The sequence below is a fragment of the Oxyura jamaicensis genome, chromosome 9 (assembly GCF_011077185.1).
Source record: "Oxyura jamaicensis isolate SHBP4307 breed ruddy duck chromosome 9, BPBGC_Ojam_1.0, whole genome shotgun sequence".
Lineage (NCBI taxonomy): Eukaryota > Metazoa > Chordata > Aves > Anseriformes > Anatidae > Oxyura > Oxyura jamaicensis.
The window spans coordinates 21984635-22056723 of NC_048901.1; the positions used below are offsets into that span (position 1 = coordinate 21984635).

A 72089-nucleotide genomic window follows, 5' to 3' on the forward strand; every position below is an offset into this window, starting at 1 on the left:
AATTATTGTACAGAATGAAAAACTTCAGATAACTGTTGCTTCAGATAATTGCTGCCTGAGATGCTTACCTCTCCCATGCATTGTGCACTGCATTTAGATAGCTTACCCAGGGAGACAGATACCCCTCTGGGAGCCTACGGGGAGCTAAAGCATATCTGTTATTAAATTGTTAGAGGGGAGAAAACGTTCCAAAGTTTATATCTTGCAAACCTGTAGAGAACTAATAAGAGTAATTTCTCTAGGCTTTCTGATTGCTGAAGGCTGGCTGCAAACAATTCAAGAATTAATTACAGAACTAGGAAAGTAGCAAGTTTTATTATTATTATTAATGGAAAGTTTCCCAGCAACTTAAAAACAAGAAGCAGACCAATTCTTCCTTTAATGTAACAAAGACTTTGGCAGTGCAAAAATTGGTACCTCAGTGCAGAGTTTTTGCTCCATCACCTTTCCTGTCCCATCTAACACTAGTAGCAATGTCAATGACTGGTCAAATTTGTCTGTTGATCAGGTTTTCTCTACAGCTTGTTAAAAGTTATTCAGCAAGTGAGAAATGATAGCAATATGACCTAAGATACATTTGTTCCTAAGAGCTTGTGTCCTTACAAGCCCAGAAAAACAGGATTTGGGCTTTCGATTTTGCCCATTTCAATATGCCACTGCAGGGACTGTGCAGTGAAAGGGCTTTAATACAGGCAGGCCCAACCATTCTTATCGACATTTTGCACGCATTGTACTGATCACATCAGAGCTGAAATAAGCGAATAGTAAAAGCCTAGCAAAAGTTTGCAAGACTGCAGTCTTGTAAAGGACAAAAGTCTATAAAAAATAGCAAGACTGTAAACTTTTGCAAGACTGTAAACCTTTGCAAGACTGCATTATCTTAAAAATTATATTAAAAACCTTCTTTTCTAGAGAAGCATCTCTCACTTCCTCTACAGACCTGCTAAATAAGATATATTTTCTTAGAATTGTAACCAATGACAGTGTAAGTTCTTTAAAAGATGATATGTTGGCGTTCTGGCTGTAAAACTTTACTGTGATCTGCATTCCTCTGTGTCTTATTCCTTCACTTTTTTATATGTATAAAAAAAATGGAGCTATTCCTACTAGGGCTAAGGGAAATAACTTGGTATTGCTGTTAAAACCACTCATTATTCATGTATATACAGCTCACTTAATGTTTCTCATATCCAATTTTCAAATAAAATATTGATGATGACATAGAAATACCTTGGCAAGACTTTGAGGAAGCTCTAGAAAACTATTACAGAAATATTTTACAAAACTGAGGTGCATTCAGTAACTGTGTCAAGTGAAAGTCAATATATAATGTCCAGTTGATGATTTCGTAGTTTGAATCCTTCTAGGATGTTCTTGTAAACAAAATTCATCTTAGTCAAGGTATCTCCTGATTTCTGGTTTTGCTCGTTCCAAAACTGAGAGTAATTAAGTTGCTCCAGTTTTGAGATTTGGAAGAAAACATTATTAACCACTTCAAACATCCAAATTGCGCAGTTCAGTTTAGGTAAGCACTGCTGTAAAACAGTTAAGATCTTATCATCTTATCTTATCTTATCTTGTAACAGAGAAAAGAAAGCTCTCCTGCCAGTACCCTGTGGAGCCCTCTGCTGAAAGTTGCATTGGTTTCAGGCCGTGGAAATTTGGTGAGAGTGGGCTGTGACAGCAGCTCTGAACTCATGAGGTGGATCTGTATTAATGACTACATAAAAAATGTGTAGATCAGTCACTGAGGAGAAGGAGACAACCAAATTTACGCTGTCCTTCCCCAAGAAACCCAGCTGCCAGTGCTGTGTCTAGCCAGAAAATTTAAAAAAAATAATTACCAAAAAAAAAAAAATGTCCATCTTGTTTGAATACAGTTCTTCCATGGTAGTAGTCTTCAGGCAGGCTGGCTGTATCTCATGATGCACACACCTGGAAAAGCCATTTGTTGGTATGAGTGTGACAGCAAACCCCATTCAACCACTGGTATCACTGGGTTTATCTTGCTGTCCTGCTCTGCCCACCCACTCTCCACTGAAATGCCTTCAGGAAAAGGCCTTTTCTATCCAACCTCCTTGGAAGTTCGGGCCTAAGAGAGAATTTTCCTCCATGACTGTGATGGTTTCAAGTGAAAGGGGAGGGCTGTGTTTCTAGGCAGAGGTGGAAACTTCAGGGGGCTGAAACTTGGAAATCCTTCAAGGTGATGACTGCCAACGCACCTCACCATGTGTTCAGCAGGTAACTCTACATTCTCCCACTACAATATCAACATACAAACGAGAAGCTCTGTTTCCCCTCTCCTATGGCTTGAGAGAAAAAAATGCTGTTTCTATTTGTAATACTTGAATGTGCCCGATGACTTTGATATTCTTATATGAAAAAGGAAGATTGTCTAAAGACAGACAAATAAAGGAGTAGACAAAGGAAAACAGTTGTGTTGTCTTTGGCTATGAAACAGCAACTAAATGGTTATGCCTTTATAATTTCTTAAGCCATCTATAACTTAATTTGCCTTGTAAAGAAATTGTTTTGGCTGCTGTTTTCACTCTTCTGATCTTTTATTTTATTAATATACATATATTTTTTATTTTCTTAGGGCCTTGCAATGAAAGCTACTTTAATCTTTGTAGATAAATCTTCATGTTTGTGGATTTTTCTTCCTCTTAAGACCTTAGCTGTCTTAAGTCTTTCCGTTTCATCATGTTTAAATATTTTAGACAATTTGAAGCCCTATTTATAAATGGATATGATTAAGATTAGGCTCTAATAAGTGCTAATCTTTCCCTCCAACCAGGGAGATAAAGCCTGTCTTAAACCTGGATGGCTTAACACGAGTTCATTTTATTTTTTTTTTTTATCCTTACAAAGTGAACAAATGAAACACTACCCAGCAGCTGTATTCACAGGAAGCACTGAAGATAATCCCTTCCATTTATTATTGCAAAGTGCTTTTCTTTTTAGGTATCAGCCTGCTTTACTTTCAGATGTGTAGGCTGCAGATTACAGAGCTGCCTGAAACTTGGTAATGAAACCTGAAGCTCACCTGGTCTCACATCAAACTCAAAGCCTTGCTCCATTTTTTATACTTTTGATTGAATTTCAGGTGAAGCAAGGCCAATAATAGCACTAGTATTTTCTTCTCTGAGGCATTTATAAGCATAAATTAATTATCTAGTCTTCGCACCACTCCACAAGGTGAATGATATCTCCTTTTGTCACGTAAACTCAGATGCTTTGATGTGCATCCCTCTGTGCTGTTTCAAGTTCAGTTCTGAATGCGCGTAGCTGAGACCAAGGTTTTTAATCAAACAATGAGCTCTGCCTAAGCAAGGTAATCCCATTTTACGAAGAATGGTAAAAATTTTTTTACATGACAATGTAGCCCCGGAGTTCTGGGAAGGCTGAAGGACAGTTTTGACAGTAAACCAAACACGTAATAGAGTCTTTGATCTCAGGGTTTTCACTGAATGACAAGCTGAAATACTGGAATGAATATTTTATGACATGGAGTGTGAGTTTCAGCACACAGACCGCAGTGGTCATGTAAGCTCCCTGGATAACTGGCATGGTTCCCCCACCATCTTCCTCGCATGTGCACCCTGCTTGGGCTGGACTTCCCAGCAGACTTAATTAGCCCTTGCCCATCAAGCAAAGGGGATAATGCTGTTCAGGGGTCAGACGGCATTTAAATAGCTTTAATACTCCTTAAATGGGATCTGATGCGATGAAAAGTACAACGTGCTTCACAGCTGGTTGGTTGCCATCTTTCATTCCATGCATCTACCTGCAGCCCAAAATGGTGCAGTGGTGGAGGAAGGGGAAAAACACGGCTCTTGCTATATGACAAAGTGGAGCAAGTAATTCACAACTGTTAACTACTGTGATCTCCTCCTGAAGACTGAAAATACTCTGCTTTTATTGGAAGTGTATAAGCAGTGCATGGTCAGGTAAATAAAACAATATTATTTCTATTTCTTGCCTGGTCATGAGACTAAGCTGTTCCAGAGCAAATTTAAAGTTCATTTCCTGCAAATATTGGTATATGAGATTTTAAAACTAGCTTTTGGTTCATGAAACTGGGATTTGAACTACAAGAATGCTTGTGGAAAAGGATCTTCAGAAAAAAAAAAGAAAAAAAAAATGTATTTTCTTCATTTCCAGTATTAACCTAACTTATCGCTCCCTAGCACAGCAGGCCTGCTGAAATCTTGGGTTTGGGACCTCTCCTTCACAGAAGGCAGTGTCTCCTATGTTGTTATCAGTCTCTGCTGTAGGCATACGGTGCTAGGCAGGCGGGATGAGGAGGGGACCTTTCCTGGAGTGGAGCCTCCTCTTCTCCTCTGGCAGCTCCCCCCTGCAGCCCACCTCTCCGTACTGGTGTGCAGCTGCACGCAGTGACTCATCTCCTCCGAGAACGGCAGGAGGCTGGGTGGAAGTAAAATCGGACAAATCAAGCCTGAGGGCCATAAACCATTTAATATTCATCTGTCTCAAGGGCTGAGCCTTATTCACGGTATGGAAATGTGGTCAGACAACGTGACACAGAGAGCTGACTCTGAAGGTCCAAAAAACTGGTTTTTAGCAATGTGTAAGATGCCCAGTACTGAACCGAACAGACTTTCTTACTTTATTTACCATGTGTCTTCCAGCTCTTTCTGCCTCTGTAAAGAGAGTGCTAAGCCCTATGTACCCTACCTAAAACTACGGGGGAAATCCATTTAAAAAATGACTTCAGTTTCCTCAGTCATGATCTAGTGAAAGCTGCTTCCAATTATTCCACATCACGAGTAAACATTATTTGATTTTGTTTGAAACTGAAACTGAAATAAATGTAAGGGATTGCAAATCAAAATAGGAATGTGGATTACCTTGAATGGCAATCTTGGTAAGGTTATTTTGCCTCTGTGTTCAGGTGTTCTTTCTAATAGAGTGTTTAGGTGTTCTTTCTAAATACAGAGTTTCAAATAAACTGTCCCAAAATATTTTAATATGGATTGAATAGACAAAACCTCCAAAGTTATCAAATCTGGTTTTGCTTGTTGAGAAGATCGGTATGGGTACAAAGGTAGATAATGGCAACAGGCAGAGCCTTAAGAAACAGAGGAGGTTTATAACTTATAGCACAACTCCACCAGATGGATTTTAGTTGAATTTCAGTTTTTTTTTTTTTTTTTTTTTTTTTCCTTATAAACTTTATGTTTAGTTCCAAAAAAAGTGACTCTGAGTGACTCTATGCATCCACTCCTTTACTGTATGTGATCTGCATTTGTAAAAGTTGAATGCAAAGATATGAAATGATGTTTGATTATGAAAATCAGATCTAAGTATGTAAAACAAAGTATAGAACTGAACACCGGGGAAGACACATAAAATGGCTGAAATGTAAATAATCTAATTATAATTATGTTGATATGTAGAATGCCAGCATCAAATTCTGCATTACTTCATCTTCCATCTATGTAAATCTAATGGTCCAAGTCTCATACAAAACAGGCTCTTGATACTCTTCCAGCTAAAGTACTTGATCCAAAGCCCACAAAGTCAGTATGAATCATTTAAATCTTGGAAATCAAATGCCAATTTTTCTGCAGAAAGTTATCTTACATATAAACTGAAAGTTTTGCATTTTTTCCGAGTGGAAACTTTGAAATCAAAAGTAGTCCTGTGCATTGTAACAGTGATTCAGACATAATTCATCTAGAATAACATTAAGTGTCTCGTGTACAGGCTACTGAAAGACATCATTATAGATGTGATATGAAGAACTGTATTTAGGTGGCTACTTAGGATTTTACTACAGGAAAAAATGTGTTTAAATGCTACAAATGTGCTCCAAATATGGTCCAGAATACACATCAGCTATTGCTAATGATATATATTGCACTGGAAACACCTGCTCTGCACAGTCATAACAGAGCCTAAACTGGTTACAGTTTGCATAGTTTGAAATTATTTTTTAAAATGACTATCAATTTATTTGTACTTTTTCATCAAAACATCCTTGGTGAAACAGAAAACACCTCCAAATTTGTTTCAAAGAAGAGAGTATTAGGACATATTTTTAAATTTACACATATTATGCAAACTATGATTCCTTCTCAAGAACAAAAAATCCGTATGTGTTTCCACAGGCTCTCAACGCAAATTGCCTGTCAGAGTAAAATCTTGAAAACTGTACTGTAACCAAGATGATGAAGGAAAATTACTGCCAGACAGATTATACAGTCAAGAAAAACTGTGTAACTTATTTTGTGCCTCCTAGCTTGACTACATATGGGACAAATGCAAATTCTCCAGATGAAGTACAGCTCAGAGTACATAAATTTCAAACAGATAGTAGTTTTTAATTATTAAAGGTTGGCTTGGATAATAATTATTTTTTTTTTTTTTTTTTTTTTTTTTTTTTTTTTTTCCTTGAAATGCCAGCTTTTCTGTAAAGACTGTTTTTTTTGTTTGTTTGTTTGTTTGTTTTTCCCCTAAAGGAGCATCCATTATAAATAATGGTCTAGCCACCAATATTGGAAGGGCTAGACTCAAAGCAAATAAACTGGAAGACATGATTGATTAAAACATGATTATCCTGTCATATATTCTAGGTATCCCTGCAGGGGATGGTTCGGGGGTTATTGCTTACTGGCAGATACATAAATTCCTGGTCTGGAATATCTAAGTCGTGATGTCAGGGCTGCACAGATCTACGGGATGTGTGTGCATAGACAGAACTTTCCCCAAAAGTTAAATGTCTCAAGCAAGCCCTATAGCTCTCTGGGTCCTGCTAATGGGACAACTTGTATGAAAAGTTCGTAGAAGCTCTAGGTTGATTTAGATTTAGCTGCTTATAGTATGGAGCTAATCAGCAGGAAGCGTATATCAATTCTTCTAGAGAGGAAGTTCTAAATAAACAATAATTTTGAATGAAAACATGGAAGAGCCCACATTCAAACATAAATGAGGCATGTTTTGATGGGGCCTAGGGTATCACGGTTGGAATGAGATGGGAATACTTGTGGCAGAAACAGTACGGATGTTGTGGAGAGGATGCAGCCTCCTTTTGTGGCACAGCCATATATCCCTGCCCCAGGGAAAGTCTGTGTCAGATACAATTCCAGTGCTGCCAAGTTTTTTAGGGTACCTAAAGTTACCACTTCTGCTTGGAGGAAGGCAGGTAATACAAATATCACCTCATTCAATGGTGTAAAAAACACCTGCCACATACTGCTGTTTTTACCGAATAGAAACCTCTGCACCTGTGGGGAAAAATGTGAAGAAAGTATGTCCTGAAAACTTGTAAAGTCAGAGGATAGAAGTGCTATAAAAGTATTATTGTGGCTCAGGGTTCTTGGTGGGCCTTGCTCTTGGGCCTGGTGGCCACTGTGTGCGCCACCGCCGGCACTGGGTTTACTTGATGTGAGAGGACCCTGAGGGCCAAATTTAAGCCCACCTGGGTGGGAAGTTGAGAGGCCCAGACACCTAGGTTGGAAATTAGAACATTTGTTCTCAAAAACAGTGGTCAGGCATTGGAACAGGTTGCCCAGGGAAGTGGTAGAGTCACTGTCCCTGGGGGTATTCAAGGAAAGGTTGGGCCTAGTGCTTAGGGACACCATTTAGTGGGTGGCATTGGTAATAGGGCAATGCTTGGACCAGCTGATCTCGGAGGTCTTTTCCAACCTTAATGATTCTAGGATTCTATGATCTGTGTCACAAGGGTTGGGCACTGCTCTTCAGCGGCTGGGGCTTCCAGCTCTGGAGTTCCCTATGGAAATACCAGCAGGGCTGGATGGCTCAGGCTGCGGACGGGTGGCTGACAGATGGGCGAGCTCACAGCGCTGGCCCTGAGTGTAACTTTATCTAAAACCCAGCGCGTCCCCATCGGTAATAGCAGAGGTGCAGGGCCTCACAGCCTTTCCCCAGCCCCTGACGAGGGGCGGACACCTTCCGCTCAGCGCGGCCCCGCCTGCCCACCCCTGCAGGCTGTAGGCTCTCCCCGCAATCCCCTTCAGCCCCAGCGCCGAATGGACTCTCCTCCTCCGCGCGTCCCGCTGCCAGGGCAACGGCGACGGGGCCGGGACCGGGCCGGGCCGGGCCGGGCCGGGCCACCGGGGAGGGAGCTGTGGGCCGGGGAGCCCAGCCTGTGTCGGGGCAGGGCCCGGTGTCCTGGCCGTGGGTCAGGGCTGCGGCTGTGTGCTCCTTCCTTGCTTCGAGGGTGGGACGACAAACAAACCCCAGAGCCACCGGTAGCGAAATAAACGAGCAAAGAAGGAAGGCCGCTGTTTTGGCAACAGGTTTGGTAACAGCCTCGCTTGGCAGAGCCTCCAGTCTGGTCAAGGCAAGTGCTGCCCTCCATCCCCTCATCCACCTGTGCTGTCCCCGCTCAGTAAGGACCCCACGGGGCCCTTACTGGGGCTCTGTGACACTGATGAGAAGGTGGTTATCATGAAATGCCCTCTCTGCCTCTGTGCTTTTTTTCTTTTTTTTTTCTTTTTTGAGAAGACTGCATGGAGAGACTCTTCTGTTAGCATGGTCTGTATGTGGAATTAGAATAAAGTTGAAATAACAGTTCTTTGCTTAAACGGTGAAGATACACCACAGGTGGTACTCGCTTCTCAGGTGTATGCTTCTCAGTCCCTGTGACACCTTTCCACTGTGTGATAACGTTAACTTCAAAGGGGTGGCTGACGAGTGATGCTAGACAGAATCTTGGTTACATTAAGAATTTTTCAAAATAAATGAAGAATAGTTAAGTTTGAATTACTGGTAAGTGGCCAGGACTCAGTCTGGCATGAAATCCGTGTTCATGGGTATGATAATTAGATGCAAGTTATTACATATACTGTACACATGTAAAATCCTCTCGGATTTTATGGGTTTATTGAGATGAGAAAGCTGTAGGAATTTAGTCTGCTGTAGTTAAACTCATGTAGTTTGAAATTAACTACAGTAATTTTTAGCTCTTTTAAGCTATAAAGCTATCATTTGATTAGGGAGAAATTTGAGCTAAGCTGAGATACCGGGTAGATGGTGTTTGTGTTCATTTAGCTTTGCAGCCTTAAACTTCGTTTAGCAGAAGCACCAGTTTTTGCTTTCTTCAGTTGTGCTGCATATCAGTTAGCAGCACAGAGGAATCTGCTAGAATTATGAAATTTGAGTACCGGAGTGTGTGCAAGAGCAGGCAGAAAGGATGTGGATATTTACTGCTTGATTTATCTGCACTGATGAGTTGCTTTACTCTCTGCCTCACTAAAAAAGTGTTTTATGTGTTAGAAAGAAGGGATCCATAGGCAGGCAACAACCTCTCAGAAAAAGGGAAGTCTCATCTGTTTTTGAATTACAACGTTGTTTGCAGGCACTGGTTTGGTTTATGAGGAGTTACAGTTTGGGTTTTCTACAAAAATACTTAACTTGCTTTCAGAGTGGAGTTCTCTGGCAGTCCTCACAGCCCATCGCATGGGTACTTAAGGACGTCCTACAAGCTTAAGGAGGTGCGCATTTCCCCGAATGGTGCACGTTTAACTTTCAGACTCTTACATTGAGACCGTAACATTCAATGTTTAACAGCTGTTCTCATGAACATCAGGGTTGCATTTGCTATTATATTTGACTGATATTTAATAATGGTTAAATGAGTTCATGTATTTTCTTGGAACAATTTAGGTTTATGATCACCTGCTGTCTGTCCATGACACCTGTTACCAATAACTTCATGCTTTTATTTCCACCCAGTATTACTATATTCTTGAAACTTTGTGGATTGTTTTCTGTCTGACACTATCAAATCTTTAAAGTTACCTCTTTAAATGTTCTTACAATGGAACATGTTAAAGTTTATAGAAATCATGCTCATGACATGAGTTAACTACTTTCCCTCCTTGAGCTTGTTAAGCTAGCCCCAGTAATTTACCTCAATTTTTACTTTTCAGTAGTCTTCAGGCTACATCAAAACCAGAGCGTTATCCTGCCTGTCTAGATGCACTAGTCCTGCTAGCACACTGGAAGAACCTTCTGTTCTAAGGTAACAGAATCTCATTTTATCTTACAGTATAATAAAAGAATAATTGTTTTGAAATGACGGGGAAGAAGGAAGTGCTTGCTTTTTCCAACACAGTAAGAAACATGTTTTGTGAGCACATCTGCCACTTTGTCTGGGCTGAACATCATTGTTTAGGTTCCACCAGATGTTTTCAACCTATGTTATACGCTATCGATGTGCATTTTGCTTCATGAATGGGGGTGTTGTGTGCATGGCCACTAATGGCCACTTTCAGGTTCAGGTGTGAACATACTGCTGAACTTTTGCTCTTGAGCTCAGTTATACATTTGATATGTTTCAAATACTAATCTTCTCCACTCTTCATTTAAGTCTTGCTTTCAGCTGGAATCTGTTAGCCAACCGTTAAGAACAGTTTCCAAATGGCCTGTCAGCTGGAAGTCTCTGGACTTTGCCACTGTGCTTGAAATTGAGTGTTGGCATGTTTCTTCCAGCAGCCTACTTAGCCTGTACTAGTTAAACTGCAAACATTCTAGTGCAGGGAGGGTATGGATATTAAGCTTTGTTTTGGACTCCTTGCTGTATAGACTTGCTTGTTGGAAGAGTATTTTACAACCTTGGGGGAAAAAATATCTTTAAAACATCACTGTCTTGAAATTTTGAGAGTAGGTAATAACTCTGCCTGCTCTGCAAGTTATTATGCTATTTTGAATCAATTTGTATAGGGCTGAAGATATTTGTCATTCCAAATCAGATGAGATGGTTTTGTAGCCATTGTTACTATTTTCTCCTTCTCTGTGCTTTCTATGGGTCTGGTTAAAGAAAGCTGGATTTTGTTTAATATTAAGTTGCTTTCTTTGAACTTTAGGGAATTGCCCAAAAGAAACAGACAAGTAAATATTTTCCCTGGTACCATAAATGTAATAAAAAATTTTCTTTCAGTTAGATTTACTCTAGAGTTGGTTTAGGTTTTTACTGACATTTCATATAAACCATTAAACTCTTTGTTTCTCTCTTTCTGTGTATTAATACTTCTTGGCTTTGTAACAAATTTTTACCATTTTAATTTCAATCAAATTCCCATTTCAACGGATTGCTAACTGTAGATCATCCAAATTTTCTCTCTCTCTCAGAATAGATTGTACTGGGAATCATGAACAGCAATGGTTTTGTAATACTCCCAGGTTCAAAAAGTGGAACCTCAGTGAGATTAAAAGCAAAGTAAGTGGATTTTATCTGAATATGATAGAGATATTGTTTCAGCATTTTCAATACGTTTTAATGAAGCATAAGTAGAAGAACTTATTTGTGTAGGAGCACAAAGAATTATCATTAAAACATAAACTTGATCATGCAGTCTTCACAAATTTCACTTATGTTTCACTCCTGGCATTTTCCCTATGCTTTTACACTTGAGCCTTTCTTCTTTCTTAGGCTTTAATCTACTTTCTGAGTAAGTTATCGGTTTTACGACTGTCTGCTAACATATATAAACAAATAGTAATAAAGCATTCACTGGGATAGTTTATTTCATCATCATTAAGCACCAAATCTTTCTGAATACAGACACAATTACATCAGTTTTACATTGGCACAATAAGCTTATACTGGAGTAGCCATTATCGCTGTGAAAACCAACTGAAAAAACCAAAACAGAAACAACCAGAACAAACACCAACAAACCACAAATATCTTTATAACAGTGTGGGTTTTGCCGTATGATCTTTCTGTTCTTATAGCTGTATTGTGAGGGCATGGAACTTGGCAGAAGCTTAGCTTGCCTGTCAAATAGGATGACTGTGCCATTGAACTGTAGAGGTCCTAGCTAGATGAAGGGCAATACCCTGGGGGCAATACTCTGATGAGGTATTCTTGGGTGCAAGGAGTTTGCGCCTGACCTGCGGTTCATTTTCCACAGTTCTTTTCAGTCAGAAGGGCGACCTGCCGATAATGACAATTTTTTATTTTTTTTTTGTCTTGCTGCTTTAAACTCTTTCAGCTATCTTACAGTCTTTCACATAATTTCAATTGCATAATTTATCATTTTAACTTCTCTAGAACTGTTAGAGAATTGCGGTTGGAGAAGGTGCAGTTAGAAATGGAGAATAAAGAGATGGAGAAGAAATTACGGCAACTGCAATCCAACATGAGCAGAGAAAAAGAAGAGAGAAAGTAGGTGAAATTTCTGTTTAAAAAATGGGATGCTCCCTTTGCATCTCTCCCATGGCCCAGAGAGATCTTTTGCAAAGTATAGAATTCACAATGGTGTTTAGTCTCCTCTCTCCAATCTTTCTCCTTAGTGATAAACTTGCTATCCTATGGCTTTCTTGTTTTTAAACTCCCATGTGAAACTCTGATTTTTTTTTTTAGAAGTAAATTAACAAATTCCCAACAGGGATGTTCCTTCAGAGGCAGAGATCCCTTTTCCACATTTATTCTCTTTTCTTTTTTCCATGTCCCATTGGATTTGTCAACGTAGTTTTAAAGGAGGAGACAAAAAGTAGTTGCTCTTGCACTGTTCCTGTCTTTTGACATTTCTGGAGAGGATCCTGTTCTTAATATTGCTTAATCCTGTTTTGCATGCATCCGTGTAGCTTCTCGGAAAGCTGTTTTCTGTGTGATGGAAAACATGGCTCAGAAAGTAAGCATAACGTAATGATGTGAGTGCTAGGGTGGAAGTTTTAAGTTTTGGCTGTGTTACTGGTGCACTCTAAATGTTAGCAAATCTCTGCAACATCTGCTTCTGCTTCTTTGTATTTCTTCCTGATGTATTTTGACCCTGGAGACACACCTACTGTTGCACAGTGCCTTGGGTACCTTAGTGCCTTAGTCTTGGTAACACTAAAGACTTGCTTTTGGCAGCTCTGTTAGCTTTTAATGAAGCTGTCGAGGCAGAGTTTTCCAGATAGTGCATGGCATTGTTTTTCCCCATATTGTTCTCCTGGCCTTGTACCTGCAAACCCTGATGGTGTTGTTACGATGAGTTCAAATAATAGGAATCATTGGCATTTGCACCACAAGTGAGAAGATTGTTCCATTTCCCTCCATAAGTTTGCCTTCTTGTTTTGTATGCTTTGTTATTATTATTATTTTACAGGAAACCAAACACAGTGCAAAACAAAGTAGATAATAGTCATTTAAATACCTGAGAAATATTATGCGGTAGTGTATCTGCATAGAAGCTTAAAAACCCATGAATGTGCAGAACTTCTGCTCAGCTAGCATACTACAGCGTAAATAGCCTTGTAAATGGGAATGATGAAAAGTATATAGTAGTAGGAAAAAGCAGGCTGAAAATAATCAACACCCTCACGACCAGTTCCTCTGGGGACCTTGTTGCTGCTCTTCTCGGCTGGCCCCCAAAGAAAGTTTTCCCTGTCCTTTTTCATCTCCCTTTTTAAATATATATACATATATATATTTATATATATAAATATATGTAATATGTTCCCAAAGTAACCTTCACTATTAGAGTCGGTGGCTGCCGTCAACTATGGAGTCTGCTAATAAATCTCTGTGTGTGAACTTGTCCTAACATCCTTTATGCAACAGTGTGCTAAAGCTGAAAAATACCATCTGATCTCCCTTAGTCTTAAATTCTTCCCCGCTGTCTTCCATGTTAGTCATAGTAGTTAATATCTAAACTGACATTCCCTGAAATCTGTATTTTAGGTGTGTATGCATGGCTTGTTAAAAGATGTTGTGTTTTAGCTGTGCTGGATGAATGCCCTAGGGTAAATTGCGATAATGAAGACTTACCTAAAACGCACTTCTGTTACATGTTTATTCATCAGTTAAAATTCAGTGGAAGGGAGGGGCTTGTGTTATGGGTAATTGGTGACCATATAGACCAGTGTTTTTTGTGCTGCTCTGTTCTTACTTAAAATCCCAGAAGAAAATGTATATGCTTCTCTTGTTTCCAGAAGACATGCTGAGTAAACTCTTTCTTGCCTTGCTTCATAGGAAATCAAGCGCTTACCACTGGAAATCTGGACAGGCAGGACCAATGACCATCCAAGCCCGACTTTTGTCACAAAGCAAAGAAAAAAATAATAAGGTAATAAGCTATTAGTATGTTTGCAGATAAAGCTAAAAAGAAGATTTAGAAAATTCATGCTACAAAATATGGTAATTTTAAATACTGTAAAAATAAAAAGATTGAGCAATTCTGAGTAGAATTTGTAGCTGTTTATTTTTCCATGCCAATCTTATGTTTCCCTTTGAGCTGGAGGAACATCAAGTTCTGTTTGGTGATCTGTTGTTTTTTTATTGTAATAGATACTGAATTGGTAGAAGTAATGATTATTTGCTATTGTAAGAGTTTAATTTGGTACTGGTGGAAGTCATCGGGAGCCTGTCTTTCAAATTAATTAGGCCTTGTCTAGTGTCTGTTATGAATCTGTAATAAAAGATTCCATGTGAAGTTTTGAGCACAAGTTTACGATCTTCACAGATATTAACTGTGAGAAAGACACACCATATTTAAAAATACTACAGGTACATTTTTTTCTTTTCCTCAGTCACTGAGTACTGTCATATGAATGGCATAGTGGAATGCATTTCATTTTTAATTTTTTTTTTTTTTTTTTTTTTCTTTTCCACTTCTGTATGTCCTAAGATCTTAAGATGCTTCTGCATTTCTTCCTTCTCAGTAAGCACGGAAGGAGAACACAACTTGTAATGTGGCCCATAGTACGTGGGAGGATTCCTACATTTCTCCCATGAGGACTGATGCTAATGGGTCAAGTGCAGGCTAACCAGATCTCTGAAGCATTCTTTTTAACATGGGCCAACTAAGACTGGATTCTTCTGACTGTTTGGAAATGCGGATTAAATTTGTTGATGGAGTCTTGCTCTATGAGTTCCTTGCTCGGCCCTGAAGAGAGGGATGTAGAACTTTTCTAGTCAGCCATTGAAAGACGTTTGCTTTTTTATATGTACAAAATTGGGTATTTCCTTATTTCAATTTTAAAATGACCAGGGCAATTTTGCAGAAACTCTCCAAACATAAGCATAAAGCAGATGTGTCTTAAGAAACTTGAGCTGAAAGTGATTAAAGTTGGTCAAGATTATAAACAGACTTTCAGACAGTGTTATCATTTCAAACTGCAATAACCTAGTCTCAATATTTCCTTCTGTGGTGAAATAAAATCATCACTTTAATAGCTTAGGCTTTTGTCCTTGAAGCTTTATACATCCTGGAAGCAAGCATTAGGTACATCCACGATCAAACAATGTTCATGAATGCTGTTAAAATACCAATTATGATAACAGAACTGATGGTTTTTACTCATTCCCTGAATTAGTGTGAAAAATCTGTAGATTTCCAGTCCAAACTACTTCAATTTAGAGATACTTCCTATTTCCTTTAGCAGACATTGATGTGTCTGAAGAGGCACAAATACGTCTGAATGGGACATAAAATGAGAGCTTTAAGATTTTTATTTTTATTTTTTTTTCTGGAAGCTATGCTATGTATGTTATAGTGAAATGGGAGCTGTTAATTAAGAGAGAGCATTCAAAACTGGCTGAAATGAAACTTGTGCAAGTCTAAAAAGAAAAGCAGACAATGACAACTTCAGACTAAGCCATCACAGTTGCTATTTGAAGTCTTTTGAAGCAGCAGCAGTTTGGTATGAAGGTCTTTTTCAGCCAACGCACTCAATTTCAATAAAATTGCCTACTTGCCTCTGAGTAGAAGAGAGGGGACCGGAATGAAAGGGTTTTCTTTAACCCACCTCTTTCTCCTTCCACTTCTCTGAGACAAGTAGCTTATAGCTGTTACTACTTCAAAGACTTCAGATTTCAGCTGTGTTGGCAAAGGAGAAGAGGCAAAATTTTCAAAATTAAAATGCCTGCAGATTCGCAGGGGGGTGGGGGTAGAGGGGTGAGGGTGCAGTGTGGACTGTCTGGAGGAAAAAAAAAAAAATGTTGAAAATGATCTGTTGCTGGGTTGCAAGATCCTGGAAGGATGATGAAGGGAAGCAGAATGAAAACCATCTAATTCCTCCCTTCTGGACCCCAAGATCTGTAGGTAGGTGTATGTGCAAATGGCTGTACAGATTTTCAGTCTGCGCAGATTATTTCACTGGTTGAATTTTGAGGTTAGGTCACTATAGTTATGAAAGTTCTGCAGGTCCGTACACGTGGAAGACACTTGCTATGTACCTAGTAAATAATACATGCCTAGCTATTTTTCTAGAAACAGTAAAATTTTACCTTTGTAAGTTATACATGTATTCATATTCATTAGCACCTTAAGCTTTTTTTTTTAAAATATTCGTACTCTAATACCTTAGCATTTATGTGTATGTATGTAAATATTTTTTCATATAGGTTTCTTCAGGAAAAGTGAAGTTGCAAATTCTGAAAGATCAGATGAAAGGTAAAGGCATCTTTGTTAAATTAAAACTCACAAAATTCTGATAGTGTTTGGTTCTAGGAGGTTGTTGCAACTGAGCAATAAGGAGGAAATCAGAGAGTGGAATCTTTCTTTCTTTCTTTCTCCATTCTCCATTCTCCATTCTCCATTCTCCAGAGCCAGTGAAAGAACCATTTAAGCATGAAATGTCAAATTCTGTACCTCATGAAAAATCTGAAGTGAAGGAGCTAGCATGTGGACAATGTGAAACTAAGAGCGCGCTGCTGGTAAGTAAATGGTATAAAAATTACACACTATATTCTGTTGCTACAGAGTATACATAATAGCTGTATAGTGGTATCCAGACATAATATAAATATAGTATAATACATAGCAAAATGAATTATCTTGGATTTTTCTAAGCTGTAAACTGTATGTGGTCTACAGAGACAAGTCATCTGATGTGGGATTCACTTCCAGGCTCCTTCATGAAAGGACCTGTGTATGAAAATACATATGTGTACATCTAAAACACAAGGGCAAGTCTAAATGTTATGTTAGTGTTGTGTGTGCTAGCTTTTCTGTACAATGTGCTTGTACTATGGTACTGTTATCTGTTTTTTAACAGGGAGTTTCTTTAAGTTGTATTTTTATTAATTGGCCCAGCATGTGAATGTAGCTGAAGAAGACTAAGACCTCCACCATGTGCTTAAAATAAGCTGTAGGGTTACAGGCAAATAGGGCAAATTGAATAGTCTGTGCACACTCTGTAATTTTAAGTACTTTGATAAGCATCAGGGCAAGCGGTTAATTCTGGCTGCTTTCTGAGTTGTTATTTTCTGGCTATGTTACAGTGGAAATTAGTATTATTGAGTATGAGGTGATTTATATTTAATAAGAGAGTTTGCTTCTTAGCAAGTGTACATAGAAAGCCTAGCCTCTAAAATATAAGATAGTCCCTTACTATTCAATTATTCAATTCTGAAGTAGTTTGTAGAAATAGATCTATTGTTGAATGAGGAAATTACACTTTTTTTTTTTTTAACGAATGTAGTACATTTTATTTTATTTTATTTATTTATTTTATTTTATTTTTTTCCATGTAATACATGCTATGGTAAATTTGAATCACTTTTATGGCAAATTAAAACCGTTGGAGCTGCTAGTTCAAAAGAAAAAGGCCATTTTTTCGCTTCCCTTTGGTAAAAAAAAAAAAACACGTGTGGATTTTAAATCCCCGTGAAGATCACCGCGCACCAAAGCCACCTGCGTTTTGCTCCCTTGGATTCTTGGACTGATTCCCCTTCCCCGTTCCCCCTCTCAGCCACGAACTGCGGCCAGGTGTGTGGGGAGCCGGCCGGCTCCGGCTGCCCCCAGCCCCCTCGGGCTCCCTCAGGGGCCGCGGGGCCGGGCCGGGCCGCCAGGGGCCGCTGCGGCTCCACGCTGCTGCCGCCGCCGGGCAGGCCCCGGCCCGGCCCGCCCAGGCGCTGGGCCTGTCTGTGTGTGTTTGTATGTTTCTGAGGCAGTGGCTCTTCCACCTCACAAATATTCGAAGTAGTCGCTGGGCTACAAATCCTTGCTTCTGGGATGAGTTAAACTACTGCTTGCTTTTCCCGCCTCCCTAAATTCACCTGGAGCTGTGCTTCAGAGTGCTTAGCTCCTGATCCCTGAAAGTTTCCTGTGCTACCACTAGCTTTGAAGACAAAGCAGGTGGATAGCAAGGTGGTTTTTTTATCACACCTCTGGTTACAGAGGCATTATTTTGCCGCTGTTGAATGTGACTTTCTTATACTAGTGACTTTCATAGTTAAACTGTCATTAGAAAGAATCAAGGTTACTTTACTGTGAGAACAAAAGCTAACAAAAATAGAGAAAATGTTGGTAGGGTCTTGACTGAGTGCAAGTCAATTTAACTCTTTCTGTTGTACTAGATGAGGTTTTCATGAAGGCAGATTTTGCTTTTCAATAATGTCACTCAATATAGAGTCCTGTTATTCCTCTAAAATTTGATCATTTTATTCCTCCTTCCTAGAGAGGCAGTCCTTTCAGTAATGCAATAAATTATCAGTTATTGGTTTGATAAATACATCCCTGTCAAAAGGATACTTGCTTACAGTACTTTAGAAGAAAGATTACATCATTTGATAGAAAAAAATTCAGGTGGAATTTAAGGCAGTTACAGAAGGTTACAACATCTACTGAGTATAGAAGTGCCAGCAATAAATAATCTTTTTGGCATGACACGTTATACTGAGTTATAAAAATATTTCACCACACATACTTAAAGGCAGACTCTTTAGGATTATTATTATTTGGAAGAAAGATTATTGCAGTCTAAGTGAGATTCTGCGATTATTAATCTAGAATTTTAGCTGTATGAGTGAGGAATATTGGATGTTTTTAGAGAAATTACACAGCAGAAAATTTAAAGGCAGTCTAGTGAGAATCTAGAGTAGTGTTTTCTAAATTTCTTGATGGGTCCCCTTGCTGCTGCTTCTCATTCTTTCCTGTCCCCTTCCTGATTGCTGCTTTGGGAGTTGATGTATTTGACACCTGTGTTGGTTTGGCATCATAGTGGGAGAAAATTAGCATCTGAGTTCAGCTGCTGGGCGGTTTAACATGAGGCCAAAACAAATAAGCTTTGTAAGGATTCTCTAAAATCAGCTTTGCAATTCTTGCAAATTGCAAATTCCAGCTTCTTTTTTGAAAGAAACAGAGGGAGACTGCAAAAGGAAAAAAGTAACAGCTATTTGAAGCAGTTAGTGTCCTGGCATGCTCACTGGTATGTCACAAGTACCATTTAATGCGTAACCAGCAATTGCAAAGTTGCTGTGTCGATTATAGTGTAGAGTAGGTGGAAATGAGAAGATGTGAGTAAATTCTAGTTTTGCAATAACTGCTTGACATCTCTGACTCTTTCAGATTAAACCTTCTGCCTGTACCTCTTCTGTGTGTTTTGGTGGTAAGAGTGTGTGCCATGCTCGAGGACTTCATAGACAAATTATCTTCCCTTGTGGCTTTTCTCTGTGTGTAGGGGGCATACAGAAAGGATTGACATAAAATAATTTTCATTCCGGCTTGATAATCATTTAAGAGTTGGTAATCAAAATCTTCATATTACATGTTAACAGTAATTTTGTTGTTGTTGTTGTTCTAGTATAGGTTGCACGTCAGTGAAGTTCCAGTGGAGTAAAACTATTAGTCTTGATCTGTAGCTATTTTTAGTCAGTTATCTAGTTCTTCATAGTTAGGACTTTCCTGGACTTTTAAGTACGAATTGATATTCCAGTTGGTTTGTCCTGTGTCGTACCCAGTGGAGTATTCAGGTTATTGAGTTTTGTTCACACGTTTGCACTGGGATTATTAAAATGAATGTGTTTGTGTTGCCATCATTCTATTTTCTATATGCAGTTGTCTTGCTCATGCTACTTTCTATTTTGCTCTTTGGTGGAAACTTTGAGTATATTTATATTAAATTAAAGGTTTCATAATGTTAACAGACAGAAGCCAATATGCATTTTGGAAACTTGGAAGTTGTCCATCACTTCACCAATGAAGGAAATCTGAATGAATCTAAAATTAATCATGAGGAGAAGAAAGTAAACTGCAAACATCAGGTCACTTCAAACAAATTTTCATCTTTGCCAGTGTCAGTAAGCAGTGCTGAGGTACTACACAGTTCAGAAACAAGGAATAAAAGTATTCTTAATGTTTGTGACATCTTACACAGAGTGGCTTAGGTTTCTCACATTGTACCAAATGAGGGATCAGGCTATCAGACTTGCTCAGTCTGTTAACTTCTATTTCTGTCTCTCAGCATAATACCTGTCCTATACATAGGATGTGGGCTATCTATGACTATTGCTTTCTGCCTACTAAGAGTATTTAAATATATATTTTTGTGTGCTTATACCAACTTTTATTTTTTTGCTCTCGATAGAACATTACAATTCAGTCATGAGCAAGATCACTTGAAAATTGAGTAGCTCTGATTACCAGGGCAGCTAAACTAAGGCCAGAAAACATTTCCATAGCTGATAATAAAAAATGTTGTTGCTGTTATGTGACTGGGGAGGGGATTATCATCAGAAGTGCTGTATTAAATATGTTGTGGAACTGATTTAGGAACTCTTCTCGGAATCAGCCTGGACAGGCCTTGACGATCAGGACAAAGGGTTATTATTAAATGGTACATTTAATGAGGAGGAATCTGCGAAGTGTTTTCAGGATGCTTTGATTCAATGGAGAAATGGTAGTTGTGATCACAGAAAAGAACAGCATGCTGGTGAGGTCCTATCAGGTATGATTTTTTCTATTTTAATTGCACATTAAAAACATGAGCGGCCATTTTGGTGAGTTAGCAGATAGTTTAGTTAGTGAAGACAGTGTTCTGTTAGAATAGTAAATGTTTCTTTTTAATTTTTTTTTCTCTGCATTTTGTTATAAATTATCATCAACCTCTGAAGGCTTTTTTTTTTTTTTTTAATAATGTACAGGTTGGTGTTTTATCAGAATTTTTGTAATTAACTGTTACCTTGGCCAGATTGTTCAATCTGCGTCTATACTTTTCTATAGCATTTTTTTCCCATTTAAGAGTTTAATGTGAATGCTAATGCCAAACCGTAAATCCACACTTTTAATTAAGACAAAAAATGTGCATGGCTTGGGACTTTGTATGTTGTATCAAAGTACATTTGCTGTTTACATTCCACGGGCTCCTAATATTTCTTTGTTCCAGTGAAAAGATGCAATCACTTCAAGTATGCATTGAAAAATACAAAATAACTCTTGTCTGATTTGATTTGTGCAATTTGTCTTCATTCTTTGTGTATTTTTGTATAAAAATACACAATACTGTTGTTCCCCCTGCCCTGTTTTGGCTTTCCCCAGTTTGTAGTAGTCTTCCTTTATATGCAAAGTTGCAAGGAATGAGGTTTTACTGGCTACTGCCAGTGCTAAATGAATTGTGTAAATATGATTTTTAAGATCTCATGCATCTAGAAAGTAGATTTCTGTGAATTAAAGGCAATCGTATATGTCAAAGGATTTACAGGTGCAATGAGAAAAGTGTTATATATCATTAGGTGCAAGGAATTCTTGCATATGTTGCTGCTTATCTGTGGAATATTTGTGTATCTTGAAATTTATTTACTGACTTTTTAGTCATAAAAGGAGAAGCTGGGTCCTATCTAAATCTAAGCAAAGACCATATTTTCCACAGATTCTGACAGTTTGTGAATTCTTTCCAGCTGAATCCAGGAAATCCAAACAAGTTTGCAAATTATTTATGTGACTCAAAACTCCCTGTTTCTTTTTGTCTACTAGAATTATCCTGACACTTTAGATTTTAGAATTATGCAAAGACTTAGCTAGGCATTAGCTACTAATGTGACATTTGTTCAAAAATAATGTATCTAAATAGCAAGTTTATAAATCTGAACTGCTTTTTTTTAATAATTCTACTAGAGTCTGTGGGAATTTGCGAGGTACAGACCAATCTTACTACTGTGAAAGAAAGTGTCCAAATTCAATTCAAGGATGGTGGCCTGAGCTACATGGAGAAACTCCTGCTTAAGAAATACAGAAGGTATTGTAGAAATTGCTGGTGCTAGTCTTCACTAGTCAGAAACGCTTTATAGCATTAACAAAATTACATTGAAACTTTTTAATATTACCTATATTACCAAGAGTTAATTAAGGTGACATAGTACTTGATTTTAAAAACTAATCATTATAGCCAGAGTTGATGACTTTGCATTTCAGAATTACAGCAGAGGGAGTATTTGGAGAGATTCTCTCTGCTATCAGTTTGTTGTAGAATTTGAAGAGCAATAATGATATTTGGAAGCCTGTTTCTGCAACAGGAGTTTTATGGAGAAAAAGAAGTACGATCTTCATGATACTTCTATAAATGTAGCAGAGTTACTTTGTTTGACCCTGAGGTGTGAGGTCATTGCACTGATTTCACTGAAATAAGGAGTTGCTGCTTTTTACAGTGGTAAATACCGATGCCGTAAATAGTGTGGATTTTCTTTAATGACATAAAAAGACTTTTAAGACTGTGTTGTTGTTGTTGTTTTGTTTTGTTTTTTAGAACTGCTGTTGATGAAATATCTGGTAGTTGCATTAAAGATTTAAGGCCTATGCAAACGCAGGCTGTGTCACATCAGGCTGTGACTGGAGGAGGCGAAAAAGGAGATGATGATTCTGATGTCAATGATTTAACAGGTGTAATAGTTTTTTTTTTGTTTTAATTTAAACTAACTATTAAATATTTGGGCGGGGATTTTTTTTGAGTATGATTTCTGAACAGTTACGTACTTAAGCCCTTTCTACCTTAAAAAAAAAAGAAAGTAACAATAGCAAAGAAAGTAGCTAAATAAAAGGTTTGCCTTTTTATAAGTGTATCATATGTGAGAAAAAATAAAATGCATCAAATTAATTATATTTCATAGTTGAAGAGGTGAAGAGATACTGGACATCTGTATTTAGAGAGCAGGTACCCGAAACTGCTCCTGAAACTGCAGAGCCCACTCTGAAAATTGAATTTCTTGATGATGTAAGTATGTAAAGAACTTCATGAATCTTCAGAGTGATCTTAAATGGTTTTAGTATTGATCTATTAAAAATTTAACAGCAGTTAAATAATTTCTAATTTTTTAAAAAATAATATATATATACTTGGTCCCTTTTACAATAATTTTGTGTCCATGGACTCTTAATGTATAGAAATTATATTAAAAAAAAAAAACTATACACTTTTAATCACTTGAGTTCATATTCCTTTGTGTAACTATAATCAATTGCTGAATATACTTTGTTTAACTTAGTCTTATTGCACGGGCTTGGAAGAATCATGTAACTTTTTGGTGACGGAAGCTGGGGCTATAGAAATGAATAACCAAAGAAAAACTGAAGCACTCAAAGAGTTTGAAAGGTATGAGAAACACAGAGATTATTTGGAAAAGAAAAGGAAGTAATCCTAACTTCTGATTTAGTTATATTCCTAAATAACAGGCTCTTTTCTTTGCAGACAATCATACTTAATATGAATGGGGAGAATCCTTGACTGTAAATTGTTTTAAAGCATGGTTAAAATATGTCTGCTCATCCTCATCACAAGACATAGTCTTTGGCAGTGTCATGACACTGTCAGTTACTACTTTCCCTTCCTTTACATTTCTTCCAAGATAATGTCTGAATGCTTTCTGTTGTCCTTGAATGTTGTTCTCCCCACCTCTGCCTCCATTTCATAGCATCACAGACTGGTTTGGATTGGAAGGGACCTTAAATCCCATCCAGTTCCACTCCTCTGCCATTGGCAGGGACAGCTTCCTCTAGGTCAGACTGCCCAAAGCCCCATCCAGTCTGGCCTTTTACACGTCCAGGGATGGGACATCTACAACTTCTCTGGGCAACCTATTCCAGTGCCTCCCCTCCCTCATGGTAAAGAATTGCTTCCTATTATCTAATTTAAATCTACTCTCTCAGTTTTCTTGTCATTTGAGTGACCTAATGATATGATGACTCTACTATTAACTGTCCATAACTGGAGATGTATCACTTTGAAATGTCTTTATTTTATTTGCTTGATCACTGCAAATGTTAAACCATCTTAGATGTATTCCTTCATATGTTTGAATTAAAGGTGGAATGACTCTTTTGTATGCTCTTAACTAAGTAGGAGCAGGGATTACATGCAGGGAAATATGTAACAGGTCAGTGTTAGGCGCTTTTAAGATTACTCGTGTAACCAATTTTGTAATTCCTGATGAAACTCAGAGCCCTAATAATGACTGTGATTTTAAATGATACATATGATTCTTCTGACATGCCAAAATATATTCATGATAAGATGTGCTATATTATAATTTACTCTTCTGATCTTTCCTGCTTCATCTGTTTCAAAGTTTTCCAGCAGTTGCAGGTCAAAACAACACAGTACTAGACCTTTTGCTGGAAGAAACTGTGGGTACAATGAGAAAGTCATCAAGTCATTTAAGTGCCACAGCTGACACTCCGTATCTTCTACATCTTCCTCTTGACAGAAATCCTGTTTCTTCTAAAGAAATTTTGCAAGGTAAATTTTGAAAGCTATTTTTACTATATAAATCACTATTTGGTCACAGGACAAAAAGTAAAATGGCTATGTCTTGTATAAACAAAGAAAAATGGTATGTAGAATTATGCACCATCTAATAAAATGTATTTCAAACCATTATTCCAATTTTTAAAGAAATATTACAAACTTGCTATTATTGCAGTTCTTGTGTTGACTCTACCTAGACTATAATTCTAACTGTAAAAGGTATTATCATAGAGTAGTTGGAAATATGGTAAGAGTATTATCAGTATCTACTCTTTTCATGGACAATAATGAACAGGAACATATGCATTAGGTATGGAACAGGTCCTGCTACCTGGTAAGTCTGGTCTGTGTATGTTAGCATCTCAGGAAATCAATCAGGAAGTGATGAATGTTAATCATTCTTTTTATTTTATGCCATAATGAAAGCCATATGAAAATTAAAATGTAAAACTTGAATGGAGGTTTCATGTTTTAATTTCATAAAATACAGTAGACTTGCAGATTGTAATTCATAGCAATTTCCATTTAAAAAAAGCATAATTTTGTTTCTACTCTTGTAGAAAAAATGTTTGTCTGCAGCGTTCTTGAAAGAAATGCAGAACAAAAGGACACTATCGAACTAAAGACTGTGGGAAGATCACTCAGCTCCTGTAAACTACCTGAGAAGACCTCTGACCCTAGTGAACTAATGAGCAACAATTATCTCTTTGAGATACAATTGCAGAAAAATGATAAAGATTCACAAGAACTGGATGGTGACTGCAATAGCCAGAGTTTAGTCATGCCTATAATTACAACGTCCTCAGCGGTAAAATGTTATACTTAGCAATTAAAGATATTTAAAGATAAACTGTAGCTTAATCTACTTTCCCAGGTTATTGTGAGCAACATACCCTTTTGCTGAATCAGTTGAGAGACAGTGATAAATATATAGTTACCACAAAATACTCTACCTCTATTTCCCATTTTCCTCCAGAAAATCCCTCAAAGCAACCAACAGTATAGTTTTCATTAGAGGATTGTTATTGCCTCCCATATTTCATCTGAGGGGATGGAGGCTTTCATACCTTCTGCTTTGTGTTGTCAGTCTTCTGTTGATACCTTTTTTTTAAAGGGCTTCTCTGAGAAGATACGATAGCCCTTCCAGTGTTAGTGTCAAGGTCGATAAACTTATCTAAAATATTCAAAATGTTATTTCAGTTAAAAAAAAAAAGTGGAAAGAAAAACACTATGGTGAAAGTTGGAACGTTATATGTGGAGTCACTGTTAGGAAGTATTGCTTTAGCTGATGTTCGCAAAGATGTTTGTTAACAATCAAAGAAGAGGCACTTCTGATGTCCACAGTCAATCAACAGAAGAGCAGGCTCAGACTCTTGCAAAAGTTAGCAATGGAAGCTTACAGGATTTGAAAGCATTATATCATGTAAAACCTTTTGAATATCCATTACACTAGGCTATCAGCATCATTCCAAGTTTTATGAAATGAGCATTTTATTAATATAAATTTGCCAGGGCAACTTATGAAGCCTTTCCTGTTTCTAATCTGTTTGTGTTTTATTCAAGTTACAGGATGTAGCCAGAATACAGAAATCTGCTTCCACAAAGTATCGGGGACTTGAAGGTTTCTTTGTGGTAGGTGTAAACCCTAAACAAGTAATGCTGGAAGCAAGTTCCTCACTGTGTGCTGACTCCAGCCCTACGAACAGGAGTATCCCATTTCCAGGTAATGGCATATGAAATCCTCAAACACAATACTTATTTGTCACTGCCACTGGAAGACACCCCTCACTTTACGTAACTTGGATCCAGCTAACTTTTAGAAGTCACTTTGGAATAACAATTATGCCAGCACGCACAACTGGTGGTGTGAAAAGATAAAACAAATTCACCACCACTATTCACTATTAAATCACATTAATTTAGAACCATACATTTATATCCTTCTCTGTATCACCTGAAAATTTGGTTCCAGTTTTTCTGGAAATTTCTGCTTTTCCTTGTTCATAATATACATCACCAAAAGCCATTGTTATTCTGTTGCTTCTAATGGTATATGAAATAACATGTGACGTGATTGGCGAACGTGAGTATTAATTTGATTTAGTATATCACTTAAATTTAAAAATTATTTTTGTTATATGCTTGATTATATTATGTGCAGAAAACTTGGCGCATGACTTCTTTAAATCACAGAAATTAAATGCAGCAAATACCGTAACAGTAAATATGTGTAAACACAAAATCAACAAAGATTTTCCTCTAATACTTCTTAATTTCAGGACATAAGAAGTGGTATGCTGACAGGAGCTTAAGTGAATATGCTGATGACTCTGTAGTTCAAGGTGTCATAGAAAGTCAATTGAATAGACCTTCAAGTGGTCTTGAGACTCAAAACAGAATTTCTCCCCTGATGGTAGTGTGCAGATCATACTCAGGTAAGGATAATAAATACGAGGCCCTACTTTAGTAGGTTTATTTTTAAGGATGTTTGTAACCTTGTTTATTTTAAGCAAAGAATATGGTTTAGTGATCTGTTCAGTTTAGGTGCCCATGCCTGTAAGATGGGAGTTGCAGCATTGACTCCTTCTCTGTTAGGATTTTAATGTTTTTGTATAACAAATGCTTTTGGAACCTGTCCATTTTTAATTTGTCTTTTGAATGGCAACAACTGATAAGGAAGAATCTGACAGCACAGAATCTTCATCTTCCTGTTGTTTTCTCTGAAATAACGTAAATCTGTAAAACAGCATGCGACTGTCCGTGTGCAGTATGTGACTCCCCATAATGCACCACCATTAAGCAGATATGGCTGTGGTCGGGCCTGGTAAGCAAATCGCTTCTTCCCAGAGATGAAAACAAATATTTGAAGATCTGCTTTCTTCAGCTGTATTATTTAAAAGAAGTCATGCCTATAACTTGTGTTTGATAGAGCTTGTGTCTTCCTCTCCATTATATACCATAATGTCTGTTGTGCTCTCCCCCTACTGAATGTAGTGCAAAGTGTGAGAAGTCTTACAAAACTGATGAAATCATTTGAAAACTTATAATGACGCTTCTGCAGGAATTTAACTTTGTTAAAGAAACCTTTGTACCAAAGATTTAACTATCAAAACTTCATCAATATTTGTCTCTATACCAAATATTCAGAAAACATTCCTCACAAAGCTCCATTAGGAGATTGATAGTAACACATAACTTAGAGGGGGGGGGGGGGCCGGAAGAGAATGTATGCCCCTGTTTTTGTGTTTAGAGATGTGGAACTGAGAGGTGACTTTTTGTTCCATATGCTGAATAAAAACAAAAAAACAAACAACAAACCATTAATATTGTGAGCATTCTGGATTTTTGGCAGATATTTAAATCACCATGTTGGATTCAGCTGCTAATATAAAGACATTAACCAATACTTGTATAACGTTTTTCTTTTATAAATGTTCTTCACAGTCTTGCATTGATTTAAATGAGCAGAATATGAACAGTCACGGAAATATCAGACTGATTTGTTCCACCTAGAAAGAAGTACAGTTTGATATTTGTCCGTACTGGCTGTTCATAACTGTTCTTGCCTTTCTTCTGATGATATAAGTCATATTTCACTCATTAAAACAACTGTTTTAGTTAAGCATTGATAATATTACAAAATTAAATGCAATGTCAAACGTGGTTTCTAATACATTGACAACGTAACCAGCAGTTGCAAACAAGGCACACTTGTAACACCTATCGTAACAGAAGTTCTCTTTTTCAGTGACAATCTGCATATCTAAATCTTTGAGCTTTTATGAGTGTTATTATGAAACATTGTTTTAAATATGAGAGGAAAATTATGCCTCTTTTTCTTCATTTTGTGGTTTTTAAAATACTGATTAAAATAATTTAAGAATTTAAAAAGTGATTGGAGTGAAATTTTCTTTTGCAAGATTTCAGCAAATGTTTTCCTGTGTGGACTTCTGATCTGCTTATTTAAATATGTAAATAAAATTAGAAGCTTGCTCTGTGGTGAATGTTTTGATTTTAGGTGATTTTTATATCTTCATCTATGCCTTTGTATGTTGGGTAAAATGACATTTACATAGCGATTTGTTGAAAGTTGTGACTTTGTGGGATTTCAGGGAATGATTCCCAAAGACCCCAGTCGGCAGATATGCTACAGCATAACCTGACTAGAAATCGTCCAAAAAGCATTCAGCCAAGACCAAAGAGTTCACCTGTGCATACGTTTAGAGTTGATACCGAGATACCAAAGCATGAGTGCACTGATGTAACTAAGCAAGATGAGGATCACTGGAAGTATATCGCTGACCAAGAAGCCCTACTTACTCTGGAAAAAGAATTACAAAGTTATGCAAGTAAGCGGCAATATTGCCTTTTTTTCCCTTTTTATGTTTGTAAGTTACATAATGAGAACAAGTAGCTATTTATTTTGTTGTTACTAGATCTAACTGATATCAGGACATATGTAATTGAAGATTTCTTTCTTTTTGATCATACTTCCACCTACCCTTAATTTAGTAGAAGCAAACTGTTCCATGCAGCTTTCTTTTTTTTTTTTTTTTTCTTCTTTCCTCAATTTTGTTGGAGAAATCTACAGAATATGATAGGTACTCTTTCAGAGCATGGATTTCTTTTAAATAAGTATCCTTTCCTTTGGTATTTAGCGATGGACACCATAGGTGGTGGTAGAAGCTGTTTTGATGCAAGGGAAGCTGGAAGGGGGAAAGATGGGCTCAAAATTTTATAAATGAGTCCTGATGAGAAATGCCACTAATAATGCATTATAGACCTGATACCATGTCTCATTTTGGATTTGACTCAGCAACCTCTGTCTTTTAAAATGTTTTCTCCTTCCTACAGAAGGGGCAAGGTCAGTGGTTACAGTCAAACAGAATCAGTCAAAAGAGTGACTGTTGTTCTTTGAATAGAGGAAAAAAATAGTTGAGATTTTTCTGTTCCATCTCAATGAGGAGATGATTCAAGTATCTAAGACACTTTGTGCCATAAGCAGCCTTGAAGAACTCCATTTCTTAGGCCGTAACATGGTCCATCCCTTCTTAGTTGCTGCAGTGCTTTTATATTGGCAGTTCCTGGCTTTGAAGCATCTTCAGTAACCAGAACTCGGCATTCCAGAGTTTCAAAACGTTTTTACCTTATGTTTTGCTGTATATTTTTTTCACACAGCTCTTTACTCAATCTTCCAATTACCACATTTCAGCTGTCCTTCTTTGTTTGCTAAGTATTCATCAGACCTATGTTTTCTGGGAGATTTTATCATGTTAATACTTGAAGAATGAAGATGCATGCTGAATGCACTCAGAGCAGCATAGGAAGGAAGTTAATAACTTTGTAGTTACTGTTCCAGTCTTTCTCTGCCTTTTCATTCCACTTTCTTGAAATACCCTTCACTTATTTAGAAGCTTATAGTAGAAACTTAGGGCTAGCTGGAAAAATAGTAGTGTAATTGCAAGTGAATATTACTCTCTATTCTCTAAGTGAATATTACCCTCTCTATTACTTCTGATAGTTACAGGAACCTTATAATAAAATGTCCTAATCTATTTGAGGGCTTGTAGTGACATCCTTCACCAGCTACAGGTTTTTCTGACACTTCTAATGTCAAATTTTTGTTGATACTGTGAAATTCTTTAAACTTGGTAGTATAGATACTGCATTTTTTGTTCATATTTGTTACTGAAATAATTGAAAATATTTCAGGTTCACAAGAAAAACTTTACAGCTTAATTTCTGAAGATGTAACCTCTTCTAGCATATACTTGAGGAAGATACATGGAAATGTTACAAATTTCCATAAAAACTTGGAACTAAAAGACCACAACAGAGATGATATGTCTGGGTAAGTTAAACTCCCCAAGTATGTTTTTATGGTACTGTAAAAGGGTTAATATGCCAAACATATTGCCAGTACTGAAATAAAGTCTTAACTTTCTGATTTTACTTTCTATCCTGTTTACAAATGTTAACGTGATCTATTTTGTATCCTGGTGTTTTAAGTCAGTACTCTCAAATTAAGAGTACAGTGATATATTTTGTTGCTGAGACCCTAAATGATAAATTTGGTGATTTCTGAAAATTCTGAGAAATTAGGTCACTGAAATGTTTTCTGAGAAGAAGCTTGCTTTCCTAATTTGCCTATCCTAGGACATGAGATTTCTGTACCTAGGCATAATAGTGACAGTGTTCTTTTACCTTCTTTTTTAAGAGGTGAAAATATGTGTGATAAAAGCTGAGGGGGAAATAATGAATATAGTAGTTTGCAGTTATGTATACTTGTATGTATACAGTAAAAACTATTTTTCTGCCTTTTAGTTCTGTGTATTTGAACATGTCTGTATGGCTTTAGCTAGACTAGCTTGAGGAATTTGAGCTGCTGATAATCACTGTTGTGTACTTCTTTTAAGGGGCTGTGATGAAGGCCAAATGGATGATAAGGAAGAAATTCTGGAGGATAAACGACAGGTTCTTGCATTAAAGTGAACATGCAAAGAATTTAATGTAATTTTTATCTTTGCATATCGTACGAAATCAGGAAGCAGACAGAGAGGTATCTTGAATGCTGCTGATATTATTTATTAAAGATTATTTCGTAAAGCTGTGAATAAAAAATGTTAAAAATCACTTGGTTTTGGCTCTTTTTCCTGGTATGACAAAGTAACAGAATAATAGAAAACTTAAGTCTTGTACTATTTATTATTCTAGTGTTGAACTTGCTGCATCTCTGTTGTATCAAAAGGTTTAGGGTTTTTAGGTAGGCATCAAATGAACTGAACTCCATAAGTTGTCTATGCCAAAACAAAGCACTATTCAAGTGGAAAACTAAAAAGAACGGTATTTAATAATAACGTTAGAACAGATTTTTGGCTGTCTGATCTGTGTGTTTAGGGGTAGTGGTAGTTCTTTCCACCTTCCCAGGTAACACAAGGTTAATGAAATCAATATAAAAAGGTGCTTGACTGTTACATACTGTGTGCTGACATGATCCTGTAATGTAAAAAAGGTTTGGTTGTTTTACGCCTGTGTGTGGATTTCACTTGACATGGTTAAAATTAATGGTTAATGTTCACAGAAGCTTTCCTATAGAAATAGAAACTTTACATCCTGGCTTACATCTTCCATCTACATTTCACTGTTACCTCATAACTGGTTGACATGGGGAGTTTGCATAAGATGGAATTCAAAGACCAACACTGTACATAGTTTGGACTGTATCATTATCTGTTTCATATTTCATGAAAGGATTATGCATCTAGTTCAGTCATTACTCACCACAGCAACAGTGACACAAAATTTCATGTTAGAGGCCTTTTATTAAAGGTCATGATTTTCATGACTACATTGGTTAATTAACAAATGTAGGTAGTTTAAAGAAGTTAATTTTGTCTATAGCCTCAGCTGTTTAAAGACATCATTGAGTGCTCATCCTGAAAGCCTTGTGATTTTATGTTCAGGTGACAAATGACCTGCATTAATGTAACAGTGGAAACATTCTAATATGTTATTTGGGTTCTGATAATTAAACACTTGTTTGCATTCTCCTTAATGCCATAGAGCTCTAATGTAGTGTGCATTTGTTTTCCATCCCCTTCCTCAGTTATGCAGTAGTCCCATGCAGCACAGACAATTTCTTTCTGCAGGAAGAAGTACTTCAGTATCCCTAGTTCACAAAAACTAGAACTGTTGGGCTGAACAGGCCATTGATTTGACCTTCTGCCTTGTTTCTCCTCTTTAAGGTGGGGGCTTATTTCTTCACTTTAGTTTTCTTGACAAAGTTTACCATATATTGATATTTTATTACAGTAGTTTGCCAAGAATTCTAAGAATAAAATCAGAAAGCAGGTTTCCTGCTTTGTAGATTAAGGTCAATGCTTCTTTCTCATGATTGTAACCTTTTCTTTCTTTCTAAGTTACTTTTCCAAATATTCCTATTACACTCATTTCCCTTGCAGAAGGGGAAACAGGCTGGCTGCTGCCATGCTGTTCCCAACCCATTTTAAACTGTAAACCACTGGAGCAGGTGCTACTGTATTGTGTGCCTAGACCCCTCAACAACCAGATTAAACCTTTGTGAAAGTTACAGTCTATTTTCAACATCTGATTTTAACAGCTGTCCCATGCCATTCCTTTTTCCTGAAAGGAAAAAAAAAAAAAAAAGTTTGACAGTACTGCTAACAAACATTGGACTGAAAATAAGCTTATTGCAAAGTAACAGTAGTCTCTCTATTTAGTGATAATTAAACACCTCTCAGCTTTGTATTCCTAGTTTTAACACACCTCAAGATGTCTTTGTCATAAGGATTTTTTCTTCCAGACGTAGTAGTAGACCGCTATCCTAACTAGAAGACCAAAAAGAGCATCAGACCTGATGCAGGTCTGTAATATCGATTGCTTGTTTTCTGTTCCGTGTAGAACAAATCCGGTGCTGAAAGCTCGTTGCTTTCAACAGTTAGTGGATGCGATTTAATCTGCATTACTTCCTCGATACAAATGCATTGTGCAATTGGTTATGGTTCAGTGTTGCTTTTGTGTCTTTCTCCTGTGCCAGTTGGTGGCTGGAGCTGAACCCAAGCATCAATGGATTTGCAAAAAATAAAAATAAAAAAATCTCTTCTGGCCAATAGAGAAAGAGAAAAGAGGGGAAAAAGGTGAAATAACAGCTTATATTTCTGAGCTTCTAGGGTGAGTCTATATGTCTTTTTTGTGTACGTTGACTTTTAGTAACATTTAAAATGACCTGATTTCATACAACATAGATCTTAGGAATTACAATGGCAATCAATTTGTTTTTTGTAATTTACTTTGAACTGGACATCAAATTCATTATATGTTAAATTATTCTAACATTCATGTGGACACATCTACTTCAGTATTCTGGCAGCCTCCAGAGAGACAAATCTGTATCTGAGCCCTTGAAGTAGGTGCTGGAAACAGGATGGTGGAATGCTGCTTTTCTACACCAAAGTACATCAGAATTGGCCTTCAGTAACTCTGCTCTTAAGTGTTGTGAAAGCAGAAATTATGTTCGTTGTAAACAGCATCAGTAACTGGGCCTCAGAAACAGGCCAGAAATGAGTCAGGAAATAATTAGGACAACAGTTTTCAGGGCAGTAATGGCTATAACTGTAGCCTAGTTATATTAGCTATAGCTGTAGCTGCAACTACAGCTTTCCTCTCATAGCCTAATTTCTGCATTTTTAAAGGTGACTTTGAAAGCTTGTGTTCATTAAAAAGATGTAAATTGGTTTTGTTGTATATTTTGGAGAAGGTGGGAATGGGAACAAGGTTACGGACTGCATACTTTTTACTTTCTTTAAAAAGAAGGCAGTATCCTGGCCTTCCTTTCAGCAGAGATTATGCAAATGGCTTAATTTTGAATGATGGAATCTTAAGAACATCCAGGGACAGCCTATCTGTTCTTAATAAAGTCTCGGGGAGTCTTGCCAGTGAAAAGCACATAATGTTCTTAGTCACATTTTTGCTTTTAATGTTTAAATGACTTTGGAATCCATTTTATAAGACATACTACATTATGCAATATCTTCCTCCGTCATTGTAATGGACTCCACTGCCTGCATTAGCTACTGCGTACTGGACTTCATCTGCTTTCACCCTAGTCAGTCAACCTACTGGCTAGACAAACTGTGTCGCAACTGCGGGGTTTGCTTTTTGCTTACAGGACTTGGATCTGATGATGGGTGTTTATCATTATTGTTTTGTATGGTTTCTACATTTAACAAGGTAACCAAATAATACTGAGATTTCTGATAATTTTTTAAACCCAATAGGATGTTTAGAGCTCAACAAAAGCTTTTCTTATTATTTAGTGAAATGCCAGAAAAATAATTTGAGAGTTTTATTAGTTGCAGCTCACTCTTACCCAGACAGCTGTGCTCTCAGCATGTTGTCAAAATAAGACTTGTCTCAGAAGCCAAGGCAGCCTAGGAAGCTAATCAATTTAAAACACCCAGCAAAAGTTATGGGGCACACCAAAGTATTAACAGTATTTAGCAGTCTGTCAAGGCATAGGAAAATCACTGTCAGAGTAATACTATGTTTTTCCCGTTTGGTATTAAGGCTGTTACTGCTTTCTGATCTACGTTCTGGAAAACAAGAAAACAGCTAGGTAAGGGCAGTAATGATTAGTAACAGATCATCTAGTAAGTGAAGATGATGAGAGCCAAACGTCCTGTCTAGGAAAAGCCCTTTTGGAAGAAGAAGAAGGGCTCAAATGGAAAACTTCTGAAGCTTTTAGAAAATTGCCTGAAAGAAATGATGTCAGTATATATTTTGCTAGCAGTATTTGTTTTCTGTAACTGTGGGACTAAATTGCACATCAGTGAATCCTCTGTGGGTTGGGGAGGGATACCTGCCAGTGACTGTGTCCAGGAAATCAACAGGTGCTTGAAAAGAAGCAGGCTGAAAAGTGCTCAGTATCCTGATGTGTGCATTTGCTATCTTTCATTAATTAAAAACACCCCCAAACCCCACAATATTTAGAAGAGCATAACGTCTCCTTTTGGTAATATCTATTCTACAGTTGATGCTTCGTTTTGATTCAAATTCTGTTGTCTTACAATGTGAGAATCTCTGTGCTTTTTGAAAGTCCCTCATAATTTACAAATCAGTTAGATGTTTTTGCATGAATGACAACCAAGGATTTGTGCCTGCAAGTATCACTGCATGAAGTGGGCTATTTAAAGCAAAATCTATTTGCTTCAGATAAAAGAAAAATGCTCTGAATTTGAGTGATATGTCAAAATGTCAACCAAATTGTCAGCCAAATGTGGCAGCTGTTCCATTCTTAGGTTCATTTTATAGAAAAGATAACTGCAGAAGGTTGTAGCTGGTTTTGTTTAGTGAAAGTAATTTTTTTTTATTAAAAATGACTTTTTCAGTAATCATCTTTGACAAGGAACAGCTGAACTTTTATCTAGGTTTCTGAAATAAAACACCTGCCTGTTTCCAAAATGTTAAGAAACCTGTATCTTCTATGCAGAATAGTGTTGAACACTATTAAGATCTAGCCCAGTTTCCTCCTGTATTCTTCTGTGCTTTCTTTTGAGGTTCTCCAGCCGCCCCTGCTGCCTTTCATTCCGGCAGTCCTAATCAAGGTGCAACATACTGCAAGGTAAAACAAGTAAATATCCTTGTGTAACCCTTCTCAATTCCTTCTCTGTTTCCTTTGCCTCCTGTTATAGGAGGCATCTACTAGTTCCTCAAACTTTGTGTTGTCCTTAATCTATTTTTTTTCCTTCCCATGGAGGCCTCCCTCTGCCTGCCCCAGCCCTGCCTGCAGTCAAGGGAAGTTGTGTTCTTTCTCGATTCCCTGCTGTCTGCCAGTGCCTTGCCCTCTGTTCCTCAGCAGGATTTAAGGCTGAAGCCTTTGTTTTGTTCAGCGCTGTTCCTCTTTGCTCGGCAGCCCTCAGCAGGGATGTTGCTACTACCATCTAAGCACTTCGGATAGATCTTTGTTCAGGAAACTTCAAAACAATTGATTGCTATTCTTTTGTGCGTGTGACAGTCAAGAGCTAAAAGCTCTCCCAAGATGCACACGACACGACTCTTCCAGTACAAATTCTAACTTACAAGATGGGCACGTTTTGCTCAAATGAGAATGTTGTACTTACCTTGGGTTATTAGAAATGTAGCATCAAGTAAACGGAGCACTGTTAAAATCAGTATGAGTTCCAGACTAGTTCTTTAAGAAGAGGAGGGGAGTCAGCAAAGCAAGGATGGAAAGAAAGACAGACTAGGCTTAATTGGATAAAAGCATGCAGCAGGCATATATGGCTGTGTAGATAAGGTAATTATTTCATAGTTTGGCAAGGTGGAACTAGATCTAAAATGGCAAGATGGCATATTGAAAGAGCAGCAATGTGTTTACAACTGCTCAGGCTTACATTCATATGTTTTCAGCATCTGTGTATAAAAGTAGTGTAAACGGCTAATAAAGGCAAATCATTTCCCAGCGATTCTGGAATATGCAGCAGCTTTAGTATTATGGCTTTGGTCAGATTCCCTCGTATACTTCCCTCACTTAATCCAGCTGGAAACACAGTTTAAAAGCTACATCCCTTAGTAAAACAGATACCACAGCTGTAGTTGAGTTCTTCTCGGTAAATTATATTGCAAATTGTGAGTTTTCTGTAGGGTTTGTTGAGCTGAATTGACCTTTTGTGACACAGCTCTATTCTCTTTAGCAATCCTCATGTTTTGAAACCAATCAATAAATTGAGCAGTCACAAATCACCAGGACCAGATGGTCTTCACTCAGGACTTCTAAGGGAATTAAAATGTGGAATTACCAGACCACTGCTGTGGTATATCACTTAAATCTGCCTCATTGCAAAGAATAGCAGGGAGTAACTGTTCAGCCTGTTCAGTGCTCCAGTGGGAGGCTGAATTCAAAGACAAGTAATCTGACTTAGTGCAGCACAGGAAAAAAGCATGGTGGTTGGAGAAATGGACAGACATCTGGTGGAGAGTCATCAGCACAAACAGAGAAACTGAACCTGGAAGATCATTGAAGTTAACGAGTATGTTGATATGGGTTACACAATTTACACAGTGTACTTATATCTATATATATAGATATATATATATTTTTTTTTTCTAAAGGAAAATTACAAAAATACTTTTAGGAAATTGAGTAATCATTGGATTGAAGAGCAGGCCTTTATGCATTTGTAACCTATTTTAAAAACATAACTGGAACTGCAGGAGAGGATTGTACGTTTCCATGTGGAGGAACTTTATAAGGCCTGGACTATGCAACAAACGTGGTCTGGAAAAGGAGACAAATAGGTGTCAGTTTGCTATAAAATGACTCAGAATGTTCTAATTAAATCTGCCTGTGGAAGTTTACAGAAGTGATGGGATGACAGAGGAAATTGGGTATTGATAAATGAAGTACTGTCTGTGGGTGGGAAGGAGCCTTAGTCAAAGTCCTGGATGAGCTTTAAATTTGCTAGTTGGGAAATAATCATTGTCTATAGTTCCTTGAAAATGTTGGCTGAATGGCAATCAGACTACCACACATGTAACTCTTTATGTAGATGCTAGTTATGCTGCATTGTTCAGGATACAGCGGCACTACTGATGGAATGATAGAAGGAAGATTAAAATTAGAGGCCCTGGAAGAAGCAGTCCTGTATCAGCAAGTCTGCTTGCTTTGCTGGCAGCAGGTCACACGATCTTTCTTAAAGCTGTTCTTGGTTGGTTGGCTTTTGCTGTTGATACCGCGTTTAGGAGCCGCTTCCAGAACCTTGGTGCTCTGAGTCGAGTTAGATCCTTCATTTCCAAATTAACTTTGTTTTTATTTATTCACTTATTGGTCTGTGAGGTGCTTTTTATTTTTATAGCATTTTTCGTTTACTGTTAGCATTTTTAATTTCAATGGATCTTCTCTCTCCATTCGAACTCTTCTTTCAATTGCCTGTATCTAGTGAAAAGCGGCAATTAAAACTTAAAAGACAGTACTTAGCTAAGCTGCTAAGCACTCTTCTTCTTGAGATCCCCCTTGGTCCTCATAAGAGCACATAACCAACTCATTTGTGAATGCAGCTATGTTTAGTATTAAAGGTATGCTAGACACATTGTTTAGTAATATAGTGAAATGGTCTAGAGGAGTTTTAGTGCATCTATCCACGTGGCAGAGAGAATGATTTGAGGTACTATGAAGACTGACTGCGTAATGCTAATTACAAAATTCCTGATTTGTTGCATAGATAAGAAATCTGGCATTTGGCAGAGCTAAAATAAAGCACTTGGATGCTTTTGATCAAAGGTACTTAGGGAAAGTTGTACTGCAAAGTACGAAGTAAGTGATGAGAATATAAAATGGCAAAGTTTAGGGAAGAATCAAGCTGTTGTCATAGACAGTTGTGAATTTTGGGGAAATTTTCCTCCAGTGAAGTTGGATGCTTGCACGTAACATTCAGAAAAGATGCTTTAAATAATGGGTTTTAAAGGCTAAAAGGTGCAGGCACTAAAGCTGAAGTTTATATAAAATCAAGACAATTGGCTAGAGAAGGATGGTCTTCTGTAGCATGTTGAGAAAGAACTTTTGAATTCCTTAAGTGGAAACTAGCTAATTTTCCCACTATTCAGTGTTGCAAGGATAAATTTATTTTTATATCTAATATATAATATTAAACTGAGTGCATTATGTTCTATGTGTCTAACATGATCATTCCTCACAACTTCTCTTTTCATGCTGTCACTGTGTAACTTCCACGTTTTATAGAAGTGGTGGATTTCAGAGGACATTTAGAGTGAGATTTTCACTGAAGGTAGCTGTCTTGGTCTACCAGTTCTTGAGAGTGTTTCAATCCACATATTCAGATGTGATAGCTGAAGTGGTAGTGAGGCATCTGAGCAAAACAACTTTTGATAGGATTAAATTTGGAAGGCATTATTATAGCAGAAATATATAATTACGCTCTTGTCCTGTGCACTGCTATCCTCTCTATGATGTGGTTGATGTCGTGCTTATATATCTGTAGCATCTAAAGGTTAGAAGCTACCCTTGGGCTTTCCTGGAATGAAATTACTGTTAAGGAGTGCTTGGTTAAATACAGAGGGAGGATTTGTATGTGTCTTTTATTTTGATCAGTGCTGCATATTTTTATAGTGTAGTTTGAACATTGAGATGGGACTTCAGACTGATTTGTGGAAAGAAAATGGAGCAAAGGAATGAATGTGAGCAGAATTAAATAACCCCATTCCTATCTTGGATGATAAAAAGAACAGGAACTGTCTGAAATGCTGCTCTGACATAAAATCCAGCACAGAAAGTGAAACCCGAAAGCCCCATTACCAAACAAATTTGCTTTGAGGGTGTTGTGGTTTAACCCGGCCGGCAGCTAAACACCACACAGCCGTTCACTCACCCTCCCCTCTCCCTCTCTGAGATGGGGGAGAGAAACGGGAAAGTGAAGCCTATGAGTCGAGATAAAGACGGTTTATTAAGATAGGAAATATAATAATAATAATAGTGTGTATGAAATAAGTGATGCACAATGCAATTGCTCACCACCCGCTGACCGATGCCCAGCCCAACCCCGAGCAGCTGGCCCCCCCAGCCCGGTTAGCCACCCCTATATATTGTTCAGCATGACGTCAGATGGTATGGAATACCCCTTGGGCCAGTTTGGGTCAGCTGTCCTGGGTCTGTCCCCTCCCAGCTCTTGCTGCACCCCCAGCCTGCCCGCTGGCAGGACAGAGAGAGAAGCTGAAAAGTCCTTGGCTTAGTGTAAGCATTGCTCTACAGCAATTAAAACATCAGCATGTTATCAGCACTCTTCTCATCCTAATCCAAAACATAGCACCCTACCAGCTACTAGGAGGAAAATTAATTGAAACCTAACTGAAACCAAGACAGAGGGAAGATGAAATGTTGCCCATGTTCAGAGGTGGTAGTATTTTGGCTGTCGTGTGATCAGCCCATTCTTTGTGTCTACACTCCAAAGCCTACAAAATTAAGAGCAAAAAGAAGCAAACCAAAATAAGCTCAAAGCTCATTTTACAACAACAGAGTACTGAGTATGGTATGATGTGAATTCTCTTTTCCCGTTGCATAACGTGCTGAATTGCCAGAAATGGATCCTTATATGATCAGTTCAAAAGTTGCTACAAAAGAGGTTGGTGAGAGATACCTTGGAAAAGACTTTGCCCCTTTTGTTTTTATCATTGCTGCATGATATTGCTTTAAAATGCTCTATGATGAAACCAACTATTTATTCTGGCTACAGGGAATGATTAGGAGAGGAGAAAAACTAACCAACCCCTCACCAGTATGAGATGCATGGAACCAAATTAAAGCAGTCAGAAAAGATAATGGAAGCTGAAGCAGTAACACTTTTATGAGAGTTGAACCACCAAGGAGGGGCCTCAAGGCAGCCCTGCTATTTGATTCCAAATCACTCACAGCTCTTCAGCTGGAGAAAGTAACTGAAACATCCTCTGACAGAGACAATACTGCCTGATGTGTGATGGACACCTCATGACACCAGTGCTTTAAAATCCTTGAACCCACACTAGTGCCTTTATACAGGCACTTGAGTGCTTTAAGTCCAGCGATACAGCTCGTTGTGATACCGGATACAACTGCACTGAGATCACCTGGGGTTTTCAAGCATGGGGGAAATGCCAGGCAGTGCTGTGAGACAGTTGTAGAACGAAGAGCTGTTTCATTCCTTGTGCCACAGCAAATGCTTGCCATGTCACGTCAAGTACTCCAAAAGCTGCCTTGGCTGCCGTAGGGAACGCAGAGATAACCAGAACGGGGAGTCCAGGTAAGTGCTGTGGCTCTGGGTGAACCGTGCTGTGAGGGTTCCACAAAACCACCAGTTTACCTGACTTGCTATTTCTTATTTATTTTCTTTTTCCTTGTCTGAGAGAATTATTAAATGAATTGTATCGCACAGCAAGCTTTGAGATGCCTAAGGCTACACTCAGTTTTTTAATATTTTAGCTGCAGCGTGTCTGTAATATGTTAAAGGACTTCTTCCTTTCTAAACTGTGAACATTTTCCACACTTACTGATATCAGAAATACCTCTGCTCTTGCTGTGCTACCTCCACTGTTAGTGATGTTATTTAGTTTTCATTCAGCCTTGCTGCAGTCAGTTTTTATTGCTTAAGGGCTTGAAAGAGATGATTACTTAAGTCAGGGAGCAATTTAACATAGGTAGAATGTGAGGAGCTTTCCAAGGAAGGAGATAATGGAGTCAGTTTAACTCTTGCTGCACACAGCAAACAAAATTCCTGTCTGTCCTTCACAGGCTATGGCCGTCTGTCAAAAGTGTTATCATGCATCTTGCTCACTTACTGCAACTTTTCCAACTTTATTCAATCCGTGAGATTGAATGAACATATAGGTAGTAATAAAGCAATGTTTTATGGTTGTTAACTTTTTTTGTGTGTGTGACAATATATATTTATTTGGAGATCAAGCACTGCTTGATCTCCAAATAAATATAAATAAATAAAGATATGGAGTATCAAGCACTGCTTGGTGTCCTTATGGTGTCTGCTCAGATTACCAGGAGTAGTTGCTCTGTGTAAATAAACGTCATCTGTAAAATTTAACAGATAGATGCCTTGGACAACTCGAGGTCAAGTTCATTCAGTAAAGCCCATTAAAAAAACCTTCTCCTAAGGGAATAGGAGTAGTTAGATTAAATGAAAAGCTCTGAGCACATGCAAGCATTCTGTTATGCTGAGGAGAGCACTAAAATATTCTCTATATCTGAAGAGTCCATTTGTCTGATGGATTTGCTGAAATTGTGTTAACACATTGTATCTCTAGTTCTTATAATTTCATCCACTTTTAGAAGCGTGTGTTGTACGTCTTACAAAGTTGGAAGATTGAGATTGAGCTTTCTGGGATAAAAATGAAACAGTAATACCCTCAGTACTGAATTTTTTCTCCCCAACAGGAAACAGATGCAAATTTTAAGAGAAATTAATTGCAATTTTATATTGGGAAATGACATAAAGGGTGTTTTTTTTTTTTTTTTTTTTTTTTTTTTTTTTTTTATCGATTCAAGATCTTCTACCAAAATCCTTGAAGGAGTCCTTTTCTATGAAGCCTTTGATGCCATGCCACTATTTAACAGTTTGTTAACCATAAATCCCTAAAAGTGTCAAGGCCCACTGTGAAGGGAAAAGCAAGAAGAGGAGGTTGTGTTGGCCAGAGCATGAAGCCTTGGAAAAGAAAATAGTCTCCATATGCCCCAGGATTTTTGTTGAAAATGAAAATAGTGTTTAAAGTGTCAGGCTTTGACTGTCCAACAATATGATATTAAATTAATTAGCAAGAGTTCTGAAAGTGGCTTGTAACGATTAAGAAAACATTAACATTAAGAAAACATTACAACAGCAATGCAACAATTCAGAGTAGTCAATAAAAGATTCCAGAGATGCTTCTTTTCATAAATTCAGCAGTGCTACAGGGAAAAAAAAAAAAAAAAAAAAGAAGAAAAAAAAAAGGCTGATCCTTGAAAACTGTAAAAATTAGTGCTTCCGAATAAGTGTTAGCAAAATATATTCAGCAATTAAAATAACCAACTTTGCTTGGAAACTTGCTATTAGCTTGATTTTTCTAATATGACTACACTGAAAATATTTATAAATTGGGTCCTAAGAGATTAGCATGCAGCATTCAAAAGCTTCTCACTGCATTTAAAACAATATGTACTGCATAGATATGCAAGTGCACTTAGGCATCTTTTAACAACTATTTCTAACCTGATTCTTTCCTGAGTCCCCCATTTTAGCTATTTTTTCTCTGTAGGTGTCACTATAACATAGCAGATAGAAAACACTTCCCTTAATGAAAATGTGGAAGAACGCAGGCAGATCAGAAGCAAGCTGTAATCTGGTTTACTGTGCCATGGTTGTCATATCAACAATGAGGTTTCCCAGCAACTAACAGAATAAATTATTTTATAGATTTATTTACTTATCCTTTCCAATAATGATCCTGATGTGAGAGATATTCTTTTCCTTTAGACTTATGTGTCAATTAAGAAAGGCTTCCCAAATCACTTATGTTTTGTCTTCATGTTAATACTGACAGTTAAAATGATTCTTGTTAATATAATTGGAGCTGGTACAATTAATGAAGATTTTGCCCTTGCACAAAAAACGTAGCTGTGTTATGTTTCAAAACTTTCCATACTTCTACTTAACTGATTGCTGAGAGGGGAATAAATTATTAGTATACGTGGATTTGATGGTGTTGTTTTTCACGGATATTCAAGATGTGAAATTTGCTTGGCTCCTCTTGGTGTTTTCTCTGCTTGTTGGATTATGCACTTGCATCAGTTCTTGAAGAACTGTTAAACCAGGGTTTAATGTCTTCAAGTATGGTTGAAGGAGGTGCCTTGAGGCTGCCTCTTACAACCTAGCAATTAAAACATTCCATGGGACATTGGAAACCCAGCTTTGAGACATACTTTAGCTATTCATATCTCCAAAAGAATCAGTTGCTGGTAGTCTGGTGGTTAAGGCCCAGCTGTGGAGGGAGTGCTGGAAGCCATAGCTGTGGTCCTAGTTTTCAGAAAGAATTCTACATTATGAGTGATTTCCTTTTTAATCTGATGTTTGTGCAGCACAAAACATATGTGCAGGAATGAGAGCAGACCTAGGGTCACCGTTTCACCTTCTGGCAGAGTGTCATAATTGTAAGGCTGGCAGCAACGTTGTGAATTTTACACTCATTCCTTGTGGCACATTAATTTGGCATGATTTTGCAGAAGCATTTGCCTTCCTCTACATTCTTTTACATAGCCTCGTCTACAGGATGCTCACTTGGGCATCATATTCAGCAGTGAATGGTGTGGCCTTGAATCCCCTCAGGAGGAAGATTGTATTGACCCATTTTCACTTCCCTGGAGGGCTGTTCTAATTTTTAAGCTATTATCTAATAAAGTAGAAGTGATACTCTGACAATCATTTAAAACCAATAAACTTCATCCAGTCTGTAGTGCTTTGAACGTGTTTAATAGATTAAGGTCTCAAGGGTGCCCAGAGCCCCCCTGCTTAATTACAAACTTGGGATTTATGTGTCTGGCTCCTAAGGGTTGGGTCCTTCTAGAGGCACCTTTAAAAGCTTTCAGAAAGAGGTGGAAACCAGTAAGAATGGTGTTTTTTTTTTTTTTTTTTTTTTTTTTTTTGTTTGTGTGTGTGTTTTTTTTTGCATTATTTTTGGGGGGGGATATAGTTTTGACTTTAGCTCTAAAAATCTATACCAAGCCTTTGGGAGCTTGCCTTTGTGTGTGTACCTAATGGATTAAACTGCTAGCGACGCTGAGGTGTCACACTACCATATGGTCTTATTTAAGAGCTGAAAGCCTAGTTTTGGCCTTTAGACTCTCAAGAAATAGGTGTGTTTGAGGAAAAAAAGGTTTTATTGCACACAAACTGTCTTGGATTTCCACTCTGTTCAAATTACATAGTAATTTATACCACACCTCCTCATAAACTCTCCGTCGGCTTCCTTGGAGAATACAGCACTTGAAGTTAATTAAATAGAGAGGCTCTGTGAAGCTCAGAAGAAACTAGAACAGCGCTGATTGTCTGACTGGAGGAGATCATCTCAAGCTTGCATTTGGACACTTATTAGCAAACCGGCAAATTACCTGCTAAGATCCAGGGGTTGTACGTGTAAAATCTACGGAAAGGCCTTTGTCCACTTCTTGAAGGAGAAAGAAAAAGTGTTCAGTAAATAAGTCAAAGGAAATTTAATCTATATAATAGAAATAGATTTAATGCCTCATTTGGGGGCATAAAAACAGAGGTTTTGTATCCATAGGAGTCTTCTAAATGGATTGACATTGAGTCTACTGGTTTACCCTGGTTTTAAATGGGATATTTTCAGAAGATTGCTCTTGGGGTTGGAGGTCTCTGCTTTCTGAGGAGTTGTGCCCCAGCCTTTCTATAGCTACTATGATCTACTGTTATTGAAAGAAATGGAATTAGTGTAATCCTGCAGTAATCATTTGGCTAAAATGCACAGATATGTTGATGTGAGCAGGCTTGCAAGACTACAACTTGTCTGCAGTTTGTGTGTTCCTGTGTGGTAAGCTGAGAGAATGAGGTAAATTTTAACTACTTTAAGCTGATCCAAGTAGTAGTACTGTGATAAATCTGAACCCTTTATTTTAAGGAAAGTTATTGTTGACCGTCTTACATGGTGACTTGCCCCAGATATTGGCACTCTGGCTGCTGTATCTGTGGTAGCCTGGCACTAAAGGAAACTGTTCCTCATGTGAAATGTTGGTTTAACATTCAGTTAGCTGTCATGTTTATTCATTTATTTGTTTATTTATTTATTACAAATTTTATCACTCCATTTCTAGGTGTGTGTCTAATGGATAGTGTGTACGCTCTTTGGAGCTACAGCTGCATGTTTCCTTCCCATGTCCTACCCTTGAGCCTCAAGCACTATCTTAATGAACTGATTCATAAGATTTTACACTTTTATTGATCCTCCCCCCATCCCCTTTCACTTCTCAAACCTCTCCAGGATTTTTTCCCTGTCTTTTTTCCTTTTGACTCTGGCATTTTTGTATCTTAGTTGCTCCATACCTTACGAGTGACATTCAAAGACCATTCTCAGTGTGTAGCTTCGACTCATTGTTCTTTCATGCTAGTGTTGTTTCTCTTAAGAGACAAGCCCTAGAATATAACGGAGTGTAAATCCCCAGAAAGAACAGGACATTGTAATCTTCATAGTGGGAGAGAAGAGAAGATGTTAAAGTCTATGTACTAATTATTAGCTTTAGGCACCTCCTGGTAATTTCATGGAACCTAGATATATTTCTGAGCAATTCGGCTCAGCATCTCCTTCTGGGAATTTCGTGATCACCTTCCTATAATGTATAGCCTTTAAAATATATATTTGATAGATGTGAATGCTTTTGAAGGACTAATAAATAGCTTTAATATTTACTGATTTTTGTTTGGCTGCTTATTTTGTTTTAAAGCTTCACTATCTGTGAATGTCTTTATAATAAATAGAATGTGAAGGAAACATGTTTCTGAGAGTCTGTTCTACTTAGCCAAAAGCAATAGAGTCATTTATTGTTGGCAGAGACTACTTCATCTCTGTTTGTCCCAATAAGACTCTAAATCACTGGTGGGGTAAATTCATTTATCATGAATAAAAGAATACAGTCTGCTGTTCCACCAGCTAGGATAAAATTACCAGACTATTAGTTCTCATGCTGCAGGATATAAATAGATCATTAGATAGCTTCAGTGTTTTGTTGTTTGTTTGTGTTTTTTGTTTTTGTTTTCCTTCCTTTACTAGCCAGATCCTTTAATTTAATTTTTTTTTGACAGTATTAGATATTTTACTTCAAGCACGTGATATTAGATTTTTTACTTGAAGCTTGTAATATTGGCTAGTGCTGCAGATAAGCTGAAGCTGCTAGGCCTTTCTTGAACCTTCACACCTCAGGGCCACATCAGTCTTGGATTCCACTCTCCCACATTGTTTTTAGTCTGTCCTCACACCAGATAAAAAGAAAGAAATTGAAAAAGGATGAAATTGTACACAATACATTGAAATTACAGTCAGGATTCTATACAGTGCTTAATTTGTTATCCTTACTTGGTGGAAAAGTCAGACATGGTAATCTTGAAGTAAGGACTTTGTTATACAGGATATAGAATATTAATACAGTATAGCAAGAAGAAACTAAAAAATAGGAAAGGAAAGAAATGAATAATTTATAAGAAAACACTTTCTTCAACTCATTAAAATGGTCTGACAGTCATGGAAACCTAAGGTTTTTCGTGTTCAAGATGAAAGTAGAACACATGCAAATGAACTTTTTAAAAACTAATCAAAAGAAGATTTCTCCCCCCATCTTTAGAAAGAGAAAAAATATTATTCAGTGAGATATTTCAGTTTAAAGTTTTTACTGTTTTCTACAATGATATTTAAATTTCTGTGAACAGATCACTGAGTAACTAAAGCTGATGCTTGAAAAAGTGACCTCACTCCTTCCAATTCCCAGTGACAGGTAAATGAATAATCATAAAGAAATGACAGATTTTTTTCTTCTACTTCAAACAATTTTTAACGTATGATCTGGGAAGAGTACGGGTTTTGCTCCCTGATGCTCCTTTTTGGAAGATCTTTACGTAGATGCTGTAAAGAGTCTAGCCAGGAGTGTTGGGGTAGTTCTACTAGCTTTCTTTCAAGGCTCAATGCTTTAAAGATTTGCCTTCCATTGAAATTGAGTGCCTTGCCTTTGCACTCTTTTGTTTCTCCCCCTAGAGGTTAGTGCTGATGGCAGCAGAGGGATTCCCAGGTGTATCTTTGCCATGAGTCATGCTGCCATGCAGCTGGAAGAAGTGGGGAGCTGGAGATGTTGAAGCTTTGCACAGATGGTTCCTGTCTCAGAAACCCCTAGGGTTCAAGAATACTGCAAATCTTGAAACTTAAAGCCTCTCACCAAATTTTTCTATCTAAATTTTATAAAAATAGGGGATTCTCATACAACATTTTTATATTTATAGGACTTGTTACTTTTTTGACATATTTTTCAGGTCTTTGTCATAAAAATAAAAGCTTGAAACAAAACTGTTTTTAAACCTTTTTTTTTTTTTTTTTTTTTTTTTTCCTTCAAAATTTGGAAATGTCAGGGCTTATTCTTTTGTTGTGGAAAACTTTTAAAGGATGGGGAGATGTAAGAGGAAGTGTCTCACAATTCTAACTACCTTGGGTTACCATCCTCCATTTAGGACAGAGGGAATATAGTCAGATTTGCATTCCTTGATTTCTTTGAATGCTGTTATGGATTATTTTTTTTCTCCTCCTGAAATAAGCCATCCCAACTATTTCATCAGAGTTCCAATGGAATGAAGACACGACTTTTCTTTCCCCAACAGAATGATTCAGTCTGCAATCAGAAAATGCCGTGCATCACACCACCATCTAGTGTCAGCTGGGTGAACTCCTGGATAGTCTGCAGACAAGTTACCACGTACAGGTTATGCAAAGTTCTAGGAGCAGAGTCAAAAGTTATTCAGTAAAGAACGGTTACAATACCCACATTATCTGATGTACTCTTCTAGGTTTTGCCATCAAAGAAAGCAAGCTAATGTGTGTTACAAGGAACCGAGGCCTGAAGAACTTGGAGGAGTGCGATTAAGGTAGCTGGAGATAATTTTGTTCCAAAGTAGCATTTTATTTTGTGTCTTACAGATTTTTGATAGGCTTGACATTAGTGCTTTTTTTAAAAAAAATCTTGAGATATTCCTTGCATGTGCTTTTGATAGTGATACGAACCAGCAACTTTAACTTCCCCTTAGCATGCTTGTCCCCTTAAAAAGGAAAAAAAAAAAAAAAAAAAAGATTTATAAGGGCTACCATCCTGCGGTAACATAAAGCTATTAATATTTTTGGCTTTTTTTGACTCTCTTTTCCTATTGTAAAAGTACTGCAGGTAACTTTTATATCTCTATTGCCATTATAATAAAAGCAAGGGGAAATAAACGAAATCTAAAACTAAATCTACTCATTTTACATACAATTTTTCTAGTTTTGTGGCTTTGTTTTCCACTAAAGTACAACTGCTAAACTCTTAACCCCATGTCTCAGTTTCATCTTGAATTGAGTTAATCAGGACACCCTGCGTAGTTGTTTATTCTTCTAGTTCAGAGAAAAGTACATGCATGGAAGGGATAATAACCTGAAATGGCAATAGGTTTTTGCCTTGAGAATTTTTGACCAGCAAGTTGATGAATACTGATGTTAAAAAGAATGATCACAACTGTGTTGATTTAGATGATAGGAAAATCCTACTTAACAGTGGGGAGGTCACACTTAGCACACACACACAATTGACCTGGAACTATGCTTTGCACTTCCAGCAGTTCATGGCCAGTTTCATCCTATTATGTTCAAAGATAATGTACATTAATGCTATCTCTTTACATGGTGCCTTCAAAATAAATAAAACAGCAACAGCAGTTTAATGTGTAACAATGCATAACGTGTTATCAGGGCCCTTACTTCCAGCCTTGACTGGCAGTTTGCTCAGCTTTGCAGGAGATGAGAGATTAAAACTCTCGTCCAAAAACTGGACTGTGGCTGCCTTTGGTGAATATTGTGACCATGATTCATTTTTAGCTGCATGCTTAGGCAAACCAGCTATCTAATCTTCGCTCTGTCACATGTCATACAACAAAACCATGTCTGTTGATTTCACACCTTTCATGCATTACTAACAGGATACAACGTGATTTTATGTACTTTGTTTTCTTATCTCACTTGTCTTTAACTTGGAATAGAAAGGCTCTTTTAAGATCAAAGATTTTTTCAGTTTCTTTAAGAGCAGAGGACAATTAATTGAAAGCTAAATACATTTCCATGCTTATTCCAAACTAAGCTGAAAACAAAGGATAAACAACAAAAAAAACCAAGCTTCTCTATTTGTTTTTCTGTTAACACGCTCTATTTTTATGTTTAACAATGTTGCTGATGTTCATCTTTTCTTGTTTGCACGTCCTTTGACATTTCCACACTTACAATCATATAAGATTATCATTTTTTTATTATTATTGAAGACAGCAGACTGTACTTTTAAAGGTGCCATGCATCTCTTGTACTTGCTTGAAGAACTTAATTCTGAAATATGCATTTTTAAGATATTTTTAATCCTTGCTCCAAACCTGGTGTGACAAATGGAAGGCTTTAGACATCAGACTGACCAATCTGTTAATATTTTCATGAGCATTTGTGCATTTTCAAACTAGAAATTTTAACTCTTCTATGATCTTTAAAGTCTTTCATAGTTCTTTTATATAAGAATAGCCAGCTAGATTTTCTTTTTGTTGTTTTTCTAAACCTTATTCTATTTTTCACTCCTACTGAAAGGAATACTTATAATTGCTACCAAGTATATAACAGTTCACAAAAAACTACAGTTCAAATCAAATTCAAAGTTCCTACTCTGGAACCTTATGGGCCTCAGCAAGGCTCTATGACGCTGAACAAATTTTCTTGAACAAAATCAACACATGGAAGGAGTCAGCTGGAAAAGTTCAGAATTCAGACCATGTTAATTTCTTACAGAAAAAATGTTAGTAACCTCCACTGTTTCCTTGCCAGAGGGCACAGGAGAAATCCTGGGTTGCAAATAGTGCAGAAGTCAAATTTTTTAGATATTTTATGTTCTTTTAACAGAAGCAGACCACTTGTCAGGGAAAAAAAGCCAGTTCAGAGAGGCACTGGTAGTGGTAATTCACATCCTTCCAAAGATCTCCTTCTGAGGCTATGTACTTTGGTGGTCTAATGCTTATGTACTTTGGTGATCTACAGCCTATGACTTAAGCCATTCTTTGGCTCTGCAGTGATGCCACTTGGAACTAATTTCTTCATTACTGATATTTGTTTTACAGCTCTCCAGCAAATACCGTCATGTCCAACTTTACATGGCTTCCCTTCATCTTCAGTTGCTACCAATAGCAACGAGAGAGGTTAATCTTTCTGGCCGTTTGCAGCTGTGAACTGACTCAGCTTTTGCATTTCCTGATGATAGGCTGATAAAAGCAGCATAAATCATCCTCTTGAGAACTGTGTATAAATACATCTTGTCAAACGCAGGAGTTTTGGGAAGACTCAGAATTAGACACCCCAGACCTTCCTGGAGTCCTACACTGACTCTCCATTGTAAACAATTCCTACAGAGTGGCTGGTTTTACCACTTAGCTGTTTTATTCCTGCTCTGATTTTTCATGTTTTTGGTGTCTTGACAGACAGCATTGGATAATCCTTTATACTCCACATGAGGTTGTGTGTGTATACAGAAGAATCAAATGTCTCAGGTCAGAGCTCTTTGAGAAGACAGAAATTTATTGCTCTTTTCACGCAGCTTTAAGTTCTGCTGTGTGTAGGCTAAATCACAGAGCTAGTGGTATTTTTTGTCTGCTTCTTGCCTTCTGTGAGATGAATGGATGGATGTTGCTTTTATTCACAGACTGTGTCTGTATTTGTATAAGACCTTGGCTAACTTTCCTTTTTCTTGGCTACAGCTCAAGCCCTTGAACTTCTGATACTGTTTTACCTTGTTGGATCTGTTTCAAGATTAAAATGCAAAGAATGTCACCTTTTCAACAGGAATAGGCTTCAAGTTTTACTTAGAGAACAGACTAGCAAGACGATTTACCTTCTGCCCTAATTATTTTCCTCCTAAAAATGTTTGTCATTTGACCAATAGCATAAGTAACAAATGAGCAACCAACCTAGATAAATAGTTGAAACTGAGCAGTCAAAAGAAATAGTCTCAGACTGAACTTTGTTGGCCTCAGCAATTTAGCAAATACAAATAATGTGAAGATGGTGAATTGAATGTGTGCCCAGTCAGAGACAACAAAGGTGGGCTTATGCACACCACGGTGCTGTCAGACACTGTTTTCTGGATGAAATTCTGGGCTTTTATCTCCTTGGAGATACAGCCTGTGAAATGATGTAAAGCTGAGACAGGCGGTCTGAGCTTTAACTTCACTTTTGTCCTCTGCTTGGGGACTACGTCTCCCCTGCCCTTATGAGTGATCTCGGACTGCTGGGTTCTTTCTCTCCCTTCCTGGGTGTGCTGGCCTGGCCCTTCTTCCTCCTCATGAGGAGGCTAGTTCCTGCTAGTCTTCTTTCTGCTCTTCTTGCAGTAATTTTTAGTCTCCCCAGATATATTAGCCTTGAGGCCCTGCCTTCATTCAGTGTCTTTATTAATATAGCTGCCTTATTGGGGACACACAGACTTCAACTACAGTTTGTAAAAAGGTTTTTGGAAGCTTGTGCAGATCTTGTGCCTCTCCCTTTGGTCGAACAGAGGCCTGGAGTAGATTTGTATAACACAATCCTTTTATATGGCCTAACATGTTTGGAATGGAGCAAAAATGTTTGCTGTTGTTTTTACTGTTGATTGTTTTATTTCTCTCTGAACTGGGACAGAGTTTACATAGGAAGTAGCTACTTCGATGTTTGGAATGAGGAGCTTCTAAACATGTAGAAGAACATGCACTGAGGTGCTAGTGGAGAACCGTATTGCAAAAGAATCAGTTGATTTCATTGCTTAAAGGCCATCCTTACTTTGGAGAGTGTATAGTCCTACCTATTTTTGGCATCTTAGTTATAGAATGTCGGTCGTTATATACAGGTGGTCTGAATTTCAGTGATGAATTTCATTTCTATGATGCTAGAAATCAGCATTGGTTATTTGTAGCAGTATGCCAAGCTAGAACTACAGAATTAGAAGAAAACTGATAAAGAATGAACAAAACTGACTGTGATAACACCTGGGTTGGGAATGCTAAAGAATTTAGGTTAATAACCTCTGCCTGCTGTGTTACCTAGTTTTAATCCGAACTGTTGCGTTCCATGAATACACCACTGAGTTTCACAGTCCCTTCTTCAGGCACCAAAGCAGGTTAAGAAACCCCAAGAACATTCTGCTAAATATATTAGGCCATATTCATTTGTATGTTCCGGCTAATTAGTGCTGCTCTGGTGATGCAAAGCAGCCATAAACCTGGATTAGTACAGTGGAGCAGTGGGGAGACTTTAGTAAAGAAAGAGGAAGACTGTAGTTTGCCGTGGTATTTGCTCCTCTCTGAGACTTGTATCATTAATTAATTGACCAACTTAATAAAATTCTAATTCAATGCAGTTCAATTCTCTCAGGAATCATGAATATAATAAAATTATGACTTTTTTTTTTTTTTTTTTTTTTTTTTTTTTTTACTTTCCTGGAAGAGACATAGACTGTATATAGGGGTAAGTCTTCATCTGTTTTAATTAGTTATTACTCATAGTCTTAAAGGATTTGTCCTTAGCTGTGAAAAATGAACATGCTTTACTCTGCATCTGCAGTTTTGCAGAAGCAGGATGGAGACGAGAGAACAAGACTGAGAATTTGCTCTATACCCATTGAGAGAAGGAGTAAGATTTTTTTTTTTTTCATTTGTTTAAAAAGTTGTATTTGCTTACAGTCGAAGGATATAAAAATAAAAGAGCTTAAAGAATCTGAGGTCAACTTCTGAGGTCTGTGATCACCACCTTTGACTAAATTAAGAAGGCAGTGGGAGTATCTTGTCTTGCAGTATTAGACTATCACAATGCCTACCGTGAAATAGTGAGCAGCTGACATTAAACAGATACTAAAATGGAAATCTTTATTTCTAAACTCTTCAAATTATATATGATCCCATTCCAAGAAGAAAATGGAGTGTGCTTTGCAGAAGAAAGATAAGGCTAGTCTTAAAGCTAGTACAACACAATGTTTTATACCGCCATTTTCTCCTTATTATATTTTATTTGCACTCTCTGTCAGCATAATGAACTAAATCTTGGGAGACATAAAAATTCCAGAAATAGCTAATAACGACTCTTGTTTGAAACACAGCATAAGTTAAGTAAACTGAGCTGAAGTAGGTGTTAATACTTCATTTCCTTTATATGTGTAACTAACAAACTTACTTTTACAGATAGATGATTTTATTTTTCCCAAAGAACAATTAATAAAGGACAGAATTTCATAACTTCATCTACAGTCTGCGCACATGGCCCCAGTCTCTTTTGCTTCTGTTCATTGATTGCTTTCCAGTAGGAAACTGATGGTATCTCAGCTCAAACTTTTTGAGAATTAGAACCACTCCCATAGGAATGAACTTGACAGCATCCCCCCTACCACACTGAAGAAAATATATGCAGTATCATGAATGCAGCCTTCCCCTTTTTTATTGAGATATTTAGAAGTACTGAGTTTTTCAATTTGCATAATTTACAGGTAGTCCACATAGAAATTAACATTAATTACATTGTTTCTTATGCTAAATTTATTCTTCTCAGCTAACTGCCAGGTCAGATTTGATGCTGAGTTCTTCAGAGCTGTGCTTTGAGAAGCTGAGATGTACAATCTAGCAATGTCTATAGCTTTTTATATTCGTTCTTTCTGTATTCAAAGCATTACTTGCCATAACATTAGGGCTTGTTCATATGCATTACTGTACCTCTTTAAATTAAGGTGTAATTTAAAATCAGTGTCATTAAACCAGTCCAATAGACTGTGTTGCCACTCTTATTTCAGCATAAACTACATTTATTTCAGGTTAGTGTAAATCAGCTAGGAACACTGTTAGCTTAAGATATAATAATCCATTAAATTAGACTAAAATTGCAGACCTCACAGGATTTTTCACTGCTATATACTTGCTTAAATTAGCTAGAGCAAGTTTATGTGTACACAAGGAATTAGAAATGAAATCAAGCACATTAACTCTGTCAGAGTGCTTCTCTCCTCCAGGTAAGCTGCCTTACACACCTGAATGTGTTCCTTCAGCTCGAACTGGTGCTCTTTGTACATGACATGGCATTGGGTGGTGTAAACATAACCAGAGATACTGCAGGAATTTCCAGCTCCCAGCTTCCCAGAAGTTTCCTCTGGCTTTTTACCCTGGCACACAGCTGGTCTGCTGTCCTGCCTACCCCGTCCTGAGCTGTCTGCTGGGTTCCTGTGCCCTTAACTTCATATCTGGAGGTGGGAAGAGAAGAGAATCTGATTTTGTGGTTCGCCCAGTACATTTTGCTTGCTTGTTTTTCTCACAGCTCAGTCCATCTCTCTATTCACAAGCATAATAGCGAAGGGGGACGGAGAGGGTGAGTAATACTAGGAGTGGTTTTTTTGCGTGAGGAATGGACTGTGTGTTGTTGCTCTTCTGCAGGATTTTTAGGAGGGAAATATGCAGGTGCAAACTGGTAAAAATAACCTATGCTCTATATCTGGAAAGTTTATAGCACCATCTGTGCTTTGGCAAAGCTTTCATCAGCAGAGAAATACTGGACTACTTCCTTACTACTAGTGACTTCTTTTACCAAGTTGCCATTACAAATAATAATAATAATATCTTTGTGTATTCAGCAATATTTGTTGAAATATTTACTATATTTTTTTGTTCCTTGAAATGAATGAGTTCAAAGTGCGTTTTTGGGGCCTGTATTTTTCTTCTGCTTAATTTAGGCTCAAATTATTCTTCTATTTTAGCTGAAATTCTGAATAGACTCAGCAGGAGGGGTGGAGGGAAGGGGCAGCATCTTTAGCCTATAATTGAGGTTTTCAATCTCTGATTCAATACTTGTGGAGCTCTACACAGCGCCCAGCACTGAAGAATTGCATTGGGAGCACTGTGACCGTGGTGTCCTCCCTGGCAGGAGTACCCCTACCAATTGAACTTCCTTGTTTCCATCACAAAATTCATGGGGGAACAGAAGAGGTCCATCTGCAGCTGGCATCACTGAAGCATTTTCTCTTAAGAGCAGTGATAAAGACAACCAGAGTAGCTATTATAGTGTCATGCTTACAGCAGGTGTTAATGCAGCAGCCTCAGTGATCATCATGAGGGCAGCTGCTCCGTATCATATTGATATTAAGGAGGAACTAAAGCAAATACTAATTTTTTTTCAATTTATTCTATATTTCTCTTGGTTGCACGTCAACACCAGTAAGGACAGCAAAACAGCTTTTTCCTAGTTTTTTTTTATACTGTGAAAAAAAAAAGAGAAGAGGCATTTAAGCTTCAGTCACTCCTACTGCTTATGTGCTGAGTGTGTTTTGCATCGGAATAGATATTTTTCCTTTTTATCTATAAATTCATTTATATAACAGTACTCCTGAGTTGTACTGGTGTAAGAATTTTTGATGTTATGAGAGGTTTTAGGTTTTTGTTTATTGTTCAGGCAACAAGTATCTGAAGGTACAGCTTGTTAATTATCTACTATGCACCTTGTCAGCTCCACTAGTTTTTTGCTGTATGAAAGGAGCTGTATTAAATTTGTACCCTCATGAAATATTATTTGGTCATCAGCTGCACCAAAATAGTGGAATAAGAGATGGTTTTTTGTAATACAAAAACAAGCCAGCACCATTTTCAACATGAAATTGAATTAAGGTTCTTGAGAAGCAAGCTTCTAATCTTTGGGAATGCATGAATGTAAGCCCCATGTAGATTTTATCTCCTAGCTGTAATAAAAGAATGAGCACTGTAATTGGAATGTATAATATATATATATATATATATATATATAATAGTTGATGGCAGGTACTAGAAAAGAGAACCCTTGAATCTAGCAGTTTCTGAATTCTTGCAGAGTTTGTTTGAGGGGGCATTAAAACACTTTGTGAGCAAGCAGGTAGATCTGCAAGGATCCACTGGCTTGATGAGAAGGCAAACTTGATGAAGGTGGTATTTCACAGAGTTCCCCAAAAGGCTCAGTTTGACCTGAGTTTTTTACTGAGAGCAAAATGTTTGCTAAGAATGGTCTGGTGAGTTTAATATTGCTAAATCGTTAGATACAAAGGAAAGTCAAGTTGCTTTTGTGCTTAAGGTAGGTTTGGGATCTTGTGAACTTTGAATATGCTATAGCTGGAAATTCAAATTATTTTAAACTTTTTTTTTTTTTTTTTTTTTTTTTTTAAAGAAATCACAGTTTACTGACAGATTGGCTGTCTGCCTTCTGTTACATTGACATTGTTTGCCTTTAATTTTAAAATGTAAATAGCTCTAAAATGTTTACAGGTCCTCAAGGAAAATATAGTTTGGTGTTATAGTTTGGTGTTACAGGGGCCTAATCTGATTTAAGGAGGATTACTGAGCTAAACTGTCTTTTATTGATCAGTTGTGTGTAGCTTTTTAATTTTTATTTATTAGTTTTGCAGCACCTTCAATGTATTTTGAGCTACCAGACAGAAAATATATCGTCTTTGATGCTCTCCGTTGTAGGTAGTTATTCTAAAAACCTGTAAGTGTTTAACATAGCTGTCTGTTGTCTTAAAAATATAGCTACTGTATGCGTGAGTAAGAACTAGCTCGTTTAAAAGCTCCTGAAGACTTGTCTAAAGGTAGAGAAAGCATAACCATTTATATATACTTGCTACGGAGAGTTTTTGATTTCTACATTTCATCTGATCAGACAGTGCACTCAGATTTGTTGTGGGCTGTGTATGTATATATATTGTGGTAGGTACACTGATTGTTACACATGTGAATCACAGCTAACATTTCATAGTTGTATGTAAAAAAAATAAATAAGTGTAATATAAGCTCAAGCTTCTGAATGCTGTGAAAGCAAGGTTGGTTTTCTTTGCACTGTAATCCGTGCTCTTTTAACTGAGACTTCAAGTGATGCACTTACTGCTTTTGGATGTATATTCATTTGTTTCTGAGCGAGGAAAGGCAAACTCAGAATTTACAAGACTGATCGATGCTCTTTACATGACACAATCCTGGGAACGCTGTGTACAAATGCAACCAGGATTGTGGTTCTTGCTCAAAAAAAAAAGTAATAATTTTTGGCTTGCTGAAGACAATAGGGAAATGTAGCAGGACAGATTATCTGGAACAATTTGTTCTTTCTACTTCTTTATTTCATTTTTCTATGATGTGCTGTAAAAATCTAAGTACTGTTCCTACCTCAGAATGCAGAAGGGCGTGAATCTAGTGTTGTGAGGACGCAATGAAACTGGAAGCCGTACTTCACTTAGGGATTACAGAGTGAGATCTGAACTTGAATCCCTTGTATAAGGGAGATGTTCATGGCATGTTTAAACCCTACCCTACTGTGACAAAAGAAATCATTTGGCAGCATAGTAGAGCAGCAAGTAATACAGGATGGTCTTGGCACCAGTCAAATGTTTTGGCTTGGCATTGAATTTTTCTTATCTTACTGAGATTTTGGACATTTTAAAGAACCTTTTCTTTTTAAAAACGACAATGAATGCCCTTAACTGTCTTGCTGCTAAAGGATTAAGTTGCCCAAGAAGGAAATGTTATGCAGTTATGACAAATATTTGCAAGTATGGGCTGATTTAAGACACTAATTTTGGTACTATTTATACCAGTAGTTGGTTGAGTCAAGAATAGATTTTTTATAATTTCATTATTATTGCGGACTTGCATCTTCACTGTGATAGACTGTGTCTTCTCTAGAGTGTCAGTAGTAATTTGCTTCATTTGCATGCTTTATCAGGAATGAATGCAGATGCACTGCGGTTCAAAGTATGGTATGGGTCGTCACCTCTTGTAGTAACTTTTGTGTGATGCAGCTGTAAGTGCCTCTTATACCCTAATTATTTTCATGTAGAAGTTACAGAAATATATGTCCATGTGACATGTACTGTGTCCAATATTGAATGGAAATCATATTTATTTAAATTTATTGTTAACCAGACTGTTCCCATTTGCAGTGCAAGCCTTAAGATGTAATAATTTAGCTTATTTTGAAGTTGTTTCTCATTTAAATTGATGAATAATTAAGTAATTCATAACTATGTTGTTTTACAGATTTCAACAGCTATGTTTATATCCTTCTTGTCCTGGTGCACATATATATATATGTATAATTTTTTTAAAGACTTGTATGTTTTTGTCTTTGTTGCTATTCTGGTCAAGCTGTATCTGTGCAAAATAGCTGGTACCTGGCTTAGATTTATTAGATTTGCTGTCAGCTGAATTACCTATTCCATTAACTAGTTATGTCTTCAATTTATTTGGCACTGTTGATGAAAGTGGGAAAATGGAATGGATTTCATGTGCTCATGTCAATTTTTAGAGTACGGAGAGCTGAACTGTGAGTTACAGGATAGGTTTTGTCCCATTAATATGGCAATATGATCCTGTTATGCAGCTGAGCTTTAAGAGTTGAGAGATCTCAGGGCAGTGTTGGTGAGCATGTGTCTCTGTGCACTTATGCAGTCTATTTGGGCAGGTGGAAAATGAAGACATCACTGAGAGTTAAAATAGCCAAAGAGAGAAGTGCTTGAGGTATCAGCAGAACAAATTTGGGGTACGGCATTAAAACACACACAAACAGAACTTACAGTGAGTCTTATTTGAAACAAGAAATTTAGTTTTTACTGAGCTCGACAAGCGGTAATGAGGAACAAAGTCTGATACCTTATGCAAGATGTGAACTCTGACCTCGCTGCCAAAGCCACCCTCTGGAAGGACTTATGTACCGATCTGCCTTTGCTGAACCGAAAAATTTCCAGTGGCTGCCTAGGCTCCCATAGACGATGTCATTAAACCTCTCCTTATTGAGAAAATAGCAACTGAACATGCACTACAAAATGCTAATTGGGCACTGCATTATTGTGGTTTGAGCTATAGTGAGACATCGATAAAATACGCCAAACCAAGTGAATTATATTATTAGACTTCATGGTTCAATCAGGAGAACAGGCATCTTATTAGAAAATTTGGAAGTTCAGTCAATGCATTATGAATCTCAATCCCCAGGGGTATATAGTAAAGCAACAACTGCTTTAATGTATGCAGTCTGGTCATTAAAGTATAGAAACATTTATTGAACTAGTAAAGTATGTGCTTGAAAATGGAACAAGTTCTGTCTTAAATGGCATCTCATAACAAGGATCAATAAAACACTTATGCCATGTGAATCCTTAAGATTACTGTGTATCTATGAGTTGTTTTTAGCTCGTTTATTTTCTCAAGTTGGTGCAAACAACTGTATAGAGAAAAAAAAACAACAGTGAAGACTGTCATTCACGTTCATTTGTTTTCATTCAACATGATAAATGAAATCCCTTTGAAGATACTATGCACTTGAGTGCATTTTAAGGCTAGGAAGGCTTTATCTGCTATATTGTGTGTGTGTGAAGTTGGAAATAAGTTTTGATTCACTTATATTTAAGTTTTGTGCATCATTAACTGTGCATTTAACAAGAGGCAAGGAAGACAAATGCAACACTTTCTTAGCTTTATACCTGTGTGAGCAGCTGGAAGGCAGAATTCTGTGATGGGACTGGCAACCAGCTGTCTGAAGACTTGGCTCTTCTCAGTTCTGCTGGTTAGAGGATGGTTTGCGTAATCTCTTGGTCAGTTACTTCTCTGTGCTTGTTCAGCACTTTTCATCATTATAAACAATTGTTCAGTAATTGAATGTTCACTGTAGTATCATAGGCTTTATTAATGGTATTTGGAATGATTTCTCCTTGATATTTCGCTGATCAGGATGATTATGAAATGGCTGAAGTCTTCCCATGCAATTTGTGTACCGTTATGTACTATTAATCCTTGCCACAAAATTTGTGAAATATTTGGTTTCAACTTTTTACAGCAGTTGAATGCAAATAACATTCACTTGTGTATGGGGTTTCTTCTCATGATGATTTGTTTTTTAGTTTAGACTTTTTTATATATTTATCATAGTTGTAGTGAAAAAAATACAGAAATAATCTGCAAAGAATTTTTTTTATTGTTGTTTTGTTTCTGCACAGGGGCTGAAAACTGTAAATTTTAAATATGCATCCAAAGATGTCTATTGCTAATTTTATCATCCGTAGGATGGACTGAGAAAATCAACAAGCGTTTGGGCTGTGCAGTCTCTCATTAATATGTTTTGGCTTCTGGGATGTCTACTCAGAGGACATTTCGAGATAAGTGTTGCAATATATTTACACAGACAAGAAAAAGCTGTCAAGAAAATTATTAATATGTGTGCTGAAAAATGCACATGAATGTATATTCTAGTTTGAGTTAGTGGCATATTTAAAGATTATACATGTATGTGTATATGGGATGTGTGTATGTAGATGAGTATTCTCAAAATTGAGAACTGATTGATTGAGATTGGAGTTGCTAATTCTTACGGCAATGAGAGTCTAAAAAGACAAAAGAATATATAAACAATTTATTGAAATTTACGTCTGTAAATAATGATTTCTAACCTAACCTAGTCCCAGCTCTGTTACCCTTTAATTACAAGAGCTATTTTTAACAGTTTTTAATCGCTTATCATTTGTCACTTCCTAACAAATCTATGGAATACTGAAGAACAAACATATAGGAAGATTTTTCTGTCTTTTCCAACAGAATTTCTGTTTCAGATATGGATGAGAATTAAAGATTTTATGGTGTGTCTGACTGTTACTCTCATTATCTAGTATTTTTTGGGAAGAAGATACCTTCTAAGGTCTTGGTCCCTTGCCCTCTAATGGTTAGGAGGGGAGGAAAGGGAGTGAAGAACATGAAGTGAATCGAAAAATAACACTTGTTTTAATGTCTCAGTAATTCTCTTAATAAATTGATTGTTAAATGATAAGAACTGCTTTTTTATTTTTATTTTTTAAGACTTCAGTTGTGAGGAGAATTGGAAATCCTTATTTAGAATCAAACTTTTTTTTTTTGTTGTTATGCAGTGTGGCTGTGGGTCCAGTTTCTTAAAAGCTTGCATACCTACCTCCAGCCCTGTCTGATACTTTAAAACTCATACGGGACTGTGGGATACCTTCACTAACGTTTTGCAATGAATATCTGTATAAATTTAATCCTCCATTAATATTGGATTTTGAAAATGGCTCTAGAAATGGATTAAAGTTTACAGGTAATATAATTTTGAAGGGTCAAATATATTACGAGAGCCACTCTTCAGATGTGGTCATAAGCTCAGCATCCAAATCAGCTTCACACAGTTATTACTGTTTGTAAGTGAATGAATATAACAGAAAAAATAGGGAATTATTCAAATCACTCAAAGATTGCCAAATAGTTATCTTAAGTTGCTAGAGACAAACTGGGCATTAAACTGAAAGCTAAACATTTAATATGTGCTACTAGATATTGAAGGAAGTATCAAGGTAGTTGATTTGCCCACATTTGCTATCATCTATTATTTTAGACTCATCGTGCTCTTTGGAAAGCTGAATATGAAATGACATAGGAATAATCTGGATAACCAAGATCCACGGTATTTTGTTACTGTTCAGTGACTTTGCTACTTACCATTGTGGAGATGAACTATACTAAGGTAGGCACAGTTTATTAAAGTTCGTGATAGTTCTGGCTAGCACTAGAACTTGATTAAAATTCCAGTGCTAAGGGTCTATAAGCTAAAGATAAGTTCTCAAGTCATCTGCTAAAGAAAGTTACTTATTAAAAGTAGGAAAGAACCATGTTCTCCAAGGCATTATTTTAAGCAGTAGGAAATTGTGTTGAAATCTTTTTAAAGAACGTTCTAATATTACCATTTTTCCTCATTAATGCACAATAGCAATACACATTTCTGTCTATTCAGATTATATTCTAATAATACTCTTACCTGAATAAATTTTGAGGTGACACACACATTTTCAAAACTGCTTATTTACTCCCATCTTTTACTTTAACCCAGAGCTTCTGCTCTTTTTTCTCCATCACAGAACCAGTAATGTGTTTTCTCTCTGGGAAACATGATTTTCCAGCTGTTACTCTTATCTTTCATTCTTCTCTACGTGCTTCCTTTTCACTCATTTCCTGTGTAGTTCTAAATGTTATCCATCCTTTAAAGTTTAGTTTGAGTGCCTGAGAACTTTTTCTGCTTCTATAGATTTGTATCCTCAAAGAGCTCTCTGCGGCAATGTGCTCTTCAGGTTTTCCTACTTTGCTTTCCCTTTTCTGTGCTGTTCTTCCACTTTTCCATTTTATCCTCCTACCTTTGATCTGAGCAGCAAATATCCTTATGATATTTACAGGAGAAGTAATATTTGGTTAGTTCTTTGTTTGGTATTTCCATTGGAAATATCACAAGCAGTCATGTTTCCATGATATTTCCATTGACATTAACTTCAGAATGACTTCCTTTAATCGGGCTTATGGGGGAAGAACCTTCATATTCATTAGCAGCCTTGCATGTTTGCTTTATCTTTTTAAAAATGTTTTGATAAATGAATGGGGAGGAAATGATCACAATCAACTTGCTTGTCTTTATTCTGATTGAAAACTATAGCACATGTAACGTCTGCATCTAAGTGATGTTCATCTTCAGGAAGAATGTATTGAAGTAATTTTGATTATTATTTTTATACATATAAAATAATTCACGGAATAGTTAGTCTATCTAACTGTTATTCCTAGAATAGTTTTTTACTACTTTTATTCTAATTTCAGGATCAAAGATTTCAAAATGGTAAAAACTTATTTTTTGCAGTATTCACTCAGTCTGATCTCCTTATGTTTTCAACCTGTTCTTTTACAATTTCTGCTCCCTGTTACAATGCATCTTATTTTTCCTTTAATTTTTGATACTGCCTTTTTTTCCCCTCTTCTTGATGCTTGAAATTTCCTTTATTCTTTTTCAATCTTATTTATTTATTTATTTATTTTGACAAAATCAATATGGCAGATTTACTAATCTGCTTCCTAAAGGTAAGGAGGTTACGAATTGCTAATTTTATAAATAATGTTTTAAAAGGAATTTTACTTTTATTTTTAAAGTCTCTGAACAGCTTAAGTTCAACTTACTTCTACAATAATTGTATTATAACAGTGGGATAGTTACTGTAATTTTATGAAAGATAATTAGGAACTGGGTTCTTCTAGAGTCTCATGTGGAAGTTAGAGAAGAATATATATATATATATAGTTTTGTTGAGGAATAAAAAGTATGAACATTTAAAAAATTACTTTTTTGAAGATTAAAAGCAAAAGTTTTTTTAAAAAGTGAAAACATTTCTCCTTTAAAAAATATTGTTGTGCATGAAACTTGGAATAATTGAGGATTAGGAATAATTAAGAATGTAGGATATTGAGTGTCAGATTGACTCTGTGGCTGACCTGTGTCTTGATGTCTCTGAATCTTCAGCAAGTAAACCTTTGACAACATTGTTCATTTTCTGTCATATGCATTTTTATATTGCCAATTTTAGGACTTAAAAGAAAGAACAAACAAACAAACAAAAAACCACGGTAACCAAAAAAGTGGAAAAATAGAGAATATGCTATCTTGCTTTAGGAAAAAAGAACTTGCTGTTAAATGTTCCTTTTAAAATCTATGGAGGTAGCTGAGGTACCTCAACCTCTTTAATGAAAAGTAGCTACCTCAGAGTTTGCTACTTTAATGAAAAAATAATTATGCATAGTTTTATACAATGCTTAACTAAAATCTTCTGTTCTTTGACATGAGAAACAGAATGAAATAGAAAATAGTGAACATTTACTGTTTTCCCTGGTAGGAAATATGTTTTCCCATTTATTGAACCTGGATGACTTGACGATGGATGACTTTATGGTGTGGGTTCTTGGGCTGGGAACTGGCAAATGGTGTGCAGAAAAATGAGTTATTCTCAAAAAATGAGCACACAGAATGGTAAAGAAATGTTTTTTTTTTTTTTAAAAAAAAAAAGTCTTTATATAAAGTTGTCTTGTGTTTTATCACCAAGTTTATTAAAAACTTCAGCTGCTGAAAGAATGCATTAAACCTAATGTGGACATAAATACAGGCTAAGCTTTGAAAAATAGTGTTTGATTTCATGTACTGAGAAGTTTTAACTGTTGTCCAGACATGAGGTGCCTTGTTTTAAGGCCTGACTTTTATAGGATAATTATTCAGAAGTTTCTGGATAATTAGATTATTTCTTTTGGGAATGCAAAAATCATTAGCTACAATTTAACATTTTATTCGTAGATCCACAGATTGCACATATCAGAGTTTCTTATAGTGAGGTTGTTTCATGACATGGTAAGAACAGGGATGGGAAATATCTGGAAAGCTGTTACAGCTTGTGGTTCTTAACTTCACTGATGACAAACAAAATAGATATGCCATACGTTAAACCAATATAAGGTTTATCATATAATGTTCTGAATAGGAATTCTGTTTTTTTTTGTTGTTGTTGTTGTTTGTTTTTTTGTTTGTTTTTTTTTTTTTAAAAAAAAAAAACACTTAAAATATTGATTTTAACAATGAGAAAGTCAGCTTCTGTTGAGACAAAATTTTAGATCTAATTCTAAAGAAAAACAAATCAATTATATTGATCGAGAAATAAGAGTAATGAATTTCTGCATTTAAAATTTGCATCTGCAGCGTACTGTGCCTAGAAGAATGGTTACATGGAGTTAGGACATGTGGGTTCTGTTCTAAGCATTTTCACAGAATTACTGAATTTCTGTCAGTCATTTAATTTCTATAATTAAGTAAAATATCTTCTCTACTTCATAGGAATGTGAAGTGAATATTAATTAATGATTGTGGGGTGCCAGAAGTGATGTTGACTGTAACGTTTAACTAAATCAAGGTTTTAGGACACACATTTGACTAAAAATATACTAGAAAATTAGTTAGAGCCAGCCACGAAGCATCTTTTCGATTCTGGATAACATTTTACCTTAATTTGCACCTTTCTGAATTTATAGGCACAAATGGATTATAAGGTGGGTGAAATATCACCCAGTTGAAATGTAAGATGCATCTTATTGTAGCAGGTGTTCAGACAAATATCAGTGAATCAAAATATGCATAAAACCATGCAGCCTGTTTGAGGTTTCTCACATTTTTCCGATTGACTTTGACAGGTTTTCAATTGCTTTTTTAGAAATGCTAGTGGCCTGTGATGAACGGCATCTAGCTAGCAACATAGCCCTATTTTTACCCCCAACTTGCTGAAACATGAATTCAAATTACATATGAAAAAAAAAAAAAGATTAGAAAGGAAGATTAAAATATTTTGCAATATTCAAACTGTGAGGTCTTTTGCAGAACAGGAGATCCAATTTTCTTCTTCTTCTTCTTCTTCTTTTTCTTTTTCTTTTTCTTCTTCTTCTTCCTTTTTATTATTATTTTTTTTTTTTCAAAGTAGCTTTGGAATTTTGCTTTAACATTTGCTTAGTGTTTTTAATGCTTCTCAAAATCCTCAGGAGCACAAACATTTCACCTGAATACCTAGCCATTGCAAGGAACACTTGAGGGAGGCTGTTAAGGAGCAGGGGCACTGTTTTTCCAGAACACAGTTTGGGAAAATCTCATTATATAGACAGAAAGTGAGAATCTTCTTGAAGCCTGGATACTAAGCAGCTGTGATGGCTGAAGCTGAAGATCCTCCTGACTCTGAGATACTTCTGCCTCTTTAGCAAACTGAGCAGATATCAAACTGAGGGGAGAGGTTTTGATGTCAGGTATCAGCTGCCTTTAGTTTACATGAAAATTCTACCACAATGATAACTGTCAGGTAGTATGTCTTCATTTCAGCATCAGAATTTTTCAGTATAACAAAGAATTGTTTAGACATTAATTAATGAAGCTTGGCTTCTTGCAGATTTGCATCTAATAACTGACTGACGTTGAAATATGAGAAGTCACAGTGTCTTAATTCCACTGCCTTCTCCAGTTGGGACTCTCTGCCATGTGGATTCTTCATATAACTAAACAACTACACAATAATTCTTAATGCAAAATATCATTTTTTTTTATTTTTTTTTATTTTTTTATTTTTTTTTAATGAGAAGCTAATTATGTTCCTATACTTTTAATCTGACAGATCTGACTGAAATTGGCCAACAGCTCTAAAAATTCCTTCTGAACCCACGGGCAGCCCACAGACTTTGTTTGTCAAGAAAAGTCAGCCATAGTATTAGCTCATTTTTTCATGTATTTTTTTTTTGCTTCTTGTTAATTCAGTCACCCTCAATGATGAAGTAAGCCTCAATATTTGCTCTTTGAGATGTGTTGCAATGGCTTACCTGTTTCTTTTATTTTTGCAGTGTTTCAGGCTTGGATCTTTATGTTTTCATTAGCCAGCATGTAGAATGGTGAAAAAGGATAAATTTGGTGAATTTGTTTTCAGGTAGTCTATCCCGAGCATTTTATTGGTAGCATGATATAATTCAGAATCAGGAAATGCCCGTGAAAGTCATGGGTGACAGGGACTGTGTTTATCCATCAGGAATATACATGTCAGTGACAGGAGGACTATTTTAAATGTTCCACCTCTTTTGACAAAGTTGTGACAGCCATTCCATGTTCATGAGGCCTGTAAACTTATAGGGCAGCTTAATTAAGGTAAAGAAAAAATTTGTATTTGAGAAAATCGTAGAATTGAATTAGCTGAATATATTGACAAGTTACTCCGAACTTGGTCCTTTTCTTAAGCCATCTAGTCTTTGGCTGATCACTCTGTCATCTTGTATTTCAAGAGCACGTCTGCACCCAAGAATGAGATTTCCGTGCACTAACTCTGACCTGGTTGCTTTCTGGATAAAACACCTGAAGACAGTGCTGCTATGGTAGGATCCTTCCCCTGGGATTGCATCCAGTGAAACTGAAGAGATCAAGGTCACAGGTCATCTAAAGAGCTTACACTCTCTCTTTACTTCAACAGGAAAAATATTTTGTAAACTGCTATCATAAATTTTAAACTTCTCAGTGGAAGGATGCCCAGGATGCCTTTGATCAGATTAGTCTATGTTAAAATTCCTTTTTACCAAAAAGAAGTGCTGAAAGCTATTTTTAGACATATGTTTAATCAAAAATCTATTCCATTAAAAAAAAAAAAAAAAGGCAGCAACAATGCTATTTTTGTCCGAAATGAAGAAATGGCAAACCAAAAATCCTCTAAGTTGTAATTTAAGAAGGCAAAGCAAATAAATAAATAAATAAATAAATCTAGCACTGCACTGTAACAGGATTTCCTTATCAAACACTTTCCAGATGCTGTAACTGTCATTTAGGCCATGCCAATGACTGGTATCATGCCAATGTAATACAAGTTGTTTCCACTTGTCACCCTTTCAATTTCCCAGCTGGACCCAGTTTTAAAGGGCATATTAGCATTATCAAAGTAATCTTTAAGACGTGTACTGGCTTTCTTTTAAATCTGCTTTGTTTCTAAATCATATTAGTGGGGAGAAAAAAATGAAATGCTGGAAAGATAAAAGGGATATTACTATTTTTGTGTGCTCTCAAACTAAATGCATTCTCTTCTTTCGAAAGAATATGAAATATCAAACAAAGACAATTGAAAACACTTTATTCAAGAGTGTTAGAGAATTCCTTTTGCAGTCAGAAATTCAATTAATACATATCTCCTTTTATTAAAATAATGTTCATTAAATGAGCTGAAAAATGTTATTGCTTCTTAACTTTTCTAGAGTTTTAGAGATGCTTGGATGGGAAGTATTGTGCGGAAGATAAGTATTTATGCACAAAATGATATTTTCTTTAATTCTGTCAAAGACTATGACATATTGGAACAATATTTCTGTTAGTCCATTATGCAGTTATTTAGAGCAACTCAGCCCTTTTTAAGTTGAGCACAGACCTTTCTTACTGGTAACCTCAGTAAGAGAGAGATCCAGCTCCTGGCATTGCTTTATTTGTTTGTTGCGTTGGCAGCACCTGTGAATTAGGTGACTCAAAAGATCTGATTCGGTTGTTGGTTTTGAATTTTTTTTTTCTATAGTTTCAGTTAATACAATTGTTGTTACAAGTTATTCACAATGTGTGACTGCCAAGAGAGCTCTGTGAAATAGCTTATGGAAACAAGACCCTGTTCTTTCTTTAAAATTTTACACTCTGAAATAATGGAGAATTACAAAAATTGAAAAGCAATGGCTGTCTAAATGCTCTTAACAAAAAAAGAATAAGGTTGTATAAATACCTTAGTAACAGAAGCTATTCTCTGCTTTTCCATCTATCCTATCTCCTTTTTAAATTCTGTCTAAAATTAATTTTGCTAGGCTTTTTGTAAGACCTTTTTGAAATTGCAGTTGTGGGGAGGCCTTTTTGATAGCGTGGTTCCGTTCAGATAATATATTTGCTCTTCTTTCTTCAGTTCTTACTGAGATAATTAATGGAAATCTTTTGGTTACCCAGAGGCATTATTAGAGGTATTATTCATAAATATCAAGGCTTGCAGTTTAAAAGAAACTGAAAATAGCACTGGAGACAGGAAGTGTCATCTGAAAAGAAATGATGAACAGGGTAGACTCCATGCAGCAACCATCAAGAAAATTGCTGCAACCAGGGCAGTTCAGTGCAAGTATGCTCTGTGAACGCAACCAGAAAGGAACTAAGTCCTCTGTTTGTTCTTCCTGATAGGTGAATGAGTTGATGTTGAAACTAAAGACTGTTGGAGGAGTGAATGTACTGAAATGGAGGTTATACTGGGGTGAGAAATGTACCTTTTAATTGCAGTAAAGTAGTCACATAAAATTCGATAGTCTAATAAAAAGTGGAAGGGCAGAAAAACACCTGCCTTCATTTAAGCAGATGGCAATAAAAAGTAATCTGTCCCCCCAAGCCATAGTCTGTGCTCTGTGTGTAACTCCAAAGTGCAAGAGTAACTCCATGTTCATCTGCTGTCTGGCAATTTTTGACCGTTGTGCCAGACCATTCATATTCTGTACTGAGTTCACCCATTTTCTGACTTTTTTGACCTTGTAAATAGGAAGAAATTAGTAAAACTCCACATAAATTACTGCAGAACTCTGAATTTCATTTCTATAATAGTTTGAAGTTCCATATTTTAGTCAATTCTGTACTGACATTCACACTGTGATGAATACAAGACTTTAATCTTTCCCCTGTTCCCCTTTCTTCTCTCTTTTTTTTTTTTTTTTTTTTTTTTTTTTTCAATTGTATCCAAATGATCTATTCCCATCCTTTATAAAACATCCTCTTCTCGTAATTATTTTGTAGTCAGAGAGGCTCCTGCTCTGGCTGACTATGCAGCTGCATGCATACGTTTACCAGCACAGCGCAGGATGGTGAGGCGCAGTTGGAAAGGGAAGAGGATGCCAACTTCTTCTGCTGATGCAAGTGGTATTGCTGCTGAATTTCCAACCATAAACTCACCCTCTCATTACTTTCCTTCAGCCATTCCCTTCTTCCCCTTTTCTGGGCATTAATCTCTGATTCTTTCTGAAAGCCATGCTCTTGGCAAGAAAACAAATCATTGCTTTCTTTATGTTAATCTATGCTGTCACTTTTCAGGTCATTTAATGGTACAAAATTTTATTTCATCTGTCTATCCACATATAAAATTATCTAGCTGAAGGCTGCTATGTTTTTCTGCTCTATTGTATCGTTATACTTTAAATATCTTGAAGTCAGTGTAATTTTGCCAGTAATATACTGATGCTGATAAATATTAGTAATATTTGGTCTTCCTGGACTAAATTTAGAGAAATTGAATTCCTAGAAAACTGATAGGAAATCCCCTGATTAGCTCTGCAGCATTGAGTCAAATCTGGTCAAAAATACACAGCTTCCCTAACTATTAGTTTTTAAAGCTTTTTTTTTTTTTTTTTTTTTTTTTTCACATTTTCAGTTTTCCCTTTAAAAAGTATGAGGAATGTGAAATTAACATGCCAAGAGTCAATTAAAGATTAATAGAATTAGAGGTGTTTGATAAAAATATTACACAGTTACTCATTATTAAATTTGCAGATGCAAATTCTGTTCCCATCAAAGATGATGCTTCAGTTTAATTAATTTTAATTTATGGAGTGTGCTGGATAGCACTGCATGAGTGGGCATATATTTGCTCAGCAATATTACCTCTTAAATGCCACTCTGGAGGCCGGCGATCTGAATGGCTTTGCGTCATCACACACAACTTTTTCACCCAACACAGTAAAAATTAATTTTAAAGCACTATCACATTAATCTAAAGGCACTCTCATATTTTTAGAGCAGGCATCTTAATCTGCCTAAAAGACAAAAATCAGTGCATCTGTTAGCACATTTGAGCAATACATTATGAGGAGGTGCCAATAGTTACCACAGAGACAATTTCATATTGCCTTGATTACATTTGAATACTACTTGTTCTCCTGAGAGCCTGCTTGGAATAGTTTTAAAATATTGCTCATATCCTACCTAGGAAAGGTGAAACTCACTCTTTCTGGGAAGGTTGATGCACCCCGTATTTGCCTTTAGAGAGCTGCTGTTTATTAAATTACACACAAACCGCTGTACCGGCAGCAAGCATTTTCTCCTCAGTTTAGCCCTGCAGTACATGATCATAAATTTCAGAGAATATCTTGCCAAGGTAACCATCAGTCCTGTGTATCAGGCAGCAGAATCTAATTTTGTCTGCAGCTTTGATGTTGTCGATCCCTATCACATCACTCAGCACGTAAGCTTTTCTCTAAGTTCCAGAGCCATGTGTGATCCCTCATGATTTCTACTTACATTTCAGAAGGATTTATTCTAGATGTGGGATGAGACGAGACTGAACTCAACTATATTATGGATTAACAGAGCTGGAGAGCATTTGAGGGATGCGTGGGTGGGGAGAGGAGACATTTGTTTGCTGATTCTGAACATTACTGTACCAAACAGTTTAGTTTCTGAGACGTGTGGCAGTGTTACATACAGCAAATCACAATATATACAGAAAGTTTGGGTCAATGGAAGTGCCTGCTTTCTTGAAACGTGGTAGGGGTTGCTGCTTTGCTGTCTTCAGCTGCAGCTAAAATACAGTAGTGGTGCCCCCTGACAGAAGTCTGAAGGCTGTGATTTTGTGTGGAGGGTCAAAAAGAGACGAATGACTCAATCTCTATCAAGCTGTGCATTTGTATGTACATGGCGAATGACTGATTTTCTTTTTATTGTTCTTTTAATGTTTATGCTCCCGTTTGCTTCCTCATTGCATAAATAGCATCAGGTCAAGTCAGTGAGTGGATGGAAGAGTAAAAATGTCTGCCTGGAGCTGGCTGGGCTGCTCAGTGCTGAGGTTTGTTTACGTATGAGAATACTCTGTCTGGCTCAGAATGGACCATGATCCACGAAGAGCTGATACTTCCCCTCAGGATTGCCCTGAATCCCTGTGTTATGCCTTCATTGCCACCAGCCATCTCCTCCTGGCTTCCAGTTGCAGACAGGATAACCGATAAGATGGATCTTTGGTCACTGCCATTCTCCTGCTTTCTCCCTCTTACGAGAAGGAGAACAGGGAGAATTCACACAAAGATTTGTAAACTGAGGTTTCTAAACCAAGCTGTTAAAAGGGTGCATAAAATTTGCTTTCGGTGTTGGTTTTGGATGCCTTTGTGCAGCTGGGATGCAGCAGGGGCCCAATTCAGAGAAGCACTTCTCAGTCTGCAACAGGCACCTCAGCTCTCATTTCCCTTGTGGAATGCAAATAATTCTGAAAGCATTTTCTCCCTTGCCATATCAACATTTCAGTGTGTATTTTTGTCTATTTGTGTGTCTCTGTGTCGAAAGACCAGGCATGGTTCTGCTCCTCTTCCTAGTGCCAGTCCTTGTGTTTGTCTTCAGCCTTCTTGTGAACTGGTCCAACAGTTGCTCTTGACTCTCCCTTGTTCCAAGCTGTGCTATGTAGAAAATGCTGC

The 72089-nt window shown here is 36.9% G+C and overlaps 1 protein-coding gene and 1 long non-coding RNA gene across 16 annotated transcripts; both read left to right on the forward strand.

Moving 5' to 3' along the window:
• The first annotated feature begins 3748 nt into the window (after positions 1 to 3748).
• Positions 3749 to 31071, forward strand: ZBBX (zinc finger B-box domain containing). 15 transcript variants are annotated; one of them, XM_035335038.1, is made up of 21 exons: positions 3750 to 3950; positions 9347 to 9482; positions 9921 to 10012; positions 11122 to 11209; positions 12047 to 12160; positions 13952 to 14045; positions 16325 to 16373; positions 16527 to 16636; positions 19850 to 20017; positions 20475 to 20649; positions 21816 to 21936; positions 22444 to 22577; positions 22805 to 22908; positions 23180 to 23286; positions 24260 to 24429; positions 24999 to 25246; positions 26002 to 26161; positions 26718 to 26873; positions 28551 to 28787; positions 30151 to 30289; positions 30855 to 31071. In XM_035335038.1, the coding sequence occupies exons 4-21, from the start codon at positions 11142 to 11144 to the stop codon at positions 30928 to 30930; spliced, it is 2430 nt and encodes an 809-aa protein (XP_035190929.1). In that variant the 5' UTR covers positions 3750 to 3950; positions 9347 to 9482; positions 9921 to 10012; positions 11122 to 11141; the 3' UTR covers positions 30931 to 31071. The 15 variants fall into 15 exon arrangements, with proteins under 15 accessions (XP_035190941.1, XP_035190942.1, XP_035190943.1 ...); XM_035335045.1 differs by having other exon boundaries at positions 11127 to 11209; XM_035335040.1 differs by having other exon boundaries at positions 9924 to 10012.
• A 21649-nt stretch (positions 31072 to 52720) lies between these two features.
• On the forward strand, positions 52721 to 60732 carry LOC118171204. Its single transcript, XR_004753103.1, has 3 exons — positions 52721 to 52743; positions 52840 to 52908; positions 60260 to 60732. It is a non-coding gene; the product is annotated as an uncharacterized LOC118171204 (long non-coding RNA).
• Positions 60733 to 72089: the final 11357 nt, after the last annotated feature.

What these genes read in the sequence shown, in the direction of transcription:
- ZBBX (XM_035335049.1), top strand. Translation starts at nt 11,142, where the DNA reads ATGAACAGCAATGGTTTTGTAATACTCCCAGGTTCAAAAAGTGGAACC. An exon ending in TCAGTGAGATTAAAAGCAAA is followed by an intron (nt 11,210 to 12,046) that starts GTAAGTGGATTT and finishes TAACTTCTCTAG; the next exon opens with AACTGTTAGAGAATTGCGGT. An exon ending in CTGCTTAAGAAATACAGAAG is followed by an intron (nt 21,937 to 22,443) that starts GTATTGTAGAAA and finishes TTTGTTTTTTAG; the next exon opens with AACTGCTGTTGATGAAATAT.